We start from the raw sequence: 72,089 nt of genomic DNA, 5'->3' as shown, positions 1-72,089 counted from the left end.
TATTGGTGGAGATTTACTATCCGTTCCATATTCCATTGTGGCCAATGATGTTACGTTTGTGTATGTTGTAATTATGTTAATTATAATAATGACTGTAATTAAGTCCATTGGGTTAGAGGTAGAATACTGTGTATGACTCACCCTTTAAATGTCACGTTGAGTAAAGTATCCTACACACAGTAACACTTCCAAGCAAAGATCACAGCACACACACAGTCCCATTCTCTGCTGGCTGTACTGTGTAGAACTGATATCAGATCAGCAGCAGCATTAACAGTTAAACAAAAACAGAAAAGCTTGCAGAAGGTTTACGACTCTGATCTTTCCTGTTTGGGTTTGTTGCAACACTATGTGTCCGGACAGAGCTGCTCATGGTGTTGTCTCTTTTGTCCTGTAGCCTGAGCTGAATTAATTAAAGCAACACTCCCACCCAGTGGTGTGCAGCAGTGATACATACACATTTTCTCTCAATGGGCCCATGAGATACTACAAGTACTTGTGTGTAGCCTTGGGGATTTCTCCAGTGGTGTACCATTGATGAATTTCATTCTGGGGTTTCTGCTCTCTGTAGTAATGTCTGTGTGGTTGTTGACTGCTACAGATTGAAGGATGTTTACTTCACTTCTCAGACTTGTATACTCATGCTGGATTTGAGAAATGGTTAGAATGAGGAGCAAAACAGAATCATTTAGATAATGTTAACCTAAAACGTTCCTTTTCTTTTGGAGAAAGCTATTGGAGGCCCGCAGAAGGTCGCCTACAGAACGGTTTCTCCCTTTCCACTGACCTGCAGATAATGCTCATCAAAGTCTGATTGTTGTGAGTCACGGTCCTCTCTCTACTTCCAGGTTAATTTAAACAAAAAGGTGTGACGCAATGCTTTATGTTTTCTGGCAAACGTTATATCATCAATGTTCACCAGTGAGGATCAATGAGGATCAATGAGGATGAGGCTGAGGTACCATGATGATAGGACTGTAGCGGACTGTAAGGTTCACCTACTCGTCTAAAGGTTAAACGGAAAACTAAAGAGGTCCACAATCTGAATTGTCTCACACCTGCTGTCAATTCTGCTGGAGGATCAGTGATGATCTGGGGATGCTTCAGTGAAACTGAAAGAAGGCTGACTTATGAACGACTCATTGATCAAGCCACTTACACTGTGATCCTGGATCAAATGTTCTTTCTGCTCTGACAATATTCCCCAAATCTGAGGATTGTTTTTTTCCCCCAGCAGGACAAAGAGTTACCTTACCCTGATCAAGATGAAGATGGATGGCCATAAACCATCATAAAATGGCCAGGCAGCATGGATTTTTGAGCCACTGTTGGAGGGAATACCAAGACGCAGGAAAGGATAGGAAACCTGATGTATTTTGAGTATATGGAATACATTTATATGTATAGTATAATGTAGACAGTGTGAGAAAATATAGACAGACGACTTCTATTTTTGACTGACTACACAACTTGATGGCAACTGTTGGAAAACGTTACACTCGACACTCTTCGCAACCAGTAACACACAGATACTGTGCTACTCTTACTGTGTTAGTGTGAAGGTAAAACATGTAAGGACGTGAACCGTTACCAGAAGGAACTGAACATTTTTGCAACACCGTTCAATGTGGAACCAGCTGATGTGCCTGAAAACCTACAGCTGGAAATCATTGAGCTGCAAAGCAACGATGAGCTCAAAGCTAGGTACAACAACCTCCCTCTGCTTGAGTTCTACAAACTGTGTGTGGGGGCTGAGGATTTTCCCATTCTAAGGAGACATGCACTGAAGTTTGCATCACTGTTTGGGACAACCTACCGCTGTGAGCAGTTCTTTTCAAAGCTGAACCTTGCCAAGACCAGGTTACGCTCAAGACTGACTGACCTAAACCTGGAAAACCAGCAGCGAGTAGCATCTTCATCACTTCCATCTGACATCAGACGCCTCGCAAAAGAGAAGCAGTTCCAGCCTTCGCATTAGGTTAGATAATAATAATTGTAATGGCAATTATGTGCTCTCTCTACCTGAGCCCTTCCCTGTCCGGTCACCTATGACCCCATTTATACACCCCTGTGCAGCTAATCACTGCCACCAAGTGTCCAAAAATAATATTGCATTATGAAGCTAAAAATAACAATATAATAAATAAACTTCAAATAAAGTACAAGGTATTTCGGTACCACTTTACAATAAGACTACCCTTATAAAGGGTTTACGAATAGTTTGTATTGTAATTCATTTATTAATTAGGTTGTGAACACTTTATAAATCATTAATAAGCTTTTATAAGACATGAGATAAACAGGGCAACTGTGACCGGTTGCTTGCCAAATAGTGAGCCCACATTTATCTGTACTGCTAAGCCTTATTATAAATGGTAGTAACTCATTAATACATGGGAATGTGTTTTACACTTTACAATAAGGCTCCCTTTTGGCAACTATAAATGTTAGTAACTCGTAAATAAATGGTCATAAAGAGATGCCAAGAAACATCAAGATGGAAGGGGGGGAATCAACTCAGTGAACAACAGATACCAAGGATGCTGGCTGATGAAGAAGACGAAGTAAGCTAGGTAGCCAATATAAGACTTAGCAGTACAAATAAATGTGGGCTCACTATTTGGCAAGATGACTAAGCCTTATATTGGCTGCCTACACAGTAGCTTACTTCGTCTTCTTCATCATCCAGCATCCTTGGTATCTGTTGCTCACTGAGTTGATTCTCGCTAAGTAGCCAATATAAGGCTTAGTCATCTTGCCAAATAGTGAGCCTGTGTTGATGTATGAAAACTATGTTAGTTAGGTTAGGTTTATAAATGGTTCTTAATGATTAATAAAGTGTTTACAACCTAGCATTAGCATTCGCCCAGCGCACAAACGCAGAGAGACTAACTTATGGCAACACAAAATAAAACATGGGAGCGGTGGAGATGAGGAGGTGTCGGCGTTCTGGCGATTTACTCGGAAGGCTTCAGTAGAAGCTGCTGGGAGTCCCAGCAGCTTCTACTGAAGCCAGTCCCCAACTCCGGGGACTTCCGGCCGGGGACTTCGGGTGGCAGTATACGCCGTGAAGTGGTTTGCGGCCTGCCAGTAAACCCAAAGCAGAAGAAGACGAAGTGACGTCAGCGGCTCATTTGCGTAATCTTCCCTCAGGGAACTTATTCCGGTGTGAACGCGATCTGTACTAAGTGCCCTGGGGTAATAAGTGCCGGGGCACTGAGTGCCGGCACTAAGTACGGCAAAGTACTTGGTGTGAACGCGGCTATTGTGAGTTTTGAGGTAGTTCTGTGCTTGTGTAATTACATTTTCTGTCCACAACGTGTCAGACTCTGTCTATAATGGACTGCATTGTGCAAACAGTATACTGCTGCAAGGAAGAAAAGTTTACCAGATGTCTGTAGGGTTCATTTATTTTATTTTTGCACTTGCGTTTAAAGTTTACTACAGGGCAAGTGCAAACCTGAAACCTGCAATATATTTGACTACACAACTAGCTTTACACAGTATTTCTTATTTCTGGAGCACAGTTTCTGCAGTTTCAGCAGTAGACAGCACCATTTTCTACTGATTAAGCTTTTATAAAGGGTTTGTAACTAATGGTTATTGCATCATTAATAAATAAATTATTGATCCATTATTAAATATCTAAAATATCCAGACATAAGTGGGACAAATCAATTGCATGTTAACTATGAAATCAGTTTTCCGTTTGTAGTTTCCTGCCACTAAGCATGCTGGGAATTGTAGTTGTAGTGTGTGTGTGAAATCACATGTGACATTAATGGAATGACATCCTCACATTTGAGATAGAAGCGATGACATCATCACAGGACATCACAGTTGGCTCACATCTTGACTCTCAGCTGCAGTCAACTCATTCAGTTCTTCAGTTCAGAACGGTAAGTGGTACACATATTCAGTCAGAGCAAAAAAACGTTACAGTTTTCTAGACAAAACACGTATCACGTAGACACATAGATTTGTATTCCTACGCACAACACAAGTCAACATAGACAGTGCCATGGATAGAACAAAGTCAGACCAGAGCAACAAGGAGACATCCGACAGCCAGAACGATGAGAGTCTCCTGCAGTTTGACGCAGAGACCGTCAAACTGCTCGTGATGAGAGGAGATGAACTCTTTGAGTGTGTGACAATCTGGGAGGAAAGATACAGCGCTCTGGAGGAGGAGATGGAAACTAAAGAGGCTCAACACAAGCAGCAGCTGGACGAGAACCTGGTGACCATAAACCTGCTGAAGAGAAGAGAGGAACAACTCCTTCAAAGCCAGGAGAAGTCCACCAAGGACCTGGCTGAGAAACAACAGAGCTGGGAGAGTGAGAAACAAGGCATGAAGTATGTAGTGGACAAGACAAACTACCAGGCCGCTAGAAACCACACCTTGGAGAGCGAAAAACAAAAGATGGAATGGAAAGTGAAAGGGGTGATGAAGCACAACAGTCAGCAGACCTTTAGAATCCATACCTTGGAGAAGGAAGTCCAAAAGTTGGTGCTCCAGTTGGAAAAGCAGGGAGAAAAGATCTCTGAAGACCAACAACCGATGGAGGCCAAACTAAAAGAGGTCTCTCAGGAAAAGGACGACCTGGCAAAGAAGAACCTGAGCTGTGAGACTGAGCTCAAACAGGTGGAGGCCAAATTAAAACAGGTGGAGGAGGAGAACGATAATCTGGCAAAGAACAACAAAAGCTGGGAGACGGATGTCAAACAGCTGAAAGACCAGATGAGAGAGAAGGAGGAAAAGTTCTCCAAAGACCTGGCTGAAGAACACCTGAGCTGCGAAACCAAGGTTCATTTCATGGAGACCAAATTACAAGAGGAAGAGAAGAAAAGTGACAACTTGGTTCACAAAAACCTGATCGGAGAGAATGAATTGAAAGTGGTTCAGGCAAAATTAGAAGAGGCCAAGGAAACCATGAGGAACCTGGTCAAGGAAAAGCAGAGCAATGTCAAACAGAAGGACATGAAAGTCCAGCAGCTGGAGAACGACTTGGATGAGCAGGAGAAAAAGTTCTCTGAAGATTTGGCCGAAAAACACCAGAGCTGGGAGACTCAGTTAAAACAGGTGGAGGCTAAATGCAAACAGGTGCAGAAGCAGAAGAATCATTTGGTCCAGATAAAAAAAAGCTCGGAGACTGATGTCCAACAGCTTAAAGACCAGATGAGAGAGCAGGAGCAAAAGTTCTCAGAAGACCTGGCCGAAAAACACCTGAGCTGGGAAACCAAGGCTAGTTTAATGGAGACCGAAATAAAAGAGGTCACTCAGGAGAAGGAAGACCTGGCTCAGAAACTTCAGAGCCAGGCGACTGAATTCAAAGAGATTCAGGCTCAATTACATCAGGCAGAGGATGAGAACAACCTGATCTGGGAGACAAAAGTCCAGCAGCTTGAGGAGGAGATGAAGGAGCAGAAGGAAAAGTGCTCCAGAGACCTGAGCCAGAAACACCAGAGCTGGGAGACCACGGTTCATCTGATGGAGACTCAACTGAAACAGGCGATGGACGAGAAGGACGACCTCGCTCAGACACGACTGAGCTGGGAGGCTAAAGAGAAGAAGATGGACGACGAAAAGACACTTCTGGAGGACCTCTGTCTTCACATGAAGAATAAGAGCAGTGGATTCTTCGCTCGCCAGAGGGCGACTGAGGAAAGGGACGTCGTTTTGCAGAAAATGCTACGCAAGATGCAAGAGAAGGAGATGAGTAAGAAAGCAAAGGGGGAGAAAGAGGAGAAGGAGGAGGCTGGACGTCAGTAGCTGCCTTTTCCTCCCCTCTTTCCCTCCTCCATTTCCCTCACCTCCTTCCTCCTACCTCACCCCTTACTGCCTTCCCCTTTTCATACTCAGGGTTTTCTCCTGGAGCTCAGGTTTTCCCACAATCTGTATAATAGATGTAAAACTCACTATTAAGTCCCTCCCCCATTAACTGTACCTACTTCCTGCTACCTCCCCCTCTCTCACCTTCCTCCATCCTTTATTTACTTTCCCTACTTCCTTTCCCTTACCCCTCACTTCACCCCAAACTCTCTGCTCCATTTCCCTCACCTCTTTCTTCCTACATCACCCTCTTCCTCCCTTCCCATTTTCATATTTAGTGTTTTTTTGTTGTGTTTAGACTTGATTTTAAAAATAAAATGTTAATTAAATGTATTATGTGTATGCCTCACTGTGTAAACGTATACAGTTTATATTAATAACTGTATGACATGTTGGTTACTAAAGTACCGGTATTTGTTCTATTTGTGATTTAAACAACTTTGAATTGAATAAATACAACAACAATAGAAGATGTTTGTGCGGATTGTTCTTGGTGTTTCTACTTTTGGGTTCAATTACATTGTTGTGTTTTTGTTGTTTTTCAAAAATGTGGTGATTTCATATGAGCTGTTCAAGTATTCAAATGTGTTTATCAGGGTTTATTTAATGTATATATGAATTCAATCTTGTTGGGTTGGATCAATGTGCTGCTGCTGGTCTCTCTATATTGAGGCGAAGTTTCTGCTTTATGCTGATGATGTTTCCGTTTTAATCAACAGTTTATTTCATAAATGAAATAATCCGAAATAGAAGATGTATGTATTTATAGTTCTTGGTGTTTTTATATTTGTCTCACTATACACGTTCAATCCCATTATTTTGTCATTGTTGTTTTTATCAAATGTGTTCATTTCATACAAGCTGGTCCAATATTCTTGGACTCTAGTCCTCAAAACATTGAGTTTAAAAGATGAAAATGTAATTTTATCAACAGAAACATATAGTGTCAACATAGAGAAAAATAACAAGAGTGACTCGAGAAACGACATATGTGATGTGATCTTAATTGAACAACACAATCATTAAATGGTTCCCTATTATGTAAAATGCACTTTCAATGTCTTTAATACATATGTCTCCCCATGTGTGTTAAGAGACTCTCTCTCTTTCCCTCCCGATCCAAGTATTTGAAAGCCTTTCAAAAATGTGGTGACTTATTATCCGCAAAACTTAGGCTACCAAAACTAAAATCCTGCGATGCAAGAGCATAAGGATGTATATGATGTAAATACTATGGAAGTGCTTTGATTGTATACAGGTCACATTAATACATAGGTCACTAGGCCCTTGTCACAGTCTGCTCCCTCACTCACCTATTTTCTGCATTAACATTCCTTAGTCACTATAGTCACACCCTGTCTCTCTCTCTCACTCTGTTACACCCATCAGCTCCATTAGTATAGGCCCACTTCACTCTCACCTCAGTGCCAGATCGTACTTTGCAGCATGCCAGTCTTTCCCCCATTACCTTCCAGATTGCTCTCCCTGACCCTGCCTGTCCCTGGATTATTCTGCCTTGTCTGCTCCCTGACCCTGCCTGTACCTGCGTCTCCCGTCTTGCTTACTCCTGGAACCCTCGCCTGTCCCCGACCAGCCCTTTGCCTACTGTCTGCCGGTTTGTCCCCGACCAGCCCTTTGCCTATAATAAAGCTGGTTACCGACTATCCCTGGTTTCCCGTGTGTTGCATTTTGGTTCTCAGCTCGTTTGTGACAGCCCTAGACTTTTACAATACATTGAATAATTGTATCTATGCTTGTTGGTTCAATGGGCAAATTAAGGCTCTGAGTGTCTGTTTTCTTTTCTTTTTATTTACTATAGAAATATTATAGGAGCTGAGGTTAATTTTCAACATTTTGGGGACCTTTTTGTTGCTTTATTATTGTTGCATGAGTTCTTTGGGGGACATGCATAGCTTGGACTTCATCCTGATTGACACTCAATGTTAAGACTTGGACAAAGATTTGACTGTCTGCAGATTATTGTTGTCTTTACTTTGCAAATACAAGAAGTCCTTCATGATGAGATAATCCAAAAACAACACCTAAACTTGCATCATCACTGAGAGTGCTTTACTTGTCCTAAAACCAACCCAGTCTCACGGCATTTCGTGTTATTAGTCACGAAATTAATTTAATCTATTGATTCGTGTTCACCAACACGATTTTCACCTTTTTTTCGTGTCACACAGAACGATTTTAAATGCAATGTATTTCTATTGGTAGTATGTTTCGTGCCTGCACCACGTCTTTTTGTCCGGTCGGGTCTTGGAAGACCAGAAGCTGTGTGGTTCATAAAAACATGTTCTTACTCAATATCTTACCCTAAGCCTAACCCTATCCCTTTTATTGTAAATTGTATAATGTCTGAGTTTTTTTGCCGTCAGTGAGGAAAATAAATGGGGCTCAGAGCCTCAGAATACTGAAATCTGTATTTTATGTCATCTTTTTTTCCTTCTAATTTGTTATTATTTGGTGCAGGCACGAAACATACTACCAATATAAATACATTGCTTCTAAAATCGTTCTGTGTCAGAATACTTAAATCTGTATTTGTTTTTATGTCTTTTTCCTTCTAATTTGTTATTATTTACATTGCTTTTAAAATCGTTCTGTGTGACACGAAAAAAATGGCGAAAATCGTGTTGGTGAACACGAATCAATAGATTAATTTCGTGACTATAACACGAAATGCCGTGAGACTGTGTTGCCTAAAACAATAGGGAAGAGTTTAAAAATCTTTATATACTGTAGAAACCAAGTTACAACAAACAAGTACCTTCTACAACTATTAATAGAGCACTAAGATTTCATTTTATAACTTTTCAAGACAGCTGATTTTTAAACAGGCCTTTTCAACTTTTCCCAAAACAAGCTCAACATGGTGTTGCAACATATGCTACAAGATTTAGCCTGTTAGCTTCTGTTAGCTAGAGAAACAACAGATGCTAACATTGTTCTGAATCAACTAGCTGAAAGGTTGCCTCTATAAATAAAACCAGACACAAAACGAAGTAACTAAACTTAAACTAAGTATATATACTATGTTTAAGTTTAGTTACTTCGTATATGTTGTCATTGTTTTGTGCATCATACTTTAAATTCCATGCACCTCCATTGTATTGCAGATATCTTTTGCACGTGAATACAAAGTCACAAGAAGGCAAAAACAAAAACAAATACTCCATCTCTAAAGCTTCTACGGAGGTATAGATACCATCAGATCATCGTTATCTGTCGGACTAGATCTAGGGTTCTGCTCAGAGGTGGGAAGTAGTTGAGTAGAAATACTTTGTTACTGTTGTAGGGTAGGTAAGTTTGAGAAACCGGCTCGAGATACACTTTTTGTTATATTCCATGGAATGCTCTTAACATCCTGATAGCAATGAATATCTTAAGTGCTTTGACGAAAAATCCATAAAAAAATGTAATCTGTGGAAGCCGTAATACTGTAAAAAGTACGACCAATCATTTTAGCCGGCCCGGCTAAAATAACTGGATGGCCTACCTGCCTGTCAGTCTTCCATCTGTGCACAAACTTATCTTGTGCCCTCATTGGTCATGTGCGCGTTTGTGTGTGTTGGAGGAGGGGCTCTATAAGGAAGTGGCAGCTTTTCTCCGGTTGTGTATTTTCTAGGGCTGTCAGTCGATTAAAATATTTAATCGCGATTAATCGCATGATTGTCCATAGTTAATCGCGATTAATCGCAAATTAATCGCACATTTTTTATCTGTTCTAAATGTACCTTAGAGGGATATCTTTCAAGTTTTTAATAGTCTTATCAACATATGAGTGGACAAATATGCTTTATATGTTTGTTTATTATCATTTGAACAATGACAAATATTCTCATGAATATTAAACACAACAACCTCTGAACATTACAAATATTCGCCTCAATTCAACCTGGAACCTCTCTCATACAATAATACTGTGTGTGTGTGTGTGTGTGTGTGTGTGTGTGTGTGTGTGTGTGTGTGTGTGTGTGTGTGTGTGTGTGTGTGTGTGTGTGTGTGTGTGTGTGTGTGTGTGTGTGTGTGTGTGTGTGTGTGTGTGTGTGGAGACACTGTGATGGATCGTTGAGCCATGTGCAGCTCAAGGCATATATGCTCGAATGGGAGCTGCCTGGACGCTGCAATAATGTTGCTCGTACTATCCGTGCTGAGTGTGCTGACTTTTCGTACAATGTCACACTGTCTGGCTACCTGCATAAAGTCAAGTGCTCGGCGCAGTTGTCGGCGAAATGTCATTGAACAGCTCCTTATATCCGTTAGCGCAGCTAGCTAGCACCAGATGCTAACAACAACAACACGTAAGGTGTGCCTCGCTCGCGCGAGTCGCGCCACACATACACACTCCCTCCCGGTCCTCCCGATGGCCAGTCCGGGCCTGCCGGTGAGCGTGGAAGTGTGGTCTGCCACAAGCGGGCGGCAGGAGTAGGGCTGTCAGCATCAGCTTGTCGATGGTATTTTACACTCGATGCGCTCTGAAACTACGGCGGCCGAGGACAAAAAATACACATGCGTTAATCGCGTTAAAATAATTAGTGGCGTTAATTTTTTTTTGCGTTAACGCGTTAACTTGACAGCCCTAGTATTTTCAAATTCTAGCGATCTCGAGCCGGTTTCTCAAACTTACCTACCCTACCTTTAAGTACATTTTTCTGGTATCAGTACTTTACTCCACTACTTATTTTCTGACGACTTTTTACTTTTACTTCTTACATTTTTAACACAAATACCTGTACTTTCTACTTCTTACATTTTCAAAACAGGCTGGTGTAGTGCTGAGAGAAGGGAGTCAGAGGCGGTGCATCGAAGGTGCAAATCTCACTTTATTGAGCAGCAGAAATTGACATGCTGTCAGGTCGCAGGCTGAGATGAGAAGAGAAAGTGAAAGGGACACACACACAGTAGGTACCCCGGAGGTACGGTCAACATATATGTCCGGGCGGAAACAATACCCCCAACCTGTAGTTCCTGGATTGAATTATGTAACCCCGTTAATTAGTGATCACTACACAAGCCCCCCCCAGAATTCAACCATGGACACAATCCTCGCGTCCGGGAGGAAGCACCACAGGGGCCGAGGAGGGCGGGGCCGCCGGCGAGGGCCGGGCCATGTAACGGGCCATGTAACGGGGCCGCAGGAGAGGGTAGGGGCCCCAACGAGGGCGAGGGCATCCCCACCGGGGGGTGGGGGGTGGGCCGGAACGGGCCGTCGTCAGGGGGCCGCAGAAAGCAGGGTCGCTGTGTTGCGACGTGGGGACGGGCGTGAAAAACCCGGAGGTCCCCAGCAGGGAGGAGCGGCGCCCGGCCACTGGCGAAGGCACAGCGGCGGCGGGTACGAAGTCCTCGGGAGGAAGGAGCCGTGTCCCCGGGAGGAGGGAGCGTGGGCCACGTCCGAAGCTGCTGCCGAGGCGAAGGAAGAGGCCAGACAGGGTCCCGAAGCGCGCCACCCACGGGCCGAAGAAGGCGTGTGTGACGTCCGAAGCCGCCGTTGAGGTGGTGAAAAAGCGAGAGGGTCCACACGAGGCCGACCAGACACGGTCGAACCTCCTCTCAGGCACCAGAAAAAGCTCAAAAAGGGTCGTCCCGTCCACGATCAAAAACAGGTGGGCGAAATAGCGAGAGGATCCACGCGAGGCCGACCAGACATGATCGAACCTCCTCTCCGGCACCACAAAAAACAAAAAAAAAAAACAGTCGGATGTCGATAGCCGCTGGTAGCTGCTAGTCGTCAGCTGTTGCTAGCTGTCGTTGATAGCCGTCGGTAGCTGCTAGCCGCCAGCTGTCGTGGCTAGCTGCCGTTAGCCGTTGGAAGCTGCTAGCTGTTAGCAGTCGTGGCTAGCCGTTCTCGACGGCCGGTAGTCGCTGTCGTCGGCGGCGGCCCCGGAGCCTCTGCTAGGCGGCGTGCCCCCACCAGGAAAGGTGCTGCAGCGTGCAGTGGCAAGCACCTCAGGGGTAAATCGCGGGGCGGCCAGGAGGAACCGGCCAGCATCTTCGGCCAAAGTGCGGGGCGCAACACTAGCCGAGTTAGCTAGCGCAGCCTGGACATGCAGCCGCATGTCCCGAAGAACCAGCTCCACGAGGCAGAAGTCGGGTCCCTCCATACCTAGCAGGTCGTGCATCGTCTCCTCGTAGCAGGAAGGCTTGCTGCCCTCCAGCGCCGAGACGAAGCGGGAATGGTCAGCCATTCCGTGGGGCGCACCGATCCTCAGTCCGAGCGCACGTGGCAGCCACGGAGGTCTCCAAAAATCTCCGGCATTTCGAGAAAAACAAGAGTTTTTTGCCGTGTTCGGTTCAGTCTCGGAACCTTCGCGAGACTTATGTCAGGGTCACCAATGTAGTGCCGAGAGAAGGGAGTCAGAGGCGGTGCATCGAAGGTGCAAATCTCACTTTATTGAGCAGCAGAAATTGACATGCTGTCAGGTCGCAGGCTGAGATGAGAAGAGAAAGTGAAAGGGACACACACACAGTAGGTACCCCGGAGGTACCGTCAACATATATGTCCGGGCGGAAACAATACCCCCAACCTGTAGTTCCTGGATTGAATTATGTAACCCTGTTAATTAGTGATCACTACACTGGTTCCTTTAGTAAAACTAAAGGAACCAGCCTGTTTTGTGTTTGGTGGCGTGATCATTATTATTTAGAGTCATTGCGTGCCTATTGATTTTAACACGATCCGTGTATCCATCATTTCCTGGTCTTCTCTAAAGAAGAGGGACCAATGAAAACGTTGTCATTTTGCCGTTGTTCAGCATCGAAACATTCATTAGCTAACAATGACATTATTGTTCTATTAATATAAAGCGAGGTCAGTTACTCTATAAAACAGCTGGTAGTTATGGGTACTTTTTACTTAAAGGGGACCTATCATGCAAAATGCACTTTTGTACGTCTTTTATACATGAATATGCGTCCCCGGTGTTCCAGGGAACTCACCAAGTGTCAGAAAACACAACCCTCTCTATTTTCCTCCATACTCAAATCTCTAAAAAAGGGGCTGCAACGGATCTGATACAGACTGATCCAGATTTGAACACTTCTATGTCGTCACAGAAGTGGCGCTACGGCTATTGGGCCAACTCTCCACCTATCAGGGGAATGTGGGGTTGGGCCACGGCCGGCCATTGCCGCTCGAAAGCGCTGGAGACGCTGTAGTACATATGCCAGGCCTGTAAGTGGCGCTGTAGTCTGCCACAAAAGCAGCAAAGAAGACTTCCCGCCAGTGGCGTCGCCTGGCCTGGGCATCCGGGGCTTTAGCCCCGAATGTTTTTTCTGTAGCCCCGGACAATTCTCCCTCAATAATATAATACATTAACCGTGCTTTACGTGAACCTCATCATGACATAAGAGAGGACGGCAGCACTGTAATTTCCCGTGTTCAGTGAATGCAACAGAGGCATGACACCAGACCAATCAGAGAGTTGCATGGAAATAAACGTGTGCTTGTGTCATTCAAGCTCAGCTCTGTGTGTGTGTGTGGCAATAGCGCATTTAGTGTGATAGAGAGAGAGAGGGAGAGAGGGGGAGGGAGGGACCGGTATCAGCATGGACCGTGTTGTTAGCATCTGGTTAGCTAGCTGCACTAATGGACATAAGGAGCTGTTTGTTCCACAAGAAGCTGGAGGATAGTCCTCTCCTCTCAGACTGAGAGACTCAGGTGAGCTAAAGGACTCTCTGAGTGTTTAGATAGTTAACTTTAGTAAGTTATCTCAGTGGGTCTCAAACGGTTTGGTCACAAATTATTCAAAAGATTATTTCCGCGGCACACCTTCATATGATCATTATAGTTATAAAAAAAATAAGAGAATAAAGGAAAAACAGTTATGAAATACTATATGGCAGTAAAACAAGAATAGAGTTTAAAAGGGGAGTGATTAGTAAAATATCCATAAAGAAAAAGTACATCTGTTTACAGTTCTGCTTCATAAGGGTGTTGAGAGAGGTATCCATAGATCTCTTCATTTTGCTCTCAAAGTGCACCAGATTGATGCATTTAACTTCAATATTTAAAAACAAATCTTCCCGGGGGAGCATCCCCCCGGACCCCCCTAGAGGAGGTGAGCCCCCCACTCATAAAAAATACCACTTTACCCCTACCTATATGCCGTGAGCTGATTATCGAGCCTTCATTGTAACAGTCGCGGGTGTACTGTGTGTGTGCGTGTGGGGAGTGTTGCAGTGAAAAATGCCACTGTAGTGCCGCCGCCACTGTGGGCTAAGCCCCGAATGTTTTAAGGTCCAGGCGACGCCCCTGCTTCCCGCCCATAGTTACCATGGTTACCCTTCTGTTTATTCTCCGCTGTGGCTTTTTTTCTCCCTCCCCGAGGCAAGCGTTTGCTCCTGCTGCTTTAATTCAATGCAATCCCTCCCCGTCGAGGCAAGCACTGTAATTCTCTCCGGTTAGTCCACCAGCAGATGACAAACACCCACCTCTCCGCCTCTTCCAAGGAACGAGGGGACCGTGCGGCAGAGTTTCAGTTTCAGTTTCTTTCGCCGGTCAAGATGTCCGTTAAAGTTTAAATCTTCCGGACAAAATTAGAAAAGTGCCGGTCAAAGGTCTTCTTTGTTATTTATTGAGCTTTAAAACAAATGAATAACGACTCTATAGGACTATAATAATATAATAAAACCATAGACTGTATATATAAATAAAACACGGAGGACGGAGATCTTTTTTTCTCCCCCTCTTGACTTGATCAGAGCACGGCTTCCCTCTCCTGCAGGGGGGCGTGGTCAGCTGCAGCTCACAGAGATCAGCCCCGTAGACAGCAAACAGCACATAGAGCGAAATGAGGCATGGCTAAAATGCATGATCTGTTTGGTATTTTGAAAACAGAAACGTATAAATATACCTTATATAGGTATGGCCCTACAATATATCATTTAAATATAGCATGATAGGTCCACTTTAAACTGGCTCCTACAATAATAATAACTTTATTTATATTGCACCTCTCATGTTGTGTCAGACTTCAACTTGCTTTATATCAGTGAATCTAAAAACAACAGGAATATCATTATTTAAAATAGAGAGCATGAAAACAATAAGATCATGTAACACAGTTTAATTGGCTAAAATGTTATGATCCAGTTTGTTGCATTGAAGTGTTCATTAAATTCCTGGAATTCAAGGTACTTGCTATGAGTGTCTGCATTTTTGGCCTTACACCTTTTACACACTCTCTCCAAAGCATAACATAAACACATTGAAAATAAAACAGAAAGATATCTGGATTAACATGCTTTTTCTTTGCACAGCATGAAAGAAAGGCGAAAAGATTGCGCTGATTTTAGTTTTTTTTTGCAGATGTTGAGCTCAATAATTTGTAAGGCCCTCGGAGGATGTTGGAAAAATTGAAATGGCCCTTGATAGGAAAAAGGTTTCCCACCCCTGATTTATACAGTCTATATGGTGCCAGGTCAGTTTTACAATACAGTTTGGGGATTTTGTTGTGGAAAATCACACATAGTGTTATCCAACGAAAAGAAATGAAAGAAATAATGCTTTATTTTTAGATCTGATGATTGATTAGATAAGTAATATCTTTTAAAAAAATCTGTTAAATAGCATTATTATAATTGTGTGTTTCAAAAAAAAAAATGTGTTCTGTGTAAGATAAGATAAGATGTACTTTATTGATCCCAAATTGGGAAATCTTTACTGCATCTCAATGCAGTTTTAGAAGCTTAAAGTCCACTCACCATTGAAACCTAAATAATGCTCCCACACTGCAGCTCATTCAGACCTCATTCAAACACATTCTCACGCCTTTGAGGTTAATGTTATGGTGGTTTGCTGCATGTGGCTGTTCAGGTGGTGATGGATGTTGTTGTGGTCAACACTGGACATATAACCTATTTCCAGACAGAGGGGATTAGATGGATTAACACAGTGAGGGTGAGACACCTTCCACAGCAGCTCTGTGCTGTTGACAGAAAGCCTCTGTGTCTGGTCGTTTATAACACTTTAAAAACGTTAGAAAAACACTTATACGTATGCATATAGGCTGATTTATAATTCATTGTATTTTCTGTGTGTATTAAATGTGGTTAGCTTTATGTGAAAGCACTACACCTATCAATGAATAGTGCTATAAAATAAAGTTCACTATTAATAATATGTATTATGTACAAAGCTGTTTGAATCTCTTAGTGAGTTATCATGGTATTAGTGTTTCTGCAAACTTACTAACCAAGGTACACAATCTGTGGACATTATCTGGTGGGTGTTACTGCACGAACTGAAGAAAAAAAAGTATGATTAGTCCTAACACAACAAGGTGAATGCTGCATGTTGTTTGTTTGTTTATTAGAAGCATCAGAATGAGCAGTTTGAGGACCATGACTGTAGCGTGACACTCTCTGATGTTATCGACGCTGCTGCTGACGTCAGCTGATGCTATGGTCCAAGTGTATCAAGTCACACAGACCAAAATAATACCTTTGCGATTTCACAATAAGAGCAGGAAATCCCTTCTGGAAATATATTTCATAGATCGGTTCGCACGTAATGAAGATTTGATCAAACAAGTTTCCAATAAAGTTAAATTGTTCCATTACATATAAAGTTAAATAACTTGTCGTACAAATTGCATTATATAATTTCGCAACACCTTATCCCTTAATTTACTAAAAGGTAATAAATACACTCTGAACAGTAAAGATCAAGGCCGAATTATTACCTCCAGGGGCCTAAGAGGTAGCCTTTAGTAGGTAGCATTGTGGGTAGGAGTATGTAAACAAGAAGCACTTAGTAAACATGTAAAAGGCACAGGCTTTTGCCCCGGAGTTAGATGCCCAGCGATGTGACAAAGTCGTGTTTTTTGGAAAAGCTGGCAATGAGAATGGCTCCCAACTGGGGTCACAAGGTACAATAGAGGGCATTTATTGTATGAGCCCAAAGTCCAGGCTGCATTGTTTTCTATGGATAATGCTGCATGTTATTCCTTCAAGGTTAGGCCTTGACCTTAACATGTTTTACCACTAAGCACAGCATGACAGACATAATCATATTCAAATCCAATATAGGTAACACGACTTCTTTAAAACTGACAACTACAAAAGGTCGAATTTATTGAGATTGTGTTTAGCTGTCTTTAGGGACCAAATAAACTGGAAAGCTGTCATGCTCCCTATAAAACACCGCAACGCCTTTACTTTGAAAATTGTTAGCGGAAGCGCTGGTGAGCTCACCTCAGCTAGCTTGACAGCTAGCCTGGGCACCGAGAGTCTCCTTGGTGCCGCTGATAAAACGGTATTGTGCTGGGCTTTCTCCTCCATCCCATCCTTCCTTTGAGCAATGCGTTGTTAGGCAGGGAGGTGAGAGGAGCCCGGCTCTTCACTCCTTCAGGCTGCTCGGGAGCCATGGCGGGGCGGACACTGAGGAGGAAGCAGCGGGTCCACGGCAGCAGCTCTGAGGAGGAGGGATCCATGTTAACGTTACCTGCCGCACAGCCACCGTTGTTAGTGACGGAACACACTGCTGACGGCTGCTGAAGTTTCACACACATCTTCTGCTTTATTACAGCTGCTTCAACTCTTCACTCACTGCTGTTTAATAATGTCTCCGGGTTCATAGCGCAGAGTTTGTTCTACTTCTCTTAGCTTCCAGACAGAACCGTTCCGTGTGTCCGGTAGAGACCTCTGTCCTCCGGCGTAAATCTGGCGTACTGTCCCGCAGTGGCTCACAGAGCGACTCTTTAATATATCAAAGTCGGTTGGGGTTAACATGGGGGCAAAGCAGAGCAGCCCCACTGCTAACCCAGCTGCTAACGGACGGACCAGAGCCTACTCCGGCTCGGACCTGCCCTCCAGCACGTCCAGCAGCAACGGTAACAGGACCACCACCGGGGGGGTGAGGTACCATGGTTACAGTGCGTCCGGAGCCTCGTCCAGCACCAGCCAGCACCATGGAGCCAGGGCCCGGTCTGCGGGGGGGTCCGGAGGCCCCGGGACCCGACCTCAGTCCGGGATAAACATTCCCAACAGCAGCGGAACCTACAGCTCCCAGGAGTCCGGGGGGAGCAGCCCGGAGGAGGCGGACCGGCAGCGGGCTGGAGGGCAGGAGGCTCCCCGGCTGTTGATAGGATCTCTACCAGCACACCTCTCGCCTCATCTGTTCGGAGGTAAGAGGCAGACCCAGCGGGTCACTGAACTGCAGGGACTCTGACACAGAGGTGGAGAAGTACCAGAGAGTGTATGAATACTCTGTTACAAGTCAAAGTTGAAATTCAAAAGTATAAGCATCAAAATATACCTTATGTAGCAAAAGTAAAAGTAGTCAGTGTGCAAATAGGTCCATTTCAGAATAATATGATATGTTTTATAATGATTGATCATTAAAGTGTTATCAAAGCTGGTAAAGGTGCAGCTAGTTTTAATGACTTTGTATACTGCAGGGTAGCTTGTGAATTTACTCCAGGTGGAACTAAAGTCTGATTTAACACTTGATTATATTTCACACCATTAATCCAAATCTGTAAAGTAACTAAAGGTATTAAATAAATGTAGTGGAGTACAAGTACAAAGAAGCAAAACATGGAAATAAGTACAAGTATCTCAAAATTGTTCTTAAGTAAATGTACTTAGTTAATTTACACCACTGCTCTTACACTAATGGTTTCTGCCGGGACACATCTTTTAGGATGGAGCCAGCCATTGTCAACGCGATAGGCTTGTCTTGCGGCTTTCACACCAGCGCTTTTCCCTTTCCAGCTCCTAGCTAGAGCTTTTCTGGTTCAGCTCCGGTTTCCCTTTTCTGCTCCCGCTCTGTTCACACCGCCCAGAGCTGCCGCTGCTGCGTCATGACGTCACCGTTTACATAGCTGATTTTCTCCCCATCGGAGCTCACAACAACAACAACAACAACAACAACGGGGGACTGCGTCGGGTCGATGATCGTGTTGCTTTTAATCATACGAAGCCAGATTAAATTAAATAACGACTTCTCCAACCTTATACTTTTCTCCAGAGTGCCGTGGTTCATTGTTTATTAATGTGTTTCAGCTGCATTTACCGACCGCTGCAGTGCTGGCTGCTCTTCCACCGGAGTTTATTCTCCCGTTAGCTCCGGGTTAGCTCACACGGCTCTAAAGTATTCACTGTCTGACTGTCACACAAGCAGCTGATACATATCCCCAGTTCCCCTTAAGTGAATGTGTGTCAGTCTGAATTGACGCTGTTTGGCATCACAACGCTGTTATGAAAGTTTCTCTGGTATAACATGGGTGATGTTAGCATAGCAACCGAAGCTAAACGGACTACTTGCTAAGCCGTTTTACCGGCGTATTTTTCATTATGATTCTACTTGTGATAGTCGGACATGACAACCTGTGCAGCCCATGTATTGATTCCATCCGATAGCTGCTATAATACAAAACAAAACGTCTGCCTGCTCTCCACAATGATCAATAACAGCGAACGGATGGTCAAAGTAAGGTACAAATAAACAGAATCACACGAAGCCTGGTTAGTGTTGCCTGACTTTATAAAGTAAGTTTTTTTTTATAAGGGTGTGGTTGCGTTCTAGTCACTTTGCTCAGCGCTACTGCTTGTAGGCAGGCATGACGAGACTCTTCAGTCGACCCATGTTCAGGGTAGGTGGGTTTAGTTTCCTGCACGCCTCGACGTAAGAGAGACGTAAGCGACGCCGCCTCTTAGCTCCGATGCTCTTGCCTCTAGACCGACAATTTTTTGGAGCTGGAAGTGAACCGCATTCCGGAGCTAAGAGGCGGCGCCGCTGCGGTGTGAACAGGAAAAACCGGTACTTTTCAGGCTCCAGCTCCGAGCCGGAGCTGAAAACGCTTTGGTGTGAAAGGGGCATTTGAGACGAGCTGCGGCTCGCCTCGAAAGTAGACGAGAATAGCCGATCGCAGCCGGGGGAGGTCTCAAAAAGCTCGCCTGAAGTCGGACAGCTCGGAGTCGGCTTCTTCCTCTTCTTCTTCTTCTCTCGGTTTTTTGGCGGATTGCAAACAACTTTAAGGTGCATACCGCCACCTCCGGAGTCGGCTTGACTCGGTTTGCATTTATAAAGAATGCACAAATGTGTTTAATCGTTAATGTCGGATATGTACTAAGCAGTGACGTGCGGTGAGGTGCATGGCTGGTGAGGCACTGACTCACTGAGTCAGATTTACAAATATTATATTTTGACCTTAATCGAAATATTCGGTTATTTTCAAAAGCTTTTTTAGTCTGATGCTTCGATTCATTTTAAACAGACCGTTCAACAAAAGGATACCCAAAATCTAAATATTGGATTGTTCTTTCTTAGTAAGATCCCATTTTCATTACAAATGTGGTCTTACCTTGACTTGAAGATGAAGTCCATGCTATCCTTCTGGACAACAATCTCTATTACTTTTTTGTAAAAGTCCTCCTTATCTTCCTGTAGTTTCAAAAGTCTAGTTTGTTGTTTGCGTCTACCGTGTCTGCGTAGAATTACAGTAGCAACAAGAACCTGTGGGCTCACATGCGCCCCCTTCAGTGCGGCAGAGGTTATGGCTGCCTCTCCTGGTGCTTTTCTCATTGCCGTTGTATGATGAGACCAGCGAGCCTAAATATCATATATATGTGAAATAAGTTATTTAGAGACTATGGATGGCGAGGATAAATGTAATAAAGGGATCTACAAACATTACATTGGTGACCTACAGTGAGATGGTAACAGGCATGCGCTTAGGGCCCGCTTTCCAGCCAGCTTCTGTGGGGTGACGCATTCTGAGGTGAGGCAGATCTCATCTGTGCCTCCCCCAGCCCACAGTAAATGGCTTGAGCGCGCTCACAAAATAAGTGCCCGCGCTAAATTAGTGCCCGTGCTCCAGCAAGTTACTGTGGGCTTACGAGAGGCAGAGCACGTCCCTGCCTCACTCCCGTAGCGGAGCTCGGCAAATTTGCTGATTTTGACTATAAAAAGCGATTGGAATCATACATAAATCACACTTACAACACAGATCAGTGGAGACATTTTATTATTATTACTATTTAGTTTTTCTTTAGTTGTTTTTCCGTTACATTGGAGTATGACAGGTGAGGCTCTGCATAGTATATACATAATAATAAGTATAAACAGTGTGTTGTATGAATGAATATGCTAATGTATATAAAGTATGAAAACGGTAAGCAGTGCAAGTATAGTATAAAATATATAGATATTAATTTAATGATGATAAACATTGTGGAACAATGATGAAAAATGTGAATGGAAGTGGCGACGTAAAACTGACACAAAACAACACACTTTTGCCGAGCCAATGGAGAGTTTCATCACCAGCACGGGGTAAAAACCACCAATGAGCGCTCAGCTCAAGATACCAGCGAGTCGTTTCCCATCAAGCATTTCGCTTCCGCAGCCCGTGGAGAGAAACTGCGCCGCCTCGCCGCGCCTCGCTCTCAAGTCTGCGGGCGTCTTTGTCCTGCGAGATTTCAACGTCTCATGTAGGCGAGCTTCCAGAGCAAGTCGGACAAAATGACTAACCATCATGCAACGCACTAGCAAGACGTTGATCGCAATTGCGCAGGTCTGCGCAGGTCTCGCTTGTCTCAAACAAGCCTTATGTTATGGCAGTTTCTGAGGTCATGACCCCAAGTCCACCCCCCAGCTCACATTAGAACATTTTTATCAGATAAACAATTAAAACGTTGATAATGCATAAAGTGTTTCACTTATTCGTATTTGTGTATTTATTCATATAGTAAATAGTGCAATTACTTTAATTCTTTGTACATTTTATTTTCCGTCTTTTATAATGTCTCTGCACTGGTCAAAATAGTCAAACTAAAATAGGTTCGTCAAAATCATTTGATAGATCATCTGTGTATTCGTTTTATTAAGTTGAAAAACTCCCCCAGGTCACTAAAACTGGATAAAATTGAGGAAGTTACAGTTTTACTCCGTACTACTGTAGTCTGTCCCCTCCGTGTAAAGAGATTCTGACAGTTTCAGGAAAAAAGATTCGCTCACTTTTTTTCCCTGATCCATTTATATAAAAACTAGGGATGCTCCGATCGATCGGCCGCCGATCGATATCGGCCGATACTCACTCTCTACCGATCAATCGGTGCTCTCTAAAAATGCCGATCGCGAGAGCCGATCGCATGACGTAAAATGATGACACTTTTCTCAGTGCGCGGCAAAACAAGCTCGCTAAAATGGCTTCACCAGACTGGCAGTATTTTAAGGTGTCCGAAAAGGACAATAAAATAGCGGTATACAACGTGTGTGAAGCAGAAATCCTGCAGCTCCACCCGCTGTGACGGACCGGTGAGCGGAGCAACACGCACACTAAGAGTGTGTGTGTAAATAGCTTACACACACAATAGCTTACACACTTAGCTATTTTATCTACCTCTGGAACAAGCTAAACTAGTTATAAATATGTTTATTCTTCACTGTCGGGTCACTCATTACTGGATCAGTGAGCTGCATGAGACGATACTGACGGGCTGTCAGGAGAGGGAGAGAGAGGAAAAGAGAGCGCTTCCGCTCATTTCTCCCGTGTTATTATCCAAAGTTAAAGTGGACCTATCATGCTATATGCGCGCTATGCATGGGGCACCCTAGAGGGGGTTTCCAGACATGTCATTGCAGCTGAGATGAGAACTCTCCATCGCATTTAGTCCTTAGCAATATGCTGCGCCTCTCCCCATGTAGGGATGGGTACCGAGCCCCGGTATTAAACGGCCCCGGGCCGGAATTATTAAAGACAGTGGTACCAACAGTGGTCTTTTTATCGGTACTGGAAACATTTAAAACCTATATGTCATATGTATTATTGCTACATGAACATTATATTGCAGTTTTAGTTTCGCCAACTCCTTTTCTAATATGCAATAAGACTACAAAATGCGTCTATGATGTATTTTCGATCTTTCCAATCCAGGCGAGAGAGCTCTCTCCCCTGTCTGTGTGCGAGGGGGCGGGGCAGTTTGTAAAGGTCTCCTGACTGTGTTACAGACTGTCATCCTGGTTAGTGGTTACTCTGGGTTCTGTCTTCAGGACAGAGTGTTGGATTTTTTGTTAATTGGATGGGACTTGATTGGATTCAATATCAGAGTAACTTTCTCGCTTGTGTGTTTTTTTTAAATATATTTGGCCTTTGTTTATGTGTTTGACTGATTTACTCAAATAAAAAGGTTGATGAATTATCATCTAATGATTTGTATGATGTTTTATTTATGTTAAAGGTCACTTTAAATAATTTTAACTAATGATAATGTAGAAAAACAAATATTTTAATTTCGGGACGGCTTAGATTGTATTTCGGGACGGTTCCGGGAGGATGGTGAAAAAAGTTAGTCGAGAGCCCTGGTGTGAACGCAAAATTCCAGGCACTATCGGAACTAAACGGGAAAAGTACGGGGAAAAGTACGGGTAAAAGTACTCCGGTGTGAACGCGCCTATAGTGTTCTTTTTAACCAAATATCTCTCAGAGGGGCGTGGGGAGTGGCTCCTTATTTTCATCTAAAGTAACAGACAGAGAATCAGCACTTTTGAAACAGGGCTGAAACAGAGGGGTTTATGGGATGCTACAATTAATAATCTGTTTGGTATTTTGAGCCAAACACTTCAGAGACATGTTTTGTATCCGAGACCTATAATATATTGATGAAAAAGAGTATTATAGGAGACCTTTAAGACACCACACATGGCTCTGATAGCTAAAGTCAGACGTCTTTTTCTCAGTTTCAAAATAAATATTACAACTTCTCTTTTGCATGAGTGATTTGAAGGGGAACTTTGCCTTCTATTAAATACAGCCAAGCTATTTAAAAAGTTGCAGTTATTGAAAGCAGGAAGGTCTGATTCTATCACAAGTTAACATGCCATAGAATCTGACAAAGCATTTGATGCCACAGTTACTTTTTCAACTATATTCATACTTAAATAATCCTGTATTCACAACCTTTAAAAGCTCTGATTTATGACATCAGCGGCTGCTACCACCTGCTCATATCAAGGCCTCGAACAAAGCAAACACGCTTTTCCAATGACTTTTCTCCACGTCTGTTTGAGAATAATCTACGACTCATAAAACATCCAAAAAATAAAAAAATACTTCTATCAAGGCCAGTGAAGTTGATATTTTGTTATTTTAGTCATAGAGTTTTCGTCACTATATTATCATAAGGAATGTTGAGGAATATAATGCCTTTGTAGTTCCTGCATTCCGTTACCTCTAGCTTGCTAAATTGTTCTCCCCGGTGGCTTGACATGCCGTGCATAGCAGCGGTGTTCTCATGACGTCGTTACCTTGAGCACAGGAGTTCCTTTTGAAGGCAGCTGGAGGTTTTGAAACCAGATCCACTATGAAGCAAAGTTGTATTGAAACAACCTGAACTCATGGCACTGACTGAGCTGTGCTAATGGCTTTCATGTGTGGGGATGATGACTCACATGTGCGAGTTTGGCCCAACATTGTTAAGTTAAACAGTGTGAGCCTCCCTGTGAATGTCTTCTGGTTGAGTTCATTGATCAATGTGACAACACGGTATAGCCAATGTCCAAAAGTCAAGGATTTTCCTCAAGAAAGTTATTTTAGGTTGTTCTATGAGTCGTAGTGTCTTGTCAAACAAAGTGGTGAAAAGTCTTAGGAATAAACGTATTTGTTTTTTTTAGATGAATTAAGCCTGGGCTGGATGAGTATATAGAGGGTTTCCTAACAATGTCAGTGAGATACACACACACAACAGAGCGTATCCTACTCTTAACATCGATATGACTGTTTACACAGCAGCCTGCAGGTCCATAGGGACACTAGCTGTTCATTTGTAAAGCTCATTTTTATATAAAAAAAGACACAGTTAGAATTATAAGAAAAAGTTCAGATTCATTACACGATTAAAGAAACTGCAGTAGGTTCTTCGTGTATTTATTAAAAGAAACACATGCATGCACAGTACACACATACAGCAGGTTGTGTGTGTGCACATGTTGTTAATGTGAGTGCGAGTCAGCAGACATGCGCCTAATAATTAACTCAACTCGTTAAGACTCTTTCCACTCCCACATTTAACAGCCTCAAAGTCTGATCAAAGTTACCACACAATAGACATTCAAGAGAAACAAATAACTGAACTGTTTGACTCAGATGTGATGATGCATTAAGCCTCAGAAATATACAAATGAGTTTAACTTGCACTGTGTGTTATCCAGTTGATTCATGTGTTTCGTCACAAGATCAACATCATTTTGGTTGATCTGCCCAGTTTTTCAGATAAATAGCTGCACAACACAACGTCAAATGAATGCTGCTTGTATTGCAAGATCACAAGAGTTTGCCATATATATTTGACCTTATTAATAAAAAAAGTTGTTGTGCTTTCTAAAGCGTCAATAGAAAAATAGATTTGTTTTACAGCTCATTAGCAAAAGGTCCATCCATTGTAATGCTTGTGTGTGCAACTCAACACAGTTCACAGTTGTGTTTGAAACATCAACAATAATCTTGATGGACATTTTAGGATTATGTGACACTAAGGGTGTATAACAAACTAAAAGACCGCTTTTAAACTTACTTAAAAAATATATTATTTGATAATACATGTTGTGCAGAAATACAATAGCATTGAAATAATTTTTTTAGAGAACATTGAAAGACTGAAACATTCCTTCTGCTCACAGGCCCAGATCTTATACACCCCCATGCTCCATACTCCCACTGAAACTGAAGAAAAGCTATAAATGCATCCGTCTGTTGTGTAGCAGCATTTTGGCGCTCCAGTTCATGAGGAAATGGCAGCGAGACAACTGATAAGACTCAGATATTGCAGCCCTATAGGAGTGCGATGCCTTCCAGCCAAACATGGACACGCACAACTAAAACATCTCTGGGGATAGAAGCTATGCCCTCAGGCTGCCAAAAAAGGGAGTGCATACATCTGGATCAATATTTTCATCAAACCTCATCATAAAAAATAAAAACCTGGGAAAGATTGAGTAAAGCTATGGACTTCATTTCAGGGAGATGATGTCATAGTCATTAGTCTGTAACCATGAGTTTGGGTTGTTTTGGAGTTTTTAATCCATGCTAGACAATAAGATGTAAGCTTATGGTGGAGTATTTTCTGTTAGATACACACTGTTATCATAGATTGTGATAACAGTTCATAAATCTGTTTTAGTCCAATTGTTGATCCTTCGTTTTAAAGGGTGGTCTTGGCTCAGACTGAGAAATTGGATTTAAGGACATCAAAGGACTTTGTGTTTGTAAAACAAAGAGTTCCCTCTGCATCGGCATCTATTCAGTTGCTGTTTCTCTTTTCTGCAGAAAGTAATTAAAGTGGGGTCAAAGGTTTGATAAACCAGGGCTAAACATTGTACAGAGCTATAGATTATCTCAAGTGTATTCTGTACATGTCTCTATAACTATAGCAACACCAGCTGTAGGAGTCTTCTGCAGTGTTCATTCTATTTGCAAAAAACTAGTATCCATTCCTTAAAGTACCCCCATACACTTATACCAAGGAATATGAGTGCTGCAATACTTTTGAGTTTAATACTGGGATACAGTTACAAATTAAATGAGTTTTGAGCTCTGTGACGATCAGAGAAGGTATCTGGTAGGAGTTAAACATTCCACATTTCATTATATAGTGACAAGATGATTGCCTTTCTTTTCATAAAAATAAATTCAAATTTCCCATGAGATCAAGCCTGGTAAAAAACGCCTGGTACTTAATTTTTTGACGGGGTTTAGCTGCACTTTTTTATTCTTTTTGATGAAAATCAGCAAGAGACTGTTTGCTTTTGTGATTATTCATAGGAGAGCTGCAAAGCAAGGGTCGATGTGTTACTCATTTGTTTCTGCAAAGAACTTCAGGCAGATTGACTATTGAGTGTGTTTCTTTGATGGGGTGAAGACTAGATGAGCACTATATAAATGCAATCCACTTTCCATTCACCGTGTGAGTGAGAGTTTAGGAGACAACAGAGCTGAGGCATGGTGGTGTTAGTCGGTCCTGGTTAGCTCCAATCTACCTTGATGGGATAATCCAGTGGCTACTTAACCTGCTCTCCTAATCTCTGCTGCTGGGTCCCTTCATCTGAATACTGCAGCAGATGTGGGCTGATGTCTTAATGTATGGACATAGCAGCTGTGACTGCAGCTGGTTTTGAAACATGGTTTTGTTGCTTGCTTCCTCCTTAACCAGTTAAGCCCCGAACCTGTTTTTCAGGTCTCAGGCTCGAAAATGACATTCCCAGAACAAATGACTATAACTTCACTTCTAAAAGGGGTAAATTAATAATCTTTTTTCTCAAAGCAATGATAAACCTGTGAGTTGGATGTAGAAAAGTCAGAATCAATATAGATGTTTTTATTTTAAAGTAAATTCAGATTGAACATAGTAAACAAAATTAAATTATAGTGTCCGTCCAAAAAAAAACATTACTTATAGTGAAAACCACCCTTGAATGATGGGATAGTAGACTAAAAGCTTTAGGAATCCAAACTATAACATATAAGTACCCTGTATCAAGATTGATGCAAAACAAGTGAAATGTTACCTTTTTAGAGAGATTTAGAAAAAAAAAAACATTTCTGGGGTCTTTTGGGTGCATTATCCATATCTCTGGAACCCATCGGTCGATTTTGATGATTGACACCTCTTTTTAAACCGTTAGAGCCAATAGAATCGAGAGGGAAGTTCCTAAAAATCCATCTAAACATTACCAGTGTTTTCCCTATATACAAATAGCGGCGGCGCAGCGCTGCTAGGGGGCGCCAGCCAGGTACCCAAAAAATAAAATAAAATAATAATTTCATTTTTGATTGTTATGTGGATTTGTAGCACACATGTGAAGTTTGAGCACTTTTGAGAGCCCTGAGTATCAGCTGCCAAATATCTCCTGTTAGTTCTCTGCGCTACTTTTTTTCTCGCGCTATTACTATGCTAATACTATGCCATCTATGCATGCAAATGAGACAGGGTACACTTGGCAGAGTTCTTGCCCTCAGCTGGTCTCTGCCACAGGGAGAGCAGGCTCACTTCTCCTGCTGATCGCTGACACACACACACACACACACACACACACACACACACACACACACACACACACACACACACACACACACACACACACACACACACACACACACACACACACACACACACACACACACACACACACACACCGGCGCTGTTGTTGTTATTAGAATCTGGTGCTAGCTGCGCTAACGGATATAAGAAGTAGATGTTTCTAAAACCAGGGTGGAGGAGAGCTCTCCTGTCAGACTGAGAGGCTCAGTGAGGTAAAGGACTCTCTGAGTGTTTAGATAGTTCATTTTAGTCTAAGTTATCTCAGTGGGTCTCAAACATTTTGACCACAAATTATGTAAACACATATTTCCAAGGCACTCCTTTATAATTATTAGGATAAATAAAAACAGGTTTGAAATCATTCCAATGTATACTATAGGACAGTAAACCAAAAATATCGTTTAAAGTTGGAGAGATACAAAAATATGTATAAATAAATAAATGTTAACTAGGTAAAATAAGATATGAATGAACAACAAAAATAAAATAAGTTACATTTATTTGTTATTGGCTCTGGTAGGTTATTGGTTATGTTCATATACTTATTTGATTATTAAAATGTAAACCGATCTTTTTCATATGGGTGTTTTAGAGTTGTACCCCCTAGATCAGGTCTCTAGTAATTGTGTGCTCAAAGTGCACCAGATTGAAGCATTTTACTTTAAAATGTTCAAAAAATCTTCCCGGGGGGGCATACCCCCGGATCCCCCTAGAGGAAGTGACGTCCACCCCCCAATTCAAACATGTTCATACAATACTGAATACATTTGAAGCCATTTTGACGTATATTACGTATTTTGTAGTGTATCTGTCTTTTGTAGAGATTTTTCATTTATTCTTTATATATAAAATCTCGCCTAGGGCAGCAAATATGCTAGAACCGGCCCTGGTACTAAGCCTCAAGAGCCTTTCTTGTGCTGGCAGACACATAGAAACAAATTGGCGGGGCGCACTTCGCACGTGCACACACTAAAAAATTCCATGCGCTCCGCGCTCACATTATGCTGGGCCCACGTGCCTTAGCACCGCTACTATGACTCCATCCTAGGGGAAACACTGATTACCCATTGGTGAATGAGTGATGCGTAGCCAGAATGCCCAAAACCGGAAGCTGGGTTGTAGCTCTAATAGCAGCTAATATGAAATCTCTGTTTTTGACAAAAATGGAATGATGGATTATCAGTAATCATTTCAAAGTGAGACAGACACATTGGATTAACCTATGGATTAACCTTCAGCAGCGTTTTTATTGTTTTAATGCCATTGAACACAACTTTTGATCAGAAAATCAGCAACGGTAAGACTATTTTCCGTTTTTGCTCCGTAAAGCTACGTTGTGTGATGTCTGGGTTTGCTTCCCCTGCCGCGAGTTTTGATCACACAGTGATGATACTTATATTTCTAGAATCTTTGGAATCTCAGCTTGCTAGCTGATATCTTGTTTGTGCAGATCCGATAAGTAATAAAGTATTTCTACCGTGAGTTCTGTGCTAAGTGCGTTAGCATTTTTCCGCTCAGGCCTCATTTAGACGCTTCTTGTGAGACTTGTGTTTTGTTTCGGTAAAAATGGTTTCATATCGTCAGTTAGCTGAGTTTCTTCCCGTTAAGTGGGTATGACACATTAATAGGTTGTTAAATGTTAAGAAGCCCTGAGACACAGTTTTGTGAAAAAAAAGCCCGCAACCCCCGGTACCGGGGGCTGCCGGGCTTAACAGGTTAAGTAAGTGTGAGCACACACTGTCTCACCTGAGCACACCTGGGCACCCGCTGAGTAAAACTTAATTGGCTTAATTGTCTGTTTCGGAAAGTTACAGAAATTGCCAGACCTGTTGCGGGGGGTAGATGTTTTTTATACACAGATCAACAACCCGACAAGCCCTGTGTGATGCCTTATGGGATGGGTTATGTTAGAACCGCTATGTACAATATGTTGCCCAACCGCATAGGAAATAAAAGTCTTGGTAGCTGATACTCTCAGCAACACACCAGTCGAAGATGAAAATCTAAACCACTGACTGAGTTCCTGTAATTGTATTGTTGATAATGCTGGTGTGAGCGAGCCCTTAGTCACTAACGTTTGAAAATACTGACTACTCACTCAGTGTGTGAAGATGTAGGACTATAATAAAAATGGACATCCTTCTAATCTGTACTTTAGTACTATGTGATTGGATCAGTTTAAATCCTGCCAGTTTAACAAAAGGAGCAGCTGCTGTGAGCTAATTAAAGGAAGAGGTACATGTGACAGGTGCTTACTGAAGTTTGGACACACTTCTTACATGTAGCGTATACTAGTTTAAAGGGGACCTATCATGCAAAATGCACTTTTGTATGTCTTTTATACATGAATATGTGTCCCCGGTGTTCCAGGGAACTCACCAAGTGTCAGAAAACACAACCCTCTCTATTTTCCTCCATACCCAAATCTCTAAAAAAGGGGCTGCAACGGATCTGATAAAAACTGATCCAGATTTGAACACTTTACTGACGTCAGGAAAGTGGCGCTACGGCTATTGGGCCAACTCTCCACCTATCAGGGGAATGTGGGGTTGGGCCACGGCCGGCCATTGCCGCTCGAAAGCGCTGGAGACGCTGTAGTACATATGCCAGGCCTGTAAGTGGCGCTGTAGTCTGCCACAAAAGCAGCGAAGAAGACTTGGTTACCATGGTTACCCTTCTGTTTATTCTCCGCTGTGGCTTTTTTTCTCACTCCCCGAGGCAAGCGTTTGCTCCCGCTGCTTTAATTCAATGCAATCCCTCCCCGTCGAGGCAAGCACTGTAATTCTCTCCGGTTAGTCCACCAGCAGATGACAAACACCCACCTCTCCGCCTCTTCCAAGGAACGAGGGGACCGTGCGGCAGAGTTTCAGTTTCTTTCGCCGGTCAAGATGTCCGTTAAAGTTTAAATCTTCCGGACAAAATTAGAAAAGTGCCGGTCAAAGGTCTTCTTTGTTATTTATTGAGCTTTAAAACAAATGAATAACGACTCTATATAGGCTATAATAAAACACGGAGGACGGAGATCTCTTTTTCTCCCCCTCTTCTGACAGCCCAGCAGCTGATCAGAGCGGCTCCCCTCTCCTGCAGGGGGGCGTGGTCAGCTGCAGCTCACAAAATCAGACCCGTAGACAGCAAACAACACACAGAGCGAAATGAGGCATGGCTAAAATGCATGATCTGTTTGGTATTTCGAAAACAGAAACGTATAAATATACCTTATATAGGTATGGCCCTACAATATATCATTTAAATATAGCATGATAGGTTTCCTTTAATCACATTACCTCGAAGTGTTTTGGGTTGTGTAGCTATTCTCAATTTTCCAGTAGCATGGTATTTTTAACCCGATTAGATCAGTCTCATAATACACAAATGCACACAGAAGTATTTCAGCATCCACACAATGTGTTTTTCAATGCACACACAAATGTGTTCCGTTTCATATACATGTAAATAAAATCCAAATACAGAAAAAAGTTTTACATATGTATTTTTGATCCTCACATATTTGTTTTCCGTTTAAAACCTCTGAACCTGCAAACACAAACCGCTTACTGTGCATGGATCGCTGTGCATTCGTGTGTGGGTTTTTTGAGACTCCCCTGACGGTCACCAGATTCGTACTTGTAATTTTTTCTATCTATAGCCAATCAGATGTCTCCTCCATTCTAAGCCAATCACATGAGCGCGCCCCCACGGGGGTATGATTTCTTGCGTTCATGACGTAGCTCTTCATATACGCATTTTGCGCTGTCCGGAGCTGACAGGTCCATGGAGCCTGTCAGCTGTTTTCTATTATATTATTTCACTATAGCTATGTGGACGGTGTCAAGGTCCAATGTTTGACCAATCAATAGCGGGTGTAACTAAAATACAAGATGTCTTTATTTATATATATATATATATATATATATATATATATATATATATATATATATTTATTATTATTATTATTATTATTATTATCAATAATAATAATGATATAAAATATTGTATTTGCGTGCATTTCCTGTTCGGAAAGTGGCGAATTTTATTTTGTAATTATATAATTATATAATAATTGTAATAATGGTGCGTTCACACCGGACGCAATGCGAATAATCGCTCGAGTTTGGTGACTTCATGTGGTTACATTGATATACCGTTCACATAGTAGACATTTTCACAAAATCAGAACCCCGAAGGCATTTTGTGTTTATTTATGCTATACAACATTTCTAGGGGTATTAAGGGGTGCTGAATCCAAATCTGCTGTATATGAAGCTCAAAGATTTCCCAAAATGCCTCAAAATTGAGAAATCCAACATGGCCGCCACCGCCAGCCTGAAATCTATTTTAAGTATATATTGTTGACTAAACAAGGTACAAACATGAATTAAATGTGCTTTTGTAAGTTCTCCTACATGGGCAATCTGATGCCATATTCAGATTTGAGATGTAATGTGAATAAACTGCTTAGATCTCATATATATTGCAAAAATAATAGTTTTTAACTATGAATAATTACTATGCTATTATTATTATTATTATTATTATTAGGCTACTTTTACTTACTTTGTATATTGTTTTGAGGTTAAATGTTTCAAATGTGCTGTGATGGAACCTTTGCCTTCCCCACTATTGCCCCCCCACCCACAAAACCCTCCAACCCCTGCACAAAAGAGGAATCACAGAGCGCCCATTCAGCGGTGTAGTAGCAGAAGACTGTTTCACACAGTCATCTGAACAATGTCCTGCAGCACAGAAAGCTACAGACATGGCCTTCTTCGTGGCCAGGACATCTAAAAAACCAATGCCTTCCTGGATATTGTACAATCAAAAGGCAAGCACAGTCAACCCAGAGAAAACTACAGTAGGCTACCTACCTATCATCCAGGCTCCTGCATCTGAACTCGATACACTGAACACAGTTGTCAAGCAAATGCTTCATATCTCCAAATCAATGGAACAACAGCATGTCATTCTGACAGTGTACGAGGCACTTTATCCGAAGTTGCTAGAACTGAAGTGGTCAGTAGAAGAATACAGGGACGTGTTTATCCCTTGCCTTGGAGGTCTTCACATTGCCATGAACTTCCTGGGTGTGATAGGACAACACATGGTTGATTCTGGCCTGAACGAGCTATCGGTCAAGTGTGATCTGCTGGGAGCAAATGCCGCTCAGCTTGTCATGGGAGGAAAGGGGTATGCACGTGCCATAAGGACCCACAGACTTATCCTACAGGCTCTTTGGTGGCTACTGCTCCCACGGCTTTGCACATATCTGGATGAGGTTGATGTTACACTGAGAGCTGAACCCTCAGATCTCTGCCAATCCGTAGATGCTGACCACATCGCGCAGATGGTTGACAAACTGACGACAGACAGATTCCAGCAGCCCATGAAAGAGTTTGCTGCATCGCTTGCAGTTGATGACCCGAATGCCGCATTCTGGTGGGACTACATGACTATGGTCAGCATCGTACTCTGCTTCACAAGAGCGCAACGTGATGGATTGTGGGATCTCCACCTGTATGCTTTCAAACATATGCTGCCCTTCTTCTTCAGGTACGATCATATAAACTACGCCAGATGGGGTACTGTGTACCTGGCTGAGATGTCTGCTCTCCCACCAGAAATCCTCCTCGAGTTTCAGAAAGGCAACTTCGTGGTGAAACGCAGTGATCGACGCTTCAATCAGGTTTCAGCGGATGAAAGTACTGAGTGGCTAAACGCTACAGGAAAAAATAGTGGAGGCTTAGTGGGCATCACCAGGATAGCAGCATCCCTCAGTGGATGGACATTGTCGTATAATCTGAGAACAGTCATAGCTTCTCCGACAAAAGCAATGCTGAGACTGACAACAGATGATGAAGATGATGAGTACACACACACTGAGTGCACAAAGAGTAGAATGGAGAGAGACGACGGGGATGAAAGCAAAACATGTGTATCATTGAAAGAGCACTGTGTGTTTCAAGATGGTGGGGACACACTTCATTTCATTTTTCATTTCAATCTTTATTTCGAACAGATTAAAAAAATAACAAATAAAAAAATAACAAATGTGAAAAACAGAATACCGTATTGTTAAAATACAGTATTTATCCACATTCATGATAATGTTTATATATTCAACAAAAAACAAAAAAGTCTTCATATTAATAATAATAATAATAATAAATCATATGTGTCCGAAAGGGAGTAGGAGGAAGCAAATGCTTATTAATTCCCACCCCTTACTTGATCAATGATTGTCCTTTAAATCATTATGCAAGTTATTCCTACGTACATTTACATTTATACATACATATACAATAATTTCTCCTCTTCAATCACCTCTCTTCATTCTCATAGTTTTCCAAAAAAGTGTTTCTGTACATCCTTTTAAACTGAATTATGCTTGTGCTTTGTTTTAACTCCTGCTCCAAACCATTCCATAAAATCACCCCACAGATTGTTATACTCGTACTTCTCAGAGTTGTTCTGACCTTGAGTTGTTTCAAATGTAGATTTCCTCTCAAATTATACCCACCCTACGAACAATGTTTTTAATTTCATAGGAAGTAGATTATGTCTTGCTCTGTACAGGATTTGTGCCGTTTTGAATTTAACCACATCAGTGAACTTCAATATGTGTGAATAATACATTAGTGTGTTCAAGATATCCAACATTATTGATAACTCTTATAGCCCTTTTTTGTAATGTGCATAACGGCTGTAGGTTGGTTTTGTACGTGTTTCCCCAAAACACAGATATGGCAATATCAGTGTGTTATATAAAGTATACAATGAGTTGTAGTCCAGAATGTGTCTGGCTTTTCCCAATATTGCGATAGTTTTAGCCAGTTTTGCTTTCACATGAGTGATATGAGGTTTCCAGCTGATTCTGTGCTCTCAAACCACACCAAGGAACTTAATTTCATATACTCTTTCTATGTTTATGTTATCTAGTATTAATTGCACCTGTGGATTTGTTTTATGTTTTCCAAATAACATAATCTTTGTTTTGCTTATATTTAATGATCATTTGTTTGTGTCAAACCAATGTTTTACTTTAATCATTTCTGCTGTTATCACTTCCATTAGCTCTTTCAAATTGTCACCGGAACAAAAAATATTAGTGTCTCACTCAAGAACATAATCATCAAGGACGTAGTCACACCGGAGATTCAAGAATCTCTGCTTGTTGCAGAACACCTTGGACAGGCACAAATGAAAGTGTTTGTGGACAAACGTCTGTGTGAACCTCCAGATAGTGACCAGCACTTGGGACTGAAGTCACCCATTCGAAAGAACAAAGCCAAGACATTTGCCTCTTTGTATGAAGTCGTGCAACATTCCAAGTGGACAGGCAGATTCTACAAAGGCTAGTCACAGTTTACAGAGCAGGTCGTAAGGCAGACCTGGAAAATGTCCTCCAGCATGAACTCATGCCCATCCCGCCATCTCTGGCCGCAACTAACGGCAGTCTACATTCCACCAACAAGTCTGTTTTAGCAAATATACTGACAAAACATGTCCAAACGCCTGCAGATGTGCCCCTTCAGGAACCCAGCTGCCTGGCTATTGATGGCCAAGCACTTGTAATGGCACTTGGGAAGCCGCCTGACACTACAACATTCGGCGACTATGCCAACAAGTTTGCTGAGACGGTGTTGAAGTACCAGAGGGTTGATGTAGTCTTCGACAGGTATCATGACGAATCCATCAAAACGGGCACAAGGAGGAAACGTAAACAGTGTCACCGACCAGTACGCGGAGAAATCGTAAATGACTCCATTCCACTTCCAGCAGACTGGTCAAGCTTCATGGCACTGGAAGAGAACAAAGCAGATCTCGCTCGACTACTCTCAAACCATCTGATAGAACACAGCCCAGAAGATGAGCCTGTGGTTGTAGTATCGGGTGGGTTTGCTGAAGCAACCACTGTCAAGTCATCAGATCCAGATCTTGATGTCTCCTTTTTAAGGGCTGACCACGAGGAGGCTGATACACGTCTGATTTTGCGCTGCATCCAGGCTCCAATGGACACAATAGTGTCAGCGCGTGACACAGACGTGCTTCTTCTACTTTTAGCACACCATGACAGAATCGGATGTACCCATCTCTACATGAAAGCCGGGACTTCAAAGGATCCAAAGTAGGGATGCTCCGATCGATCGGTCACCGATCGAGATCTGCCGATACTCACTCTCTACCGATCGATCGGTGCTCTCTAAACATGCCGATCGCGAGAGCCGATCGCATGACGTAAAATACATGACACTTTTCTCTGTGCGCGGCAAAACAAGCTCGCCAAAATGGCTTCACCGGTCTGGCATTATTTTAAGGTGTCTGAAAAAAAAGACAGTAAAATAGCGGTATGCAACGTGTGTGTGAAGCAGAAATCCTGCAGCTCCACCCGCTGTGACGGACCGGTGAGCGGAGCGAAACACACAAGAGTTAGACCTAACACACTTAGCTATTTTATCTACCTCTGGAACAAGCTAAACTAGTTATAAATATATTTATTCTGCACTGTCGGGTCACTCATTACTGGATCAGTGAGCTGCATGAGATACTGACAGGCTGTCAGGAGAGGGAGGGAGGGGGAGAGAGAGAGAGGGAGAGAGGAAAAGAGCGCTTCCGCTCATTTCTTCTCAAAGTGAATGTAAACTTGAATAATGTGCTTCATTTGAATGTAATAATTAAGTTGATTGTTGTTTGTGGAAGCTCCAGTGAATGAGCCCCATTAACTGAGTTTTAAACATCACTTTAAATGGAAGATTTAAAGTGATGTTTAAATCTTCCATTTAGGCCCCGCCCACTCGATCGGATCGGCGATCGGTATCGGCCGATACTGATTCCGGCGATTGGCGATCGGCCCCAAAATTGGCGATCGGAGCATCCCTAATCCAAAGTTTTTTCCAGTACATGACATTCGCAAGTTACTATTGCGGGGAGGCTGTGGCTCAGTGGATAGTATGATGGACTTCGAATCAGGGGATAACAAGTTTGAGTCCCACTGCAGTCAGCATGTCGTTGTGTCCCTGGGCAAGACACTTCAATCGGTGTGAATCCTTCTGTGTGCATTTGTGTATTATGAGACTGATCTAAGCCCATCATTTTGAACCTCTTTTTCATTTCAAAGAACCAGACTGGATTGTACATCGAAGAAAAAAGAGGCCTTCAAGTTATTAGAAGTCGAAAAGAAAAGTAGAAGAAGGATAATGCGTCCAAGGCTTTGCTCAGTTAAACAGAGGCCACAAGATCAGCTCTATCCATATTTTAATGCAAAAAGCTGAGGCCAGCATCTTCTATGCCAAACATAGACTCTCTGAACAAAGGGATAACTATTATGAAACTAAAGCTCTTACTAAGATGAGAAAATTCTATAAAACGCTCTATACCTCTGAGTCTGCTTCAAGCTTGGACTGTTTCCTGGAAAACCTTAACCCCCCCTCGCTTTCTGAGACAGACCAGAGTGCTCTTGGGACTCCCGTTAACTATGAAGAGGCCACAGAGGCAAAAACCTCCTTACAGAGTGGGAAAGCCCTGGGCCCAGTTCCAAAACTCATTAAAAGGCCTTTAACACAGCTCTTTCCCCCGGGTTCGAAAGTGGCATCATTTCGGTGATTGAAAAAAAAAAGGAACCCTCAGAGGCCTACGGTTCATATTGCCTTCTTATTTAAAGAATGTTGATGGTGGAGTATTTTCTCGAAAAATTGTTCAGAAGGCTAGAAGGATACCAGGTTCCGGTCTTCATGTGGTGACGTTGATATACCGTTCACATAGGGGCAGTGTCAGTACACTGTCCCTTTGCATGGGGTTGCCAGAACTCCTGATTGGAAGGTCCAACGGTCAAGGGGAACCATTATCTCTACTCTTTTTTTTTTATAGCAATTAAACCACTTGACTGTTACCATAATCAGGGGTGCACATCACTTTTTTAGTGAGTTACTCAGATGAGTACCAGGAAACAGCGCTTGGTACTCACCCCACACGAAGCGTGGTCCTCCTCAGTGTCTCCTTCACTGTCCTCTATTTACACTTCTTGCATGCTAGATGATGAAGATGATGAAGATGCACCTCCCGGTCTCTTTTTAAGCTTCCGATTTGCTTTCTCCAAAACTTGTTGCCAAAACTGTGAAGTCCTTGCATTTCCTGAGGCCAAGTTGAAGGATCAAATACTAAGAACTGATCACATGACTTGAAGTCATATCTGATTTCAGATGTGGGAAGTTACTAATGGCGCATTTCCACTACACGGTCGGCCTCGGCCACACTCGGTACGGCTCGGTACGGCTTGGCCGCGTTGGGCCTTAACAGGGCCGACTCACTTCATGCTGCGCTTCCATTACAGTTTAGGAACTGGGGTAGTTACTATAGTAACGCAGTGTAGGCGGAGCCGTGACGTCATCTTCAATGAGAAATCCAGAAACACAACACAGCCGTTAGCTGTGAGCACTCAGAGCTCACAGCTCCTTATATATGTTCAGAAACTCGACAAAAGTTAAACAAGTACAAACCACAGACTGCCTGTGTCATGGTGAATACAGTCGCTGCTGTATTTATGTCTGTATAGGCCGTTGTTGTGAGTGTGGACGGTCGGGGCATATACTGCGTTAGCTTAGCCAATCTCCATCTAGAAAAACACGAATTTTAAAAGGTTTTTCGCCTGCCGTCTGTCTGCAGACTTGACAAAGCATTAATTCATGGTTTTTACTAACCGGTATCAGTATGTTGTTACTTCGGCATCATTTTGAAACGTGTATTACAATTAAATCACGGTCAAATATGTCCATCTTGTTGTAGTTCTAGCCCTCTTGCCAGCGCTCCTCTCTCTAGTTTAGCATACTCAGCCCGACTCAGCCCTGTTTGTTGGCCCCGATAGAACCACAATTTTCTAGGGCCAGAAAAGAGGGGAAAAAGTGGCCCCGCGCCGTGCCGCGCCGGAACGAGGCCTAGTGGAAGCACAACCAAAAAAGGGGACGGCACGACACGGCACGCTTAAAGCGAGCTACGCGCTGCAATGGAAATGCGCCATTAGTACACTTATTCAAGTACTGTACTTAAGTACAATTTTGAGATATCTGTACTTTACTTTACTTTGATGCTACTTTGTACTTCTACTCCACTACAGTTCAGAGGTAAATGGTGTACTTTTACTCCATTACATGTATTTAATACCTTCAGTTACTTTACAGATGTGGATGAATCATGTGAAATATAATCAAGTGTTTAATCAGACTTTAGTTCCACCTGGAGTAAATTCACAAGCTACCCTGCAGTATACAAAGTCATTCAAACTAGCTGCACCTTTACCAGCTTTGGTAACACTTTAATGATCAATCATTATAAAACATATCATATACATTATTCTGAAATGGACCAATCTGCACAATGACTACTTTCACTTTTGGTACTTTAACTATATTTTGAAAATACTTTTCTAATTTTACTTGAGTAACATTTTGAATGCAGGACTTTTACTGTAACATTTTGAATGCAGGACTTTTACTGTAACAGAGTATTCCTACACAAGATCCGAGTACTTCTTCCACCTCTGTCTGATTTCAAACTCTTCCATTAACACCCTGAGTAAGTTTGCAGCTGTGTGTTTCACTCCACTTTGGTGTAAATAAAACTGCAGCAGCTTGACCACAGAGCGTGAACGTTGTGATCAGCTGATTTTGCGCAGTTCTCCAGTGTGTGCGCGGGGCACAGAATGCACAGGGGAGTCTCCCACTGCAGCCAGTTGGCAGAGTTTTGGCACAATTCTGTTGTTCATACCGACGTTAACCCTGTCTGTGCACACGGTGAACAACTCTGTCGTCCAGTGATCTAAGCCTCTGCCTCCTGTAAAGCTTCACAGGTCCGTCGGTTATGTCCTGCGCGGCTCGGCCAGCTCCAGTTCAATCAGTCATAGAAAGTCCGAAGATTTTTTGCAGGGAGCGAAACGGCAACGTAGCTGCTTAATGTCTTTGTTTTTTTTTACATGTCTAGTAGTTTACTCCATTGAGTGTTGACAAGAAACATGTGTAGACTAAATATGTGTGTTTTGTTTTGATGTTTTGAGGTACGCAAAGGCGCGTAGTGATACAAGAGACGTTACGCAATTCAGATTTGTGCCGCGCATGCGTACCTGCGTACCAGTTATGTGCACCCCTGACCATAATAGTATATTACAGTAGGTAATCCAAATGGGAACAACCACTTACAAAATTCTTCTTTATGCAGATGATGTCTTGTTATTTTTTTCCAACTTATAGGAATCTATCCCATCTTAAAACAAAAGGTTATACTGTTACCAAATATGAGTATGATTATTAGGCCTGCCCCATCGGAATAATTCATGAATAGGTTCACTGCTTCAAAGCTAATAAACTCAGCCACTCAACGATATAAAAGTCCAATTGCCCCACCCTAATCTACCTCCCACAAAAAAGCACGGTACTGCTTTGAGCCACTTCATGAACACTGTTTAAACGTCTTAACTGACTGACTGAGATAAAGAGAAAGAAAGAGAAACAGTGAGCTGCTCTGGACTGTTTCATTGTGATGTCAGCACAGCCCTTGCTGATAACAGTGTTTTGACATTGACTGTGTTTGTATGGCTGAGGGCACTGTGCTAGGCTAGCTTAACTGTGTGTGAGTGTAATCAGGGCCTGTTGTGGCAACACTCACGCAGCCATGCCCCCGCCACATGCACCGCTTGAAGCGCCATACAGCGGGCACTTAAAGCCTCTGGTTTGTTTGCCAGCCGTCTGATTTTTAACCATGCACCTCTTGCTGTTGTTGTGTTGTCCACCTACTGAGTCTCAGATGGCAGATGATTAACAGCACACACCATCTGGTTGAGCCTTCACTGTCACTTTTACTGAATACAATTGTGGCTGTAGACATTTCGGTGCAAAAATGTTGGGGGGGGCGGCTGACATTATAAAGTGTTTCACATTGTGGCTATAAATCATGTGAGCCCTAATATTAAGTCCCCTAGTAAATCCTCCTTAATTGATCTCATTTTAGCTAATGTTCCCCATAAATACTCATCTGTGGGAGTATTTGCAAATGATGTGAGTGACCACTGTGCTGTAGCCACAATTAGGGACACAAAGGTCCAAAAGGGTAAACCTTCCATTATTATAAAGAGAGACACAAAACATTTTGTGGAGCAGGGTTTTGTACATGATCTGTTTGGTTTTGATTGGGGAAAAATCGATCTGTGTGATGATGTTGAAACTGCATGGTCTTATTTTTATCTTGGTTTTATGGAAATTATGGATAGACATGCACCCCTGCGTACATTTAGAGTGAAGGGACGAGACAATCCTTGGTTTTCCGCTGAATTGTCTAGTCTCCTACATGAGAGAAACAAGGCCTGGGCAAAGGCTAGGAAATCAGGCTCAGAGGTAGAATGGCTTCGTTTTAGGCAGGTAAGAAATAGCTTCACATCACAAATCAAAAGTGCTAAGTCTAAGTATTATCTGTCTGTTATCACAAAGAACCTGAATAATCCTAGAACATTTTGGAAAGCCATAAAATCGATATCCACCGGTGAAATCCGTAATGAGCTACCTCCTTGCCTTACCACAGCATCTGGCACTATATCGGACAGGGCTACTATGCTAAATTGTTTTAATGAGCATTTTGTGTCCTGTGGCTCTCTGTTTGATACTGTTATGGTGCATTTCCAACATGGCGCGGAGCGCGGTTTAAGCGTGCCGTGTCGTGCCGGGCCCGTTTTTGGTTGCGTTTCCACTATGCCTAGTTCCGGCCCGGGGGTACTTTTTCACCTTTTTTCTGGCCCGACAAAATCGTGGTTCCATCGGGGCCAACAAACAGGGCTGAGTCGGGCTGAGTTTGCTAAACTAGAGAGAGAATCACTGGCAAGGGGGCTACAACTACAACAAGATAAACATATTTGACCGTGATTTAATTGTAATACACGTTTCAAAATGATGCCGAAGTAACAACATACTGATACCGGTTAGTAAAAACCATGAATTAATGCTTTGACAAGTCTGCAGACAGACGGCAGGCGAAAAACCTTTTAAAATGCGCGTTGTCTAAATGGAGATCGGCTAAGCTAACGCAATATATGCTCCGACCGTCCACACTCACAACAACGGCCTACAGACATAAATAAACCAGCGACTGTACTTGCCATGACACAGACAGTCTGTGGTTTGTACTTGTTTAACTTTTGTCTAGTTTCTGAACAGATATGAGGAGCTGTGAGCTTGAGTGCTAACAGCTAACGGCTGATTTTTCTGGGGTGCTCATTGAAGATGACGTCACGGCTCCGCCTACACTGCGTTACTATAGATACTTCCCCAGTTCCTAAACTGTAATTGAAGCGCAGCATAAAGTGAGCCAGTCCTAACAAGGCATAACGAGGCCTAGCCATACCGAGCGAGGCCGAGCGAGGCTGTGTAGTGGAAATGCGCCATTACTAACTCTGCTTCTGTGAACACCACAGTCTGTGACTCTGAAAAACGTGGTTTGGAAAACCCCTTCAGTTTTTCTCCTTTTTCTATTGATGTTGTTCATGAAGCCTTAACCAAGTTAGATCCTAAGAAACCAGTTGGTCCGGACAACGTAGAACCTTTCTTTTTAAAGATAGCTGCAGATTTTATTGCACCACCTCTTACTTCTCTTTTTAACCTCTCCCTCAGCACGAACACAATTTCAAAAGTATGGAAGTCGGCTTGTGTCCTGCCTTTACTAAAAGGTGGGGAGGCCACTTTATTAAATAATTATAGACCCATCTCTAAATTGTCAGTTCTGGCCAAGGTTCTTGAAAGCCTAGTGAGTGAACAGGTAAAGGTGTTTTTATGTAAAAATGACATCCTATGTAAACATCAGTCAGGCTTCAGAAAGCAACATAGCACCATCACTGCCACAATGAAAGTGGTGAATGATATTACGGGTATCTTAGACAAAAAGCAGAGTTGTGCAGCTCTGTTTATTGATCTTTCCAAAGCGTTTGATACCGTCGATCATCGCATCTTGAAGCAGAGGCTGGCCAGTATTGGAATATCCAGCCATGCAGTGGGGTGGTTTGTGAACTACCTCTCTGAAAGGTCCCAATGTGTTCATTTTGATGGGCTGTCTTCTGAGTGGTTAAATATTACAAATGGTGTACCACAAGGTTCTGTTTTAGGTCCACTTTTATTCTCCATCTACATCAACAGTTTAGGTGAAAATGTGGATGAAGCAATTTTACATTTTTTTGCGGACGATACCGTGATGTATTGTGCAGGTCCCTCCATTAAGGAGGCTGTTGTTAAATTGCAGGCTGTTTTTTAATGTTATTCAGACTCATAAGCTTCTTTTAAATGTTGATAAAACTAAGGTAATGCTATTTTCAAAAGCCAAAAAGACACCGGAAACAGCTTTAGATATTGTTACTGCGCAAGGAAAAATACTTGAAGTGGTTGCCTGTTATAAACACCTTGGTATCTGGCTTGATGATTGTCTCACTTTTAAACCTCAGGTCAATAATCTGCTTAGAAAGCTGAAAGTGAAGCTAGGTTTCTTCTACAGGAACAAGTCCTGTTTCTCACTTGAGGCCAGGAAAAGGCTAGTCACTGTGACCTTTTTACCTGTGCTGGACTATGGTGATCTGATTTATATGAATGCACCTGCCCATTGCCTGCTCAAGTTAGATGCCGCCTATCACAGTGCTGAGATTTGTTACTAACTGTAAAGCACTTACACATCACTGTACCCTGTATGCCAAGGCAGGTCTGCCTTCACTTACTGTATGGAGGCTGAGTCATTGGTACATGTTCATATATAAAGCCATGTTGGGTAAACTCCCATCTTATATCTGCTCTCTGATCACACAGACAGTTGCAGGTAGCTATTGAGATCACATGATGTGGTCTTGTTACATGTGCCAAGTGCAAGGACTGACTTAGGTACGAAAGCTTTTATGTGCGCAGCTCTTCTTGCTTGGAACAGTCTTCAAAAATAATTGAAATTGAGCAATTTGGTTCCTCTGCATGTTTTTAAAGCTCGGATAGGTGAAATGCTCTTTGATACTGTTGGTACTTGTAAATGTCGATAGGTATGTAAACATAGCCCTGTAAATATGATGTATGATGTCCTTTATTGTTTTATGTTTCATGTGTAACCTACTTGCTGCAGGTCTCCCTTGAAAAAGAGATCAATTATTTCAATGAGACCTACCTGGTTAAAGAAATTAAATGAAAATGATGTGGTCTTCTTATATTTATTTTTAAAGACCAGTTCCGGCCACGTTGTTGGATTGTCGTGAAGCTTGTTATTTTCTAGGTCACCTTACTGAGACCTGAGTAGGATATTTTGGTCCTTCCACCACAGCCTCCTGGTGCTTTGTGTTTGTGTGTGATGCTAATATTTACAGAGGGCGAGATGGAGAGACACACCGACTGACGTAGGCAGAAGACAGTGTTACATTAGCTTGAAAGGAGGCCGGCCTGTCACCATTAACCCATTTTCCCAGCAACTGATAGCACATTTATTTATACCCCTCTTGTTGCTGGCCTCTCCAGCCCTCCTAAGTACTTCCTCTATGATTTCACTTCTTACCTTTACCCTCTCCATGTGCAGGGGTTCTCTCCTGCATTGAGCTCTGCTTTATCGCAGCTTTCTGTCCACTTCTCTGACACAACATCTTAATCCAGATATCTTTCTGTTTTTTCAATGTTTTGATGTTATGCTTTGGAGAGAGTGTGTAAAAGGCTTAAGGACCAAAATGCAGACACTCACTATGACTCGCGCATGCATGCACGTGCACGGTTGTGACATGACTACCAAAACAGAAAGGTATGGACACAAGATGTGTGCAAATGTATTTAGTATCCTATCCATGTGAACATGATTTAAGTGGGGGGTGGACCTAACCTCCTCTAGGGGGGACCGGGGGCATGCTCCCCCGGGAAGATATATATATTTTTTATATTGAAGTTAAAAGCATCAATCTGGTGCACTTTGAGAGCAACATTAAGAGATCTATGGATACATCTCTCAACCTCCATATGAAACAGAACTGTAAGCAGATTTTCTTTTTCTTTATGGATATTTTACAAATCACTCTCCTTTTAAACTGTATTCTTGTTTATTAATAACAACTTTTTTTTACTGTCATATAGTATTTTATACCTGTTTTAAATGTATTCTCATTTTTTTTATAACTATAATGATCATATAAAGATGTGCCTTTACTTCACTGAGCTGAGGTTATCAGCCTCTCAGTCTGGAGAGAGCTCTCTTCCACCTGGTTGTAGAAAAAGCTTCTTATATCCTTTAGCATAGCTAGCTAACCAGATGCTAATAACAACAATCCCCGGTACGGTACCGCTCTCTCTCTCTCTCTCTCGCTCGCTCACACACACAAAATACGCTCGTGCCACACACACAGAGCCGAGCTTGAGTGACACACAAAGACCTATAAGTAGTAGCACTGTAATGTAGCATATTATCTTCGATGGCGTTATTGACTGTATGATCATATGTCAGATGAACAGATCGCCACTGGGCTTACAACTAAAGACAAAGCTACGCAAAAACTGCAGCATGTGTACGGCTCTTTATGGGTAAGTACTGCAATTTTTGAAGTGCCGGAGCGGCGTTCCGGCAGCACTACACCACGTGATGACATGTTAGGCTCGTGTTGTGTTCAAGGAACCTGTCCTTGGCCAGGAAAAACAGGCAGTCGCGTGTTTAATTCTATTGCGGTCTAGATTTTTGCGTGTGTTTATAAATTACCTCGAGGGCCGTATCAAATGGTCTCGCGGACCGTATACGGCCCGGAGGCCGGAGGTTCCCCACCCCTGCTCTAGATGATGAATCTCCAAAGAGGCAGCTCATTGGTGTTGTGTCAGACACAAACACTGTTCTGAGACATCAATTTCACCAACATTGCAACAACCCGCTTTGCACTGATTTGAATGAACCTCATAGAATCCTGCTACCTGCATGTCTTATTCACTGTTGGAATCCAAGCCACTGCACAAAGAGAAAGAGAGGATGTGAATTGGCCAATCCTGATTGATATCTGCCCTCTGAGAGACCTAGTTCCTGTCCAAAGCAATTATAAACTTTTTATAAATGTTCCTGTCTTTTTAAAAAAACTAAGTGGGAACTGAAGACATTTTAAATGCCTGTGTTGTGGGGAGGGGTGCAGCCAGGCTTGTCAATGAACAGTGTACTGATCGATAAATTGATGAATCATAAATCCCATTAATAGTATGGACTTCCGGATGTGCTGACTCGGGTGGATGAGAGCTGAGTTAAGGGCAGTAGATAAAGAACACTGCACCCAGCGAAATGTGGCTTCTAGTCAAAACTGTGAAAAGTCCTAGTGTGAGATGTTAAAGCTGTGGCCCTTTAAGGAAAACCTTAACTGTGTGTTGGTCTTAACTTACACAGCAATGTAGAATAAAATATTTGACCAGCACTATGGTGACTGTTGGCGAGGTTTCTATTGACCTCTTAAAGGACAATTTCTACAGCAGCAGCAGAAGAACTATAGCCTGCATTAGGAGAAAACGTGGGCTCATTCATTATTATCCAGAATCTAAATGGTTGTTAGTTCTGTGTTATTTCAGTCAATTGATTATTTACTGCCATTATATGTCATTCTTGGATGTAGGATGTGAGAAGAGAGAGAGAGAACAGAATCATATATTTGTGTAGGTCCACAGAAATTAGCATCGCAATGGCTCCCACAACAAAACACACGTTTATGATTCTTACACGTTTGGTTTAGCAGGATAATCTCCACATATTAACACCTCTTTATGATAGTTAAAGCTAAACGCAATCACCAGAAGTAAAAAGCTAACATTTGACAGTAAACAAACTCCATGATGGTCACATGATTTCACATCAAAAGTGATACGATCTAACCAAAAACATAATTTAAAAAACATGTTTTCTTTGACACCAGGGAGCTCAAAAGTGCCAAAATGCTAACTCATTGTCGTATTTATTTGTGCACCACTCTATGATTGCCATTAACCGGGAGATGAGCTGAAGAATCAATAGCAGTCAGCCCTTCCATGCACATGCAAAAATGTAAAAAAAAGGGCCCGCCGTTCACAATTCACCCAGCTTTTTAGTTGTCTATGTGACCTCTTGGATGTTAATCAGACTGTTAGTGGCCATCATTTACAGTTCATAGTTCTGCACACAACACAAGTCCGTTGTCTTTGGGCCACTGCTTTCCTCAGCTTACATCAGGGATAGAGATTCAGACTGTATCAATGTATTTGTAGGGTTTAAACCAATTTGAGTTTTTTGGAAACCAGACATATCTTCCCAACAGTTTTTAGTTACCTAACCAAATCAATGAAGGGATGAATAACCGATCACTATGGAGCCCTACAGATCAGACAACCAGACAATGCATTCACCCTTACAGCACGTCTTTAAGTTGTTACACAAGTTATACATCTTGTTGTTTCCTAATACCTCATCATCCAAACATTTCCACCTCAAGGCAACAGATGTTTCAGATCATTTTGTTGATTAATGATGCTTGATTTGTTTTCTTTCATTCTGTAGATAGGACTCCTATGACACTAGCAAAGTTTGCTGTTGGGCGATACAAAGGAAAATGAAATATATGAAATAAGAATCATTCTTGTTAACATCTTCCAGTGAGGGATCCTTGGAGAAATATAAATGAAGGGGCCAGAGTTTTAATGCTACCAGGGCAGGTGTGACCTCAAAGACATGCATGGGGACACACACAGCAATTTGATATCCTGGAAAGAACATCCCATACAGTTTCCTGCATGAGTCAACACGGCCTCACAGGGAGGACTCAGATTTGTCTTTTCAGAATGAGGAGTTGTGCAGAGCTGGAACTCCTCCTCGTCCCTCTTTAATAAACACACCTAGACCACACATGGCCTGTCAGCAGATGGCCAGGAGATCATGATAGAGGCATCCTGTGAGAGCAGGTGTGCTTTGTGTGATTGGTTTAAAGAGGTGAGAAACTCAGGGGATTGGCTACATTCATCTATTTATCCCACCAGCATCATTATTTCTACGTTGTAGAATACTCACATACGTCATACAGTTCTCATGTCAGTCACCTGTCTGTGACATTGTGCCCATGCTCCAGAGCTGTATGCTGACAGCTGATTGGTCAGGGCACAGTGATGTCAGTGGAAACTGCACAATGTGCTTTGGATTAAGACAACCAAATGATGATGGTAACTTAAACAAAGGGTTATTAGAACCAGCACTGTAACTGGAAACTTCTTGGGGGCATAATGTTTAGAATAGTATGTGTGGCCTTCGATGTAAACATATGTCAGGTTATACTGTCAGTGATTGTCATGATGTAATGGTGAAAGAACCTATAGCCAGAAAGCAACATCTGTGAACACTGCTGTCATTCCTAGTTAAAGCTCTCTCTGCTTATTCTGATGGAGCGCTTTGTTAATATGAACACAAAAGGGCCTATCTGGCGTATTACACTTCAGGTGCCTTTCAATTGTTTGAGATACCTTTTTACAAATAGAGTGGTGCAGGAATGAGTCCTTAACCCAGAAATTAGTTTATAGCACTTCCCTCCCTCGTCTGAAAGTCAACGGATACTTGAATTAGTTTTTGATGAGGTTGCTGAAATTATTTATATGGTTAATACAAACTTACGAGATATTTAGATGTTTTTTCTATGACATAAAATATGTCAGTAAATACCCCACTGTTGAAAGTCTGAAGCTTTTACTTGTCTTAAAAACAGCGGTTGCTAACATCATGTCCAACATTAGCCGCCTTTAGCTTCGCTGTGGTGAACTGAGGTTACTGTGATGTGGTTTTGTGAAAACTGTTACAAAGTTAGAATCCGAAAAGTTCCACGGTAATGTTTCTTTTATTAGAGATTGATGGAATAATTCATGTAATGTGTAATAAGTCACTTTAGAGAGTGATTATTATTATTATTATTATTATTATTATTATTATTATTATTATTATCTCTTCAGAATTGTTAGCGTCACAAACCTCCCCCCTACCTCCCAGAGCTTTCCAAGAGCCCAGTCGTGAAGTTGTCGCAACATAGAATAGTCCAAATGATTGAATTTAAGTTGACACAATTAGATTCCTGCCAACCAGAAATATATAGAATACAATAAATGGGGTATCATTGAATGAATATCTTATGTAATATAAATGAAACATTAAAATCAGAATCATTCTAAGCTAAATAAATATGGCTGTTCACTGTTGGTATTACCCTGATGATACCCCAATACAACTCAATGTGTCTTTTGATGGTGGTGTGTTACCCCAAGTAATCAGCACCAGTAGCTACTGAGGCTGGACAGACAACTCAGACCCCGTTTACACGAGGACGAAACGGGTTGTATCCGCATAGTTTCTCTTGCGTATAGCCCTTTCGTTTACACGAGGCCGTAACAAAACGATAGAAACGGGACCCCGCAAACGATAACTGGTCCCAAGGTGGATAGATTTGCAAACTAAACGCTCTGGGGGGTCAAACGGCTCCGTGTGTACGCCTCTATACGATCATTTTCTGATAACGATGAAAAAGCCCCGCCTCCCTCTCCCCACGTCTCCCTCTCCCCACGTCTCCCTCTCCCCACGTCTCCTGCTCAGAGATCAGCTGCTGGGCTGTCAGAAGAGGGGGAGGAAAAGAGAGGCTCCGTTTATTATTCTTATATTATTATATAGAGTCGTTATCAATTTGTTTTAAAGCTCAATAAATAACAAAGAAGACCTCTGACCGGCACTTTTCTAATTTTGTAGGCCTACGGAAGATTTAAACTTTAACGGACATGTTGACCGGCGAAAAAAAATGTTAACGGATACTCTGCCGCACGGTCCCCTCGTCCCTTGGAAGAGGCGGAGAGGTGGGTGTTTTTCATCTGTTGGTGGACTACCGGAGAGATGTACAGCAGGAGCACACGCCGTCCACCGCGGAGAATAAACAGAAGGGAAACCATGGCAACCATGCTCCGGGGTCTTCTTCGCTGCTTTTGGTGTATCTTGTGGCGGCAGCAGCGCCACTTACAGGCCCGGCATATGTACTACAGCGTTTCCAGCGTTTCCAGCGTTTCCAGCGGTCTCGTGTGAACGGACACGTTAAATGAATCGAATGCGTGTGAACGGAAGACTTTTTTGAAAATGCATACGGTGCGTAAACGCAAACGTTAACGTGTAAATGGGGTCAAAGAAAGCCCCTTTACAAACCGACTGTGATCAGTGGAGTCAGATACTGCTGCAGAGGAGAGGACACCTCCAGAACTCTGTTTAAGCCTTTAGTGTGTAACCTTATCGTCTATCTGTCCCCTGAGTGTATTCTCTTATTCATTGTTTGTCATTCTTTTCTTCCAGGCTTCAAGTGCCCTGTGTGCTCCAAGTTTGTGTCCTCAGATGAGATGGATCTGCACCTGGTGCTGTGCTTAACCAAACCCAGAGTGACATATAACGGTAGGTGTTCCTTTTTAACGTTACAAATAAAAGACATGCAAGGCTGGTGAGAAAGGTGTACAGCTGCAGGACTTATTATGATATAAATAAAGACATGTCAAACAAAAACATAAACAAGATTTTACTGTATTATGTGCTAAACCACAGAAGTGCTGTTGCAATGAAACAAATCAAAAGTAATAGACATTACAGCTTACATGATATGTAACTCTTCCTCTGTTTACAGTCCCTGAGATCTTGTGTAATCTTTCTAAAGTATTTCACTTGTTATTCAGGTATCAATGACTATTATCTTTTGTATTTGAATAACATACCAATCAGGTTCATGTCGCGGGCTGCCCTTTGCTCCTGAGTGCAGAAGTTATTAGTGACATGCAGCATTATGCAGTCAGGGTGTATTACAGAGTTACACATTTCTGAGTCAGTCCTCAGGTATGCACATCTGACCCTGATGTTGAGCCAAAGATCCTTGAAAATGTGGTTTGTAAAGAAATGTAACTGTACTGAGTGGGACATTTTACAGATGAAACATAATCCTGTCACTGTGTCCACAGGGACCCAAATAAAATGAGTGGATTCCCCTTAAAAAAGCAGGGGGGTTAACTGCAGTTACCGCCAACTCTGAAAACATAACTCATTTGACTGTAACTCTAGGGATATTAGTGCTGCGCCACATTGTTTTGGAAGGATGCTCTTTTGCATTCAAATATTTAGCTCCAAACATCTGCATATAACCTCATTTCAATACAGTTCATGGAAACAGCATAGTTAGATGTACATTTAACCCTTTCTGTTGATTTGATCATTTTATCTTGGTGAATTCACCACAATGCATGCTTTGCACCCTACGAGCACAGTTGTTATCTGAATTGATTGTTAGTTTGTTACTTAGCTGCTTTGAAAAACAGCAGCCGCAGCTTCTTTGTTAACGGGAAATAACATGGCGGGACAGAGAAGTTGCTTGCTGCTGATTGGTTAGGGTATTAACCTAGAAACCGCTAACAGGAACTAGAATAATGAAGTGAAACAAATGGAAATTCAGTCTGATACAGGAAAACAGTTTACTGTAAAACCTTATTTACTGACCATCAAATACACAAATATTGTTGATTAAGTCAAATCTGAGGATTTGATTGAGATTGTAAAGCCTATTTCCCAATGCTGGGGTTAAGGGGAACCCAGCTGGTGTCATGCATCAAGTGCTGGGGAGTTGTTCTGCTCGTATGAAATAGTAGCATAAAGCCTTAAGTGTCTCCAGAGGAGCTGTCTCAGTATGACTTTTGATGTCTCTTGACTCAGTGTCTCTTGGGGCTGAAGACTGAGCGTTTGAAAGAATAAAAACAGTTAGAAAGAAGTGAGCTTACCTGACCTCTGTAACCAGGCTACATTAGTCACTATTACCATAACCCGAGTCAAAACCCAACTGGGAAATGAGTGCATTTTGGGCCATGAAGGTACCATGATTTGACATGAAAGAAGACAGAGACTATGGTCTATCTGTCAAAACAATCAGGTCCCAACAACTTCCCCTTAACTTCAGTGAGAAGGTCCTGGGGTCAGGAGAGATGTGAGGAGAGTTCCTCAGACTGCACTGGGCGACCTGATTCTGAGACCCCAGTGGATATTTTGATGTGTGTCTGCTGTGGGGAAACTACAATGTTCCATAGATGCACAGCCCATCTAGATACTTGACCCTGTGCATAATAATCATGTTGTTAAATGTGGGCTTTATGAACGTGTGGCAAATATATTACTTCATTACCAAGGTTTGAATTAAAAAAGAAATGGAAAGTGAAAGTACAGATGTTTGCTCACGCTCACCCTGCTGTCCACTCGTATGAGTCCGAATTCCAGTCAGCATGATTATATGAAAGTATTTGACAAATCATTGTTTATGCAGTTAATGCAAAACGTTTTAGGCCTACACGTCTACTACTGCGCATATCACCATTCAACATGTTAAATCAAAAATAGCTTAAGAAACAGCACAAAACTCAGTCACACTGTGACATATTGACTTTGTTTCAATTAGTGTAATGATCATAGTTCACCTTTTCGTTTAACATATTGTTGAAAATTCATAACCACTATAGCAAGTTATGGAATAAGATGGGAAATGCATGGTAAGCGCAGTTTCTTACATGATCTGCATTTGTCCTCACAATCAGTTGTTAATGTGAACAACAAAATGGTTCGTCACTTTAAATGTTGTGGTTGAAAGGAATTGTCGGACAATATTTTCTACTTCCCTTTTCATGAGAATGTTAACAGCATTTATCATGGCTGCTACTTACTGTAGGTACTTAGGGTCATTTCACATTTCAGTTATTAGCCTCAGAGTAAAGTTATTTATCAGAGATGAACACTATCAGACCACAACACATACTGTATCTCTTGTTCTGCTGCATCCATTTGGCTCTTGTTATAATTATGTAGAAATACGCACTGTTCAAGATGCAAATAAGAAAATAAAAAGTATAAATGTATCTGCCCAGGTTGCGGAACATCGGGCCATTGGCACAAGGTAGGAAGGGGGGGCAATACAAAAGTAGCCTGTGATGTATGAATCAATGGGACTCTTTCTATTGTAGGATCTTTCATTACAAATCACCTCAGCCTGCCTTCCCCTGAGTCTGAGCAGAAACATGACAGCAGGGGAACTCTCTTCACTGCAAACCTGTAAAGAACATGAACACAATACAGCATCTCTGGTGTGTTCAAGTCATATCTGGGTTTCAGAGGTTCTAATTCCTCACTGAAGAGGCCAGACAGGAACTGAGGTTCCAACAGAGCACCATGTTCTCCACAGCTGATCACATCACATCAGCAGTCACATTATCCCAGTTCAAGTTTCATTCTTGTCATGGCTATAATTGAATCAACCTGCATGGGATCAGACTTTGTATGAGCAGATATTAAGGAACTCTTAAGGAAGATTGGGATCACGGCCAAAACCGTAATCCCTGCTCGTTGGTGAAGCTGAGGTCCATGACGGGGTGCATGTTCTGCAGACCCTCTCTCTCCCTGAGGGTCCATCCTCTCCTCCGCACCGGGCTAATCATTCCCCATGAAGTAAGCTGCTGACAGTCATTGTGTTGAGAGGGTAATCCAACACTCATTTCCTCCTGGTACTGACAGCTCATCTGGATGGAGGAAGTTAACCACAGGTAGCAGCAATACTTATCTTACTCTGCCGGGGGTGGGGGGGCAATCTGTGGGTTCTTGACCAGAAGCATGAGATATAAGTAAGTAAAAGTAGCAATACTAACATTTAAAAATACTTAAAGGTGGGGTTGGTAATTTTGGAGAAACCAGCTCGAGTGCATTAGAATTTGAAAATAGACACCCGGAAAAAATCTGCCACTTCCTTACAGAGCCCCTCCTCCAACACACACGAACGCGCACGTGACTAATGAGGGCACGGGATAAGTTTGTGCACAGATGGAAGGCTGACAGGCAGGTAGGCCATCCAGTTATTTTAGCCGGGCCGGCTCAGATGATTGGTCGTGCTTTTTACAGTATTACGGCTTCCACAGATGATATTTTTTTATGGATTTTTTGTCAAAGCACTTAAGATATTCATTGCTATCGGGATGTTAAGAGCATTCCATGGAATATAACAAAAAGTGTATCTCGAGCTGGTTTCTCAAACTTACCTACCCCACCTTTAAAGTACAAAAGCATCTGTATTAAAATATACTTAAAGTACCAAAAGTTAAAGTGCTCCTTATACGTTAAAGCCCATTTCAGAATTGTATATATTGAATAACCGCATTATGATAACTGATGTTAATGTCTTTCTCACAATAAGTTAATTGTGCTTATAATTTGAATTATTTTATATACTTCTGCTTGATATCTTAAACTATAACTATATATCAGGGCTTCTCAAACTCCGGACCTAGGTCCGGATCCGGACCGAACTGCAAATCAATCCGGACCGAACCCTGTGTCCCATTTATATAAAAAAAAAAAGATTTTTTTTTTTTTTTTAAATAATTCTGATTCTGATAAATTAATGTACATCATTGTGTACGCGCGTCTTGTGTCTGACGCATTGTGAGAATGAACGTGCATATATATTTACTTGTCTGCGCGAGCGTGACACGCATTGCAGACCGCAAGTTTACCTTGACTTTCTAATGCTTCTAATGCCTTTTTTGCCGAGGTTCAAAGCATTGGCTACAGACAAACAGTGCAGTTTCTCCCACTAGTTCAAGCCATCATACTGTATGTATGTATTGAATGTGTGTGTGTGTATACAGGGGCACCGTTTGCCGACAGGCAAGGCAGGCAAGTGCTTGGACCAGAAGGGGGCCCCCAAAGAAGGTAGATTAAGAAGGTCCACAGCAACGACAACATGTAACACCCTTTTATTTACTGCAACGACATGTCGGGAAACCCCCTCATGCATAGAGCGCCGTAAGAAACTGCTTCTTAATTTCAGTTTCGATTCTCCGCTCCGGGGGGGGGGGGGACTTTCCTGGCATTGATCCGGACCAGTGACCTTGAATAAAGTTCACAAGTGGACCTTTAATAAAAAAGTTTGAGTACCCCTGCTATATATCATAGTTATTTCAATAATTAATTTGTGTTAGCTTATAATCTAAATCTAAAAAGTAACTTAAAGCTGTCAAATAAATGTAGTGTAGTAAAAAGTACAGTATTGGCTTCTTAAATGTAGTGGAGAATAAAGTATGAAGTAGCATAAACTGAGGATCATTTGAGGAAAAGTACAAGTAATTCAAAATGGTACATAAGTACAGTCTACCACTGTATATCAGCGAAGTTGCTTTAATCTGAGCTGAGATCATAGAGCAGTGTGCTCTGTGTACATGTACTGTATGTATTCACTGTGTGTCCTTATACATTCTGTATACCACTGGATGTAAATAGGGTCTCATTTATTGGGAGACCCACTGACTTATCGTCCAGAAGCACCACCGAGTCAAACGCTTCACTTGGATTCAAGTGACATTTGCCTCATGAATTCAATGAACATTTAAGGTGATTGCATATGGGTTTACCTGCATGGCGAAATAGGTCTACTTGACATTTAATTTCAGCATCATTATTGTGAGGTTTGCATTACTAATACACGAGACGTGCAATGTCTGCAGAAAGGCTGCTGGGAACTAGAGGAGACTTGCTCTGTTCACTTTATTTGTTTCAACTCTACAGTATTTCATTTTACATTCTGTTTTAGTTTATATTACATATACATATTTTTCTTATTCCTGCAACTGACTTGAACCGTTTTGTCTATTTACTGCACTAATTCATATCTTTCTTTTTATTTTAAGTATATCTTATGTTGCATTGCTGTTGGAGGAGCTGGAGACTCCATATTTTCATTTCCAAAATATCTTTGTGCATTTAAAGGCCTCAGGTCAGCTGGGGAGAGACGCATGTTCTCCACGATCTTGGCACAAATGGTTCCCTTGGCTTGAATAGTCAAACTGAATGATTCACAAAATGTATTCCATTACAAAGCATACTTTTTTGGTAGTTCAAGCTTAGGGCATATTGGCAAATGTTAGCATGCTAACATGCTAAGCTAAGATGTGCAAGCAGCACACACAGCCGCTAGCTTAGCTGTAGACTCAGATGGTTCTGTATGACCCATGTGTCCTACATGTCTTGTGCCGTTGCTCTAAACATGTTCCCTAATAAGAGTTACACTCTTTAATAGTGAGGTGTGGTTTCAGACAAAGGTTAACAGGAAACAGCTCATGCTATCAGTGAGACCACAGCTGCTCTCTGCTGTTAGTGGCCATTTAATAAGGCCTTCCTACTGACACACACACACACACACACACACACACACACACACACACACACACACACACACACACACACACACACACACACACACACACACACACACTCTTGTGCAACACATCAACAGTATTTTCTTAGCAGCATTGAGCAATGATTCCTCTCACTTCTCACTCGTGTTTTTTATGTCAAGTATTAACTGTGCCATTGTCTGAATGAATACACAACATAAACATGTATTTAATTTATATCATATTTCAAACATGTCGGTCTGACATATTTTGATGATTGACGCAGCCAATCAGAATCTTACTGCTTAATACCTCAACAGGAAATGATACGTGACACCTTATCACTTGTGGTTTAACCTGAAAATACACTTTATTTTCACACTCACAAACCTCTTTTAATATCCTTTAATATATCCACCGCTGCTTTCTAATGGTACATTTGAACATTTTCAAACAACCATCAATTCGTACGATCGATATAAGTAAAAGCTTTAGCATCTCTTTACAAGAGGCAGGAATTGGCTTTATTTGCTTTCTCTCTGAAAGTGAGACAGTGTAACATCTTACTCTGAGCTTAGCATAGATACTGGAAACATGGCTCTATCCCAAATTCAAAAACACACCACCATCACCCCTCCTTCCTTCTGGTCACGTTGCTAAGCTAGGCTAGCTACACCCTTAATCTTAAGCACCAGAACAGTTTCACAGGGCTGCAGGGAAATATTATGATGGGTAAACAATGCTTACAACAAGATGTTCCCCATTCATTCTAATGGAAGCTGCTCACTGGCCACAGACACTGACTTGTGTGTGCATTATCCACCTGCTGACTCAACGCAGGAGTTGCATGACAAAATAACATCCTCTCTTTCCAAGTGTTATCACACCAAATGGTTGCAAAACTGATAAACAATGTGTGTTTGACACTAGTGTATTATTCATAATTGAATGAACACCCTAAATGTACTATTCATAGTGTGCAGTAATTGTGAATTTAAAAAGTGTTTTATGTTCCAGTGTGCAGTATGTGATTCTGCACAGTGCCTATGTTACGTGATATTATGGTATATTCATCCACCCTTGTGTAATGTGATGTGTGCACAGAGCAATAGAGCAACAAACATTTCCTAACAAAGCTAATGGCTGTTATTGTCTCTGTTACTACCCCCCCCCCCCCCCCCCCCCCCCCCCTGTCTGTCTGTCTGTGTGAACTAATGACGCACTGAGCGGCACTGTCCGTGCATTAAAAGGTTTTCCCCTCAGCTGAGCTGGATGCCATGTGCTGCAGCCCATTATAACTGGCTTTTCCAGGCCTATGTGGGTTAATCCACTGTTACATAAGGCCAGTTCTAATGACTGTGTTGTGCTGCAGGTGACGGCTCTAATGGTGGGCACGCTCACTTCCTCTTTACACTGCAGCACACCAGTGTACAGGAAATACTGTCAACACACAGATGGTATCTGGGAGGGAGTTTTCCGGTTCTGGAAATACCAGAATGATATCTTGATCATGCATAAAAAATATGATTTTAGTAGAGCCGAACTGGCTTTAAAATGACCCTTAAAGGTAGGGTATGTAATTTTGGAGAAACCAGCTCGAGTGCGCTAGAATTTGAAAATACACAACCGTAAAAGATCTGCCTCTTCCTTCAGACTTCCTTACAGAGCCCCTCCCCCAACACACACAAGCGCGCACATGACCAATGAGGGCACGAGATAAGTTTGTGCACAGATGGAAGGCTGACAGGCAGGTAGGCCATCCAGTTATTTTAGCCGGGTCGGCTCAGATTATTGGTCGTGCTTTTTACAGCGCCACGGCTTCCACAGATGACCTTTTTTTATGTATTTATTGTCAAAGCATTTAATATATTCATTGCTATCGGGATGTTAAGAGCATTCCATGGAATATAACAAAAAGTGTTTCTGAAATAAATTACATACCCCACCTTTAAATGGAGCATTAACTGTATGTAATATGTATGCATTGAGGGGTGCAGGAATGAGACCTAAACACCTGGGAATGAGTTAGCATTTACCTCGTCTCAAAGTCAACAGTCCTCTGAGTGTTTTTTTTAGAATCGTGGAATAAGATCTGAAGTCAACACAAGCTGCAGAGATCTCTGTTATTTAATATGACGTTACACACATCAGTAAATACGCCACTGCTGAATGACGGAGCTTCTATGTGTCTTATAACAGCAGTTGCTAATAATTGACTACATTAATTACTGAATATCATCATGCCCAACATTAGTTTTGGGGGGTGATGTGCAGTCATGTGACCATGCTGTGGTTAGTTCATACCGTTAGATGTTTTGCGCCTCAAAATGCACATATGTGGAGATGATCCTGCCTTACAGAACGCGTTAGTAGCATAAACGTGTGTGTGCCACAGAGCGTATTTTCTGCAATATTCCAAAATCCAATATAAAATGTAATTGCTTTTTGTGGAGGGACTACGTAACAATACTAAATTACTACCAACGGTTGAACACCTATATCATAAATCATGTCATATGCCTTGCGTTAAAAAAAAAAGCAGTCAAGATCCGAACAGACAACAATTAAAAACAATTCAAATCAAAAGTCGTAAAGTTGAACTAACAGCCGCTGCCCATAAATGCACCACCGTCTCTTATGGGGGGGGGGGTAGATATCGTGTGTTAAATTAAGGCTGAGACTCACACAATCAGCTGCGTCATATGGCAACAGATTATTCACTCTTATATCTTGACGTGATCTTTCATATATTTAACAGAACTGTATTATATAGTGCCGGAGTAATATAAATCTGTCTTTGCCCAATGCTGATATTTAGAGTTTTTTTTGCATCTGATCAAATACAAGAATACAATATAACTAATAAGACACAAGTTAAGTGAACATTTATTCAAAACGGTTACTTTCTATCTCTCTTTACTGCAGTGCACTTAAATCAACTTGGATCAACTAAATGAATATCCACAGGTGGTTGAAAGAACTTTGTAGTAAGAGAAATGGAATAAATGAGGATTAAACATAATTAGCACATTTGAACCTTCACCTAGCGTTGGCCTAGCTAAACACTGCTCACTCTGTGTGTCTCAGTTCTACCTGCCCCTCTGTATTCTATAACACCACGATGGCCGTCAGTGTTTCCATCCAACGGGCTGAACAACAGATGCTGTGAATGTTGCTATGGAAATCCATTGTCACCAGAGCAACCGCACCCCCACCACCACACAATACATCATAATGTAGTGGGAATACTGCAAAGAATTCCTGCACACAATCAACTGTTTGAATGCACTGAGCCTGTGGGATCTCCTCACACTCTGCCCTCGTGGAGAATGCTATCATTCAGGAGGAGAAGGAATAGAGCCTGCTTGATGCTGCATATCCACAAATATCTGTTTCTCAAATAAATTATTCAAATACCTAAAACAACAAAGAACAGTAGAAAGATGGTTATTGAAAGAACATTACAAGGCTCGAGGTTCATAGAGGAAATATTCAAAGGTGTTATTGTCATGCATGTTGGCAAAAACATCTTCAGAGTAGCAAAGAAAACGATAGCACTTACTACAGTATAACTGTTTAAATGACACAAACAACAGTGTAGCATGTTGAAGTGTAATTCAAACAACTGAAATGTGCAAAAAGGTCTCTTTCTATGTTGTCTCGTGTCATACTGGGAGAAGATGAAGTATCTACTGAATCTTTAGAATGTTCTGTGAATGATAACTGAGGCTGTGTGGTTGCAGAGGACGTCCTGACGAAGGATGCAGGAGAGTGTGCCATCTGCCTGGAGGAGCTGCAGCAGGGCGACACCATCGCCCGCCTGCCCTGCCTCTGCATCTACCACAAAGGGTAGGACGCCTCACCCCCCCCCCACCCCCCACCCCCGACAGGGACACTGTCCAGGGAACACATAAAGGACTAAAAATACACAATGGGTCCGAGCTTCTCCAACAGACTCACATTTCTGTTATACTTAAACACACAGAAACTACATTTTCATTTTCAACGTGCCGGTCCTTCACCACTAGGTGTCAGCAGAGTCATAGAGGATCAGATGAGCGCTTTATGTCAATATTCTTTTTCTTATTGAAACAAATCAAAGAAGAATTTCCTGAAAAACAAGAAATAAAACGGTATAATCCTACATTTTGTGTATTATAAAGTGAGTTTATTTTTTCCTTTATAAGTTAATGGGAAATAGGAATGAAAACATTTGTATGCATACAAAAATAAAATATGATATACATAAAAATCCCTTCCTTTTGAAGTATTTTCCTTAATTAAAATATGTAATTTATATTTCAATGTATTTTTTATGTATTCATCTATTTCTCCCTTTGTGTATGCACCTGATCAGTTTATTGTGAATATCTGAAAGCCATATTGTTTTGTGCATTGAATGTGAATTTTTCTGATTAACCCTTAAATGGGCATTTGGAAAATTAATTAATCGCCATTATTAAACCCACATTAATCTGCTTTTACCCACATTTTACACCCTTATTATTCCCATGTTACACTGTTATAAGACCCATATTACACTTTAATTACACTGGTATTTCTCCAATTCTACATTGTTATTAATTCCCTATTACACATTATACACCCCAATTACACCCATGTTACACCATTATTTGACCAGTATCACACCGTGTTAGACCCATGTTATTGTTATTACACCTATATAACACTGTTATTACCCCATACTAGACTGTGATTAAGTGTATGTTTCTCATATCTCCTCCCAGCTGCATCGATGAGTGGTTTGAGGTGAACAGATCATGTCCGGAGCATCCATCAGATTAAAGCTTTTTTGCACAGGTACAGTGTTTCCTAAGCTCCCACATAATGGCCTGAACAGTTTGTAGGATTGTTATACCCTTCATTGTGTTTTATATTCTCTGTTTCTCTTTGATGACAGGTACAATATGAGGGATCTGCGAGATGCAGCGTGGATCCAGAGAGACTGGACACTGTGATCAGTTAACCCCCCCCCACCCACCCAATAATGTAGTACCACTGTGTGCCAAATCTCATTGAAGCATCCTCAGGGATCCAGACTTTGTGTTTGTGTTTGAGTTGCACATCCGCGCTCAGTCTCAGAACCCCCCCCCCCCACTGAGCCCACTGCCACTGGACTGCAGGACACAGGAGGGGGAGATGGACATGGTCCTGGAGGTGGGGTCAAGGTGGAGGGTGGGACCATCTCACCACCACTGCCATTCTATTGGTCCAGGAGAAACAGCCAGGGACAGAGAGCATCCGCAGCTCATTTTCAGAACTGAAGCTGCTGCGAAAATGGTGCCAATCAACTGTGAATATTATCAAACACACACACACACACACACACACACACACACACACACACACACACACACACACACACAATCAATCATCAGTGCTTTTTGTTCATATGCCATGGAGAAAAAATCCAATCATGGAAAGACTCACACACACACGAGCCGACAGTAGAGTGTTTCTAGCTCGATCCCTTTCACATTCTAACAAGAGGTTTTTCTTGTGTGAACGAGATGAAGAAAGCTTCTCATGTTATGAAGAGAAACTGTTTCTGTTGTAAAGATATTCTTTTGATTTTGAGAAGGATCTGTGATGCACCAAATGAAGTGAAATGTTGTTATAATAAGTAAAGTAAAAACAAAATAAGCTGTAGTGATATCAGAAAACATAACGTGAAAATATCATTTTATAAGATGGATAGGATCTCGTAAAACAAAAAGTTTTCATTTGTCTTTTTCTTTTTTATCCAGTTGCTATGTCTCTTGTTTTGTGCTTCTCCATGGGAAATGTGATTCTGTTGTTTTCATGAAATCTGTGTAGTCTATGATAGGCTGTGTATTATTTATAGCATTTGATCATACTTAAGTTGCCACAAATACACTGAAACTGGTTCCCTCTCAAAGTGAAAGAAATGTTTGGACGTTCACATTTGCCATAACAATTCTTCCCTCAGTGTGCAGGTTCAGTGATAATAACAGATTTACAACCAAAAAGATTTTTTAAAGACATATAATGAAAAATTCAATAAAAAGAAACCAAATTATAGTTAATATATATAATGATAGTAGTATTTTCTGTGCATCAAACCTAATCAAATTTGAACACACATTTCATTTTATTTACTGTTTTTAACCCCTGATGTTCCCTGCGGAGTTATTCCTGATGTTCAGGTGGCGGTGACACCAGCAACAGGAACATGAATGTAAACACACACAACGTGAAGGTAAACATGCCTTCTGTTTGTAAACTCAATAACTTAGATTATTATTTATAGTTTTGCTGAATAGTTTCATGTCCGCTTACCTTAGAAACGTAAAATGCGACGGCAGTGTGCAGACGGGGAGCATGTTAGCTTAGCTTGGTAGCTTCAGCTAGCTCTGGAGCTTCCAACTCCCGCTTCGGCTCCGCCTCTTTGCGCTTATAGAGAGGCGAAGTCCTGCCCTTCTACTTCCGCCCCATGGGACTTTATTTCGGAAAAATTATGTATTGAATTCAATGGGGAGAGAAAGATTATCTTTCGATCCCGTTTGAATTGTGCCACGAATTACACAATCTTAAAAAATAATTTCCATGTCAAAAAAGTCACAGTTTGTCGTAAAACTGTTGAAATATAAGACTATGAAAAATACGCAACTAGAAAGACTACAAATCCCAGAGTCGCGTAAGTGATGTCATAATTGTTTTCCTCCACTAAATAAGAGATAGCTAAGATAACTTTAACAAGATGCCTGTGTGCTTTGTACCAGGTTGTTATCATACCAGCAATGGGTCTTGCTCGTTCTTTCGCTTCCCGTCTGATGAAAGGACCAGGAGTGGCTGGATCAAGTTAGCTAACTAGCTAGTAGCAAGCACGTTGGTTAGCATTACAGCCGGCTTAGCCTTGTCATTTTTATTAGCCTTAACATGAAGTAACATTAAGTAACCCAAAATGTTAAACAGTAGAGTAGTAGTCATATTTCGTGAACCCTTTGAAGAGTACCGTCACACCGGTAAAATCATTCTATAATACACCGTTTAAGCCCGGTTGCCCCCGAGGGAGACATGCTAACGCTAACGCTACATTAGCATCGGCGATCTTTTATTACTTCATGCTATCTGCACAAATGGTTAACATTGAACATTAAAAAGATCAGGCAGTTCAGGGAGAATGGAAGGCAGGCAGGCAGCTTTGCATGACATTCTTCTGGACGTGTTTCATTGTGGTGATAGTGAGGGTAGTCAATGTTTAGTAAGACAGTAGTGACGGCCATCTTGGTGACGTGTGTTGTGTGAGACCAGAGGTGTAGTTCATTTAGCGGTTTCACACAAAAAAAGTCTTACTCCAAAGTTTTACGGCAAAACATTTTTTTTTTGACTTGCAAAATTAAACTGACAAACATCATATGTGTAATTCGTGGCACAATTCAAACGGGATCGAAAGATAACGTTTCTCTCGCCATTGACTTCAATACATAATTTTTCCGAAATAAGGTCCCAATTTGGGCTAATAAAAATGACAAGGCTAAGGCTGTAATGCTAACTAACGTGCTTGCTACTAGCTAGTTAGCTAACTTGATCCAGCCACTCCTGGTCCTTTCATCAGACGGGAGGCGAAAGAACGAGCAAGACCCATTGCTGGTATGAACAACCTGGTACTAAGCACACAGGCATCTTGTTAAAGTTATCTTATCTTAGCTATCTCTTATTTAGTGGAGGAAAACAATTATGACATCAGTTATGACATCACTTACGCGACTCTGGGATTTGTAGTCTTTCTAGTTGCGTATTATTCATAGTCTTATATTTCAACAGTTTTACGACACACTGTGACTTTTTTGACATGGAAATGATTTTTTAAGATTGACAAACATCATATGTGTAATTCATGGCACAATTCAAACGGGATCGAAAGATACGTTTTCTCTCTCCATTGACTTCAATACATTATTTTTCAGAAATAAGGTCCCATGGACCGGAAGTAGATGGGCGTGACTTTGCCACTCTATTTGGAGCAGGCGGGAGTTGGACTCTGACGTCTCTGGGTGTTTCTCAATCGCAAGTAAAGCTGCTTCAGAGCCACTATTTCAAGCATACTACGTCATCGAGTGCCGCCGAAGGACTGTTCCAATCTCCAGCATACTTGGAAATCTACCGAGCCCGGCGTACTCCGTTTGGAGAAATATCGAGGCTGCACATGAGTAGACTCCGCGGTCTTAAAATCCCCACAATGCTTTGCGCACGGACCAATTTCCCCAAATCTGTGGCGGAAGATGTAAGGCGGGGCCTCTCATATGACGCACACCTGCACACTTGCTAGCGTGTTCCACTCTTCGTTTTCCGAATGCCAGGAAGTATTCTTGACTCGCTTCTGAAGCAAGATGCTCGGCAGATTGAGAAACACCCACTGTCTTCTCGGCAACTCTGCAGAATCCTATGGGCAACGTCACAGACCCTACGTCCATTTATATATACAGTGTATGGTTTGTATCCAAGAAGAGTCCACAGGGCTCCTCAGTGAGATCAGAGGCCTGTACTACGAAGCTGGTTCAACCTAACCTGGATATGTTTGAGTTAGCCGGTTGGCCCAATCCAAAACATACGCGCTCTGGCTAAACTGTACTACGACGCTGGTTATCAAGTGGATCGCTCAAGCCAGCCGTGTCCTATCTAGTTAGGTGCGCGTTCACATGAAAGGGGTGGTATTTGGAGCATTCGACCAATCTCAAACACGGACAAGCGTACTGACAGCGCAGCGTCATACTTCCTGAATGAAAAGTGAACTTTAATATTGGTCAAATATGAAGAAGTTAAACTTTAAACATCCATGACTTAAACACTTTATCCAGGATAAAAGCCACATAGCTGCACCTGCAAGGTGAATACAGCTGGTAAAAGAAAAAGTGTTTGAATGCGTACATTAACAGGTTTATGATATCACTGCCCCGTCCAAGACACGAGTGGATCTGACTTTAATTACATTTGACTTGAGTGTTTCATCAACTTAATGTGTTGCTTAAAATAATACTTCTGCATACAGTATGTGACACTGTGAGTGTTGCACGCCAGATACGGCTCAAGAAGCTGACTCAAATAAGGAAATATATGATACATTATGATGTGATATGATATGAATGATAATGGGACACATCGCCGTCTGCACTCACAGTGCCGCGGACTGTACTTAATGTTACTCTGATCCGGTTACTTATGTCGTGGCAGATATTTAAGTAAGCTTTCTTAACGCTAATATTATAATGGTCAGATTGCTCTGAAGATGGGAGGGGATATTCTATTCATTTTCACGTTCACACAGTCAGTTGATTTTGGCCGGCCATCTTTCCTGCAACGGCAGTTTTTCTGTATTTCCTCTATCCTGTAATATGAATTGATCGCTTTAAACTCCGCACACGGAGCTCTGATTGGTCAGCAGGCAGTGCTTTCACTGAGTTGATCTCTTAGCCTGCCACCTAACCTGCTCCGGAGCAGGTTTGCCGCTCAGCATAAGTTACCATGGAGATCTAGCCCGCTAAAAAGAGAACCAGCGTCGTAGGACCGGAAAGCCCGAGATTTCCCTGAAGTTAGCTGGCTAAGCGAAAATCCAGCTTCGTAGTACAGGCCTCTGCTCTGTGTGTTCTGTTTCTACAGCGTGTTTCCATCCTGCTCAGGAACACACTGACACTGAGCCGCCTGTTAGAGACACACTGAGTGCATTATGAACCACTCTGATAACCTTGATGTGAACTTCAAACTTACTTTTTGCTGACATTTGGCAGTAGAGAGGGGAGAGAACAATGGGAAAAGAGACACAAAGATCTGTGGTCTGATATCAGTGCTGTGATATACATATTTTAATATATATATAGCCAGTTTTATATTTCATTTTTATTTTTTTTAAAACAAGGCCCTCCATTCATATTTCCTTTGCCCCCCTCCCCCACCCTGACTTTAAGAGCTGCTTCAACTTTCAATTCCAAAGATCGAAATAAATAAGAATTATAATTTAATTTGATCTTTAGATGTTTGTTCTTTCTTTACAATAGGGGAATACAAATTGTTCAAACTGTTGCATTACTAAATGACTGTATTACACAATGTGAACTAACACACCCATGTTCAGTGCATCATCACAGAGATCAGCTGGGTCTACAGTCATGTAGTTCTCCGGGGGGGGGGGGGGGCAGTCAGTGCTCACCGTTTGTAGAAATAGTCTCAACACTTGTCAGACTGATAGGCCCTTCAATCTCAGTGCTGCAATTAAATGTTATTTAATATACATTTCAAGATATAAAGAGGTTTGACCCTCACTGTGATGTCTTTTTATGCTTTTATTTTTTGGGGAAGTACAACAGAAGGCCTTATTAGACGACAGACTTTCGATGATCTGTCATTGTGGTATTTCTTTTATTGTTGTTCTTTAACAGACTCATCCACCTAGCAAAAGAAAACATCATATCCTGTATTTGCTGTTAAATGATTCCGTAAACAGAGGGGGAGGTTAGATTCCTCGTCCATTTACTTTGTTTCTCTAAAGCTTTCCAACACTTTCAGCCATGGCCTTCCTCACTTAGAGGACAGCCACATTATCTCCATGACAACTGAGGAAGAGTCAGAAACATGAGGTAGGTGTGGGATGTATGTTCATCTTTAGTAGTCCTGGGAGTGTGTGAGGACACCGTCCTGACGTGAGCTTCTTTTAATCACCTTGCAGTGTTTCCATTCTGTTTCTTGTCAGGATCCCCATCAAGCATTACCTGAGCATGTGTGCTGTGCAATATGTAACAAGACAGAAACAAACAAATATGTTAAAATATTTATTTTAAAAAAGCACACAAGAGGGATACCTTTGGATACAAAAACATTCTCTCATTGTTAATGCTTAAACACTCTACTTTGTGTATTGTGTGTATGTTTCACAGTGTGGGGACATCTCATTATGATAGTGGTGGCGTCCAATGCTAACGCCAGATAGTTCAAAAAAGATGGGTGCTTGCTATGCATTATGGGAAATGTAGTATCCAACGGTTATGAAGCTTGACCCATTGTAGGGACTACGCATCAATGTGTGCAGGCCTCTGTCACTTCAGTTGTGATAATTAGACTTCCTGTATGGCAGTGTTATACGAAGTCTTATCAAGAAGTGATAGGGGCCTGTTTGAGAGGAGTGATTGCTTTGGATGGCATTAACAAGAAATACGTTTCTACAATATCAAATACAAATAATTTATAAAAGCAGACATGAGATGTGGAAAAGATCTCTGTAGGGAAATAGATATATAGTGTAGTCTTCTTCACTGAAAGGAGCTCCATGTTTTGTCCTCAGTGACTAAAGCCCTTTCCAGCTGCACATCAGGAGGATGCAACAAAACACACTCTTTTTGATCTGCACAGTGAACATTAGGCCCTCCATTCACACTAAAGTTAACCCTAAAACATGTCAAAGCACCTTGAGTAGCAATCAAATAATAAATTAAATTAAGTTTTATACGCAGAAAAATACATTTGTACATCAGTGCTTCCCCTTTTTTGTAATAGTCACCTCAAATTTCAAATATTTTCATCTCCTACATGACATGAAAGTGACAGTTTCCTCATGGATGTGAAGTGTATATAGACGAGTGTAATTCCCCTTCACTGACAGTGGGACTTTTTAATGCTATGACTCAGCAGGTCTGAGGTTGGTGCCCCTCAGTGGAAGCGCAGCCTCTTCTCTGCCACAAACTGTTTCTCTTCCTGCTCCGAGAGCTGGTTTCCTTTCACACTGTGGACACAGGAACACACACCATCACACATTTACTCACCATTTAAAACACATGAATGTGGCTCTGATGCTGTAAGGGGCTTCTTCAACTACCACAGAGAGAAACTAACGTTTATTTACGGAAAAACATCGGCTACTTAAGCTCCCTAATGCACCACCAGTAAATATCACTTCTTATGTTTCTCTTTTCAAACCCATATTTTCCTTTGCGTCGATCACATAATAGAGAGTGACATCATCTGCTACCGGGGAGGGTTAACTCAGTACATCTTCCTCTCTGTGTGTGTGTGCTGAGCAGGTGGAGTAACTTCCTGACAGCTGAACAATGAGCTGAGTCTTAAAGGTCTCCTGTTATACAATTTCTAGGCATATATTATACGTCTCAGATATATAAAAAACATGTCTCTGAAGTGTTTTGCTCAAAATACCAAACAGATAACCCACGTGAGTGGTGCAGGGATGACGTATTTACCCGGAAGTAAGCTGCACATGGGTTCCCTCGACAAAAAAGCAACGGGATTTCTCCATAGGATTTTGGAAAATAGCTCGAAATAAGGTTTGTGGAAACGAACCTGTTGATAAATGCACGTTTTGTTCAGCCGGATAATCTCCACATGTCTACCCTACTTTTATCATTTCGAATCATAAATCTAATCGCCAGAAGCAAAATGCTAACGTTATGCTATAAACGAACTACAACCGAGTACAGCAGGGTCGCACGACTTCAACGTCACGCCAACTTAAGATCGATATTTAAAAATACAGATTCTAAATGGTACAAGTTGAAGCGTTTGTTTGAACAGTTTGCAGGAGGCAGGTACTTGCTTTCAAGCAGAACAGGGCAAACAAACTTAGAGGAGTGTTTTACGTGGTCGGCGTAATGACGTACAACGGCCTCTACAACTTCTGTAGTCCTATTCAGCCACATGTTAACAACCATCGTTTTTCAGACACGTAAACTCTTCAGAAATCACCAGTGGGGTCACTGCTGATGGATTTAATATCGTAGAACAAAACGTGATCCGTCTCTTACATTTGTGTCAACTACAGACCTTATTTAGAGTTATTTTCCACAATCCTATGGAGAAATCCCATTGGCTCTGAGACGAGGGAACCCGTAGTGGTAAAATGCTAACTCACTTCCGGGTTTTAGGACTCGTCACTGCACCACTCTATTGTAGCCTCATACCCCTCTATTTCAGCCCTGTTAGAGAAGTGCTGATTCTGGGTCCGTAGCTTTAAATGTTTCCGAGCTGCTGCTGGCCACGTCCCTTTGGAGCTGCTGCTGGCCACGCCCCTTTGGAGCATGCATGAGAGGAGAGTTCATGCATGCTTATGCAGGAGAATTCTACCGAGATACTCAGCAAAATGCTTCCTTAATTAAACGCCATATCATGTTCCAAACCACATCAAGGATTATTTCTGAAACAGTATGGAGCTCAAATGCTTTCTCTCTCGCGGATTTACCACAAGGTGAGTTCCTTTTTATATCCTGCTTCTTTACACATACTCTCTCCAGTACAGGTTAGCTCTGAGTGTTAGCGACGCTTGCTCTCATTTTTCCCTTTAAACTGTGGGTTTTTTCTCCGGAAGTTTTTCCTTGTACGATGTGAGGGTCTAAGGACAGAGGGTGTCGTTTTCTCATACTGATATTCTGCACAAACTGTGCTGTTATATTTGCTGTAAAGTGTCCTTACTGTAAGGTAATTATTATATGTACAGCACTTTGGCTCGACCAAAAATCGTTTTAAAAATGTGCTATATAAATAAAACTTGATTTGATTTGCTAATGTAAACAAAGACCATACAGTATTACTTCCAAAACACGTCGTGCATTGTTTCTGATAGCAACGTTTCAAAAAGTGCATTTTGCATGATAGGGGACCTTTAAGCTGTGTAGATCACTAACCCCTTTCATATTCTTCCTTGTTTAGTTGTTTATGCTTTTGGTTTGAGGACGAATAGTCTCTACAACCTTGTTATTATTCAAATATCATTAAAGCGGCCCAATATCAACCTGAAAACCAAACAAAAGCTATCCAACCATAAATACTAATATCCTGATGGTTTGAGAAAGACCACCAGGTCCTCACCAGATCTCTTTGAGGGCTGAGTTGTGAGGGAGGGCCTCGGCCAGCTGCTGGATCCCCTCCACAGAGAACTGGTTGCTGATTAACCTGCAGACACACACACAGAGAGGTGAGTGTGTGACAGGCTATGTGTGAGCAGAGTATCCAGCAGGACCCATGGTGTGTGTCATCTTTACCAGAGGTGGCTGAGACCTGTGTCTGCCTGGACCAGGTCAGCAAAGTGTGACGCTGCGTCATCAGTGAGCTCATTCTGCACCAACCTGCAACAGCACAGACGCATTACACACTTCTATATGACAGATATGAGAATGTGTTTCTCTTAGGAAGGTTCCTAACAGACTGAAATGACCCAAAAGCGCTTTTCCAACTCAGTTTAGATTCAGCCACGCCTACTTCCGCATCACTAAAGCATCACTGCAGCGTCAGAGCGTCACCTTTGGAGTTTTCATCCCTCAACATATGAATCTGACAGCTACAGTCACTTCATAGAGCATCTGTTTCTAAGTAGAGTGATGCAAATAGCTCTTTTGATATGAAACAAGATCACAGTTATGTTAATAATTATTTAACATGGATTTCAGAAACATAAATTAGCAAACAATGTGAAGCCAGTATTTGAGTAGTTGTGCTTTGTAACCTTCCAACACTGTCACACCCGCTATAACGTGTTTCAGCATGGCTTACACCCGGCTGTCTAATAAAAAGCACATGTGGTTTTTTCCGCAAGCTAATGTAGACGTGATAGGACTTCCGCATTGTTAATGTGGGGACGTTCTCTTTAGAAATCCATGACACAATCATGCAGCTTTATGCTAATGCAGAAGTGGGCGTGGTTAAAGATGAGATAGATAAATCCCCCCACCCTTTCCATAACCCCATGACTGAGGTTAAGTAGAAGTGGTTAGAAAAAGACATGGGACCTGATTTTTTTGACAATTTGACGGCAGCCTGGGTATGACAGCAGACGGCTGAAACCACTGAAATCAGAGTGAGAGCAGCCTACCAGAATATCCTGAGCACGCTGTTCTCTTTCAGCGCCTCCGACAGGCTCCTCCCACCTCTAGACGTGATGCCATTGGCTGAGAGACTAGAACACAGAACCATCTTCATTTAATCAAAGAGTTAAAACTGTGAGTTTGTATTGTATTTGTAGGCAGCTGCTTCTCACCTGAGGTTGGTGAGGCTCGGGTGGTTCCTCAAGGCTTCTGCGAATGCTTCTGCTCCCTCATCCCCGATGCTGTTCCCCCACATCCTGAGAGCACAGAGAACACACATCTGCATCAGGAGGCATGGAAACACTAAGGGACTCTTAATCAAGCCAGCAGTATCCTACAAGAGAAAGCAAACTGCACATGTTGACTGGCCAGTTCCAGTAATACTGGGAAGTGGGAGTATCTGAGTTCCCAGTGGAAACTTAAACTGGAATGCACCCTGAGGTCAGAATTGCTGCTTGTAAACTCTGAGATACCTCACCATACCCGAGACCATTGTTCAAAATGGAGTCTCCGCATATGAACATTAAGAGAACACTGTATTAATTGTGTCACATTAAATCAAGTGTGCATATGGTACTGCTCATCTTCTACCTGTGGATATGTGGCTACAATGTTTGTGTTCAGAAAATACAAAATAAAGCTTAGTAATGTATAACCGGTATTGCTCATGGCAACATTCTGACTTGTGCTACTGGAACGCAGTCAACTCGGGAGGGACGTTACTCCCGGTTCAGACCTCAGACTTGTAAATGGAACGCAGCATAATGCTTACATTTCACATTTGTAATATGCACACACGATCATCAAGTCAAACATGTCCTTTTTAAAGCTTAAACTGTGTGACCTGGAACATTTTGATAGATGACAGATTGATACTAATGATCCCAACTTGGGAAAGGATTTAAATGGTGATGGATGTATTCTAATGGTTTTCTAAATTGGGGATCATATTCAAAAGAAAATAGGTAAATACTAAGAAGGTTATTATTGAGTAAATCAAGTAACATGTGTTTTTTCTCTCTCAAAAAAACCGATTAAACTGATTTTGTCCTCTTCTGAAACATGTTTGCACCCCCCTGCTTTGATGAGCACAGCGGGACACGAATACAGCAGAGAGATGATTGACAGCAGTGAGGTCTCACCCCACATCAAATATAGAAG

At 41.9% G+C, this 72,089-nt stretch overlaps 2 protein-coding genes across 3 annotated transcripts in view; one reads left to right on the top strand and one right to left on the bottom strand.

Moving 5' to 3' along the window:
- Positions 1 to 16,782: 16,782 nt before the first annotated feature.
- Positions 16,783 to 62,165, top strand: znrf2b (zinc and ring finger 2b). The gene is made up of 5 exons (XM_034115643.1): positions 16,783 to 17,967; positions 50,204 to 50,299; positions 59,832 to 59,937; positions 60,837 to 60,909; positions 61,010 to 62,165. Exons 1-4 carry the CDS (start codon positions 17,571 to 17,573, stop codon positions 60,892 to 60,894), a joined length of 657 nt encoding a protein of 218 aa, XP_033971534.1. The 5' UTR covers positions 16,783 to 17,570; the 3' UTR covers positions 60,895 to 60,909; positions 61,010 to 62,165.
- A 4,718-nt stretch (positions 62,166 to 66,883) lies between these two features.
- The window catches only part of nod1 (nucleotide-binding oligomerization domain containing 1), a 12,242-nt gene continuing 7,036 nt past the window's right edge, over positions 66,884 to 72,089 (bottom strand). For both annotated transcript variants that reach the window (XM_034115625.1, XM_034115626.1), the window contains exons 7-12: positions 72,071 to 72,089; positions 71,102 to 71,185; positions 70,937 to 71,020; positions 70,110 to 70,193; positions 69,937 to 70,020; positions 66,884 to 67,843 (exon numbers count right to left, since the gene is read on the bottom strand). The exon at positions 72,071 to 72,089 is cut by the window's right edge and continues 65 nt beyond it. In XM_034115625.1, coding sequence (XP_033971516.1) covers positions 67,771 to 67,843; positions 69,937 to 70,020; positions 70,110 to 70,193; positions 70,937 to 71,020; positions 71,102 to 71,185; positions 72,071 to 72,089 — 428 coding nt within the window. In that variant the 3' untranslated portion in view covers positions 66,884 to 67,770. The remainder of the gene's footprint in view (positions 67,844 to 69,936; positions 70,021 to 70,109; positions 70,194 to 70,936; positions 71,021 to 71,101; positions 71,186 to 72,070) is intronic.

Source organism: Trematomus bernacchii, unplaced genomic scaffold, assembly GCF_902827165.1.
Source record: "Trematomus bernacchii unplaced genomic scaffold, fTreBer1.1, whole genome shotgun sequence".
In the NCBI taxonomy this organism is placed as follows: Eukaryota; Metazoa; Chordata; class Actinopteri; order Perciformes; family Nototheniidae; genus Trematomus; species Trematomus bernacchii.
Note: the sequence above shows the minus strand (reverse complement) of the source record. Positions and strands in the feature narration are given on the sequence as shown.

Coding starts and splice junctions, on each gene's coding strand:
- znrf2b (XM_034115643.1), top strand. CDS start 17,571: ATGGGGGCAAAGCAGAGCAGCCCCACTGCTAACCCAGCTGCTAACGGA. Junction 17,968..50,203: donor CTCGCCTCATCTGTTCGGAG/GTAAGAGGCAGA, acceptor CTTTTCTTCCAG/GCTTCAAGTGCCCTGTGTGC. Junction 50,300..59,831: donor ACCCAGAGTGACATATAACG/GTAGGTGTTCCT, acceptor GTGTGGTTGCAG/AGGACGTCCTGACGAAGGAT.